Source organism: Pyxicephalus adspersus, chromosome 4 (genome assembly GCF_032062135.1).
Source record: "Pyxicephalus adspersus chromosome 4, UCB_Pads_2.0, whole genome shotgun sequence".
Taxonomy (NCBI): Eukaryota; Metazoa; Chordata; class Amphibia; order Anura; family Pyxicephalidae; genus Pyxicephalus; species Pyxicephalus adspersus.
Window position 1 is genome coordinate 71,565,728 of NC_092861.1, and position 72,089 is coordinate 71,637,816.

Below are 72,089 nucleotides of genomic sequence, written 5' to 3' on the forward strand. Positions count from 1 at the left end.
ACAAGCCATTCACCTCCCCAATTAAAAAATAGCCATTGTCAATTGTCATGCACACACTTCTTCCAATTTCTTCAATGCCAGGGACAACAGACCAGCAGATTTTCATGCCAAAGCCACTCCTCAGTCTACCACATCCACTAGCCCCCCTGATACACTTCTGCTCGCCATCCCAGCTTCCACTAAAACCAACACACTTCTAACACAATTACAGTCCTTTGCCACCTCACAGGACATTGAATTCTGGGAAAAGGAAGGATTGACCTTAGATTCCTTTGGAATCTGGTCAAAAGGAGGGATAGTAGGGCTGCCCTAAATAGAAGTACCCCGCATTGTTTTTCAAATTCACGGTATAGGACACAAAAGCATTAAGACCACAACACAAGAAATAAACAAGCAATTTTGTGCCCAGAATTTAAAGGAACATACACGAGCCATACTTTCCCATTGTTTAACATGTACTAGAAATAACGTGCAAGGAAAGAAAGCAGGACAACATGAACATTTGTTACCTCCACAGGGTCCATTTCAAGAGTTACAAATTGATTTCACATGCCAAAGGCTTCCAGTGGATTTCAGATAATGTTAGGGATTACAGATAGATTCAACAGATGGGTAGAATCTTTTGTAATCAGGAATGAAAATGCAAGGACAGTAACTAAAATACTATGCAAGGAGATCATCTCCAGATTTGGATGCCCAGTGAGAATAAGCTCAGACAATGGCACTCCATTCAGTTCTAAAGTCACGCAGGAGATAAAATGATGAACATAGAATGGAAGTTTCACATCCCATATCACCCCCAGAGTGCTGGAATAGTAGAAAGGATGAATAGGACACTGAAAGACAAACTTAGGAAAGCAACTGGAGGGACATTCCATAAGTGGGACCAATACCTACCAGCCGTGCTAGCAGAAATAACAATGACACCCAATCTAGTTAATAAGCTATCACCCTTTGAAATTTTAATGGGACGTCCATTCCCCAACCCTTGGGCCAAAGAACCTCTTATCTTACTACCAGTAGACTTACAACAAATTCAGGATCAATATGTAGCTAAGTTACTTGAAAATTGAACAGCAAATACGGAGATATCTCTCTCTCTTTTCCTCTCCCTACAGTTCAACCTACGCACCTGTTCAAGCTCAGAGACTTAGTGTTGGTCAAAGCTCTGCACAAGCACAAATCCTTGGATCCGCCCTTTGGACCACCGGTCACTGTGCAAGCCATCACTAGAACAGCCGTGCTTACCAGTGGAGGACCCACCTGGATACACGCTTCAAAAGTGAAAAGGGCACCGCCCATCCAGCGCCAAGATGATGCTTCTTGATCCACAAGTACCAACCCAGATGCTTGTCTGCAGTTTTGGAGCCCTGATGGTCATATTCTGCCTTGTTTGGGTCACAACAACTTGCCACTATCACCCTCAAGATTTTCCTTCATTTGCCTCCAATCAAGCCATAGTCTAAAGAATGACTCCACCCTGTCTATGCACTGGCGAGGATTTGAGTATAGTCACTAGACTGACTTCCGTGGTAACATATGGGAACGTCTTGCCAAAGAAATATATAATAGCTCTAGTTTTTGCTTATCTGATATGCATAGTACTCAAGATGTTAACTTCTTGTTTGATTGCTGTCTCCACTCAAGTCAGCATACTGCTTAGAGTCTTAAGCAATATCTACAATGACACTGATGTTACTGAAAGTGATATATGTTTACTTCATAACCTTTATAACTTTTGCAACAACTGTAAAACCTATAATTCCCCTGAAAAATGTATGATTTTTACACATACTATAAATATTATCCAGGGAGATATATGTTACCGCATGACTTGTAACCCCTCTGAAATAACCCACTGTAGGATGACAGTACTAGAGAGAATCACTCAGCTCCCTCAAGTTATGTATGTCCAAGTACCTGAAGCTGTCTATTTGTATGTAAAGGAACAGAGGTATGAGGTCAAGTAGTTATCCTTTGTTGAAGGATAAAAAGAGGGAATTGAAAGTAGCTGAGGAATTTTGCTGATTCTTGAAGTTAAATATTTTTGTGCTTTTGTTATGTTTTGCAGATGATTGAATTATGTTGAAACTGATTGTACTCTTCTTATCAGTAAACTAGAGTCGGCTTCCCCCCTTTTTGCCTTGAAACACTTTCTTTCCTCCCTACTGCCATATATCTGTTACCTTGACAATAATATCTTGTTCTAAGAGAATCACAAGGACATCTGTCATGTCTGCTAATTGTCTGTAGTCATCTGATCATGCACTGATCATGCCTTTGAACTGTTAAACTGTGTGCAAACAAAAAAGTTTTGCGAGTGATCTAACCAGACATTAAGTTGCGTGTGTTACATTCTTCCAGCGCTGTAAACAGAAGCGATCAGAAAGAGGGAAAATTGATCTGGGATCAATAGGAGACTGCCTTAACACCCCCCCCTTCATGACCCCCTGCCTCAGGGCCTGCACCACTTCCCTGAGGCCCGCTAAAACTTCTTGCACCCCTTCCCCGGTAACCTGTTCCTCAACCGCCATACCCAAAGCCCCCCCTCTCCTGGACCCCCCTGTGAAACCCCCCTTCAACCCTCCCCCCTCTCCCCCCTCTCTCCCAGGACACATATTGCTAACATTACCTGCTACCTCGCCCCATGACCCACCCCCAACATTACACACGTTACATATTCCTCCCCCCATGACTCCCCCCTCGACAACCCACAGTATAATCATGACCCTCTGGGGGCTCCTAAAAACGGCGCTGAGCTCTGGCGAAAGGTTCTGGGCTTAAGCGTACTGGAGGCCTATGCCTCCGAGGCCGTAGCCCCCCTAAACTAACCTGGGAACCACTAGGAACCCCCCAATAGCTTCAGCCACCCAAGCTTGCAACCAGGCTTCACATTCTGAGGCCGCAGCCGCCCTGAGCTGATCCATCAGGGTGTCAAAAGACGCCATGCTGATGTTCCTACCTGTAAATTCTTCTTCCCGCAAAAAACTGTCCCTCACTTTCGTTGGATCCACTACTTTACGCCTCTACTCTCCTCCCCTTTACTTCTGACCTGACCCCCCTAACCACCCCCTCCTTTCTCTCCTCCACTTACACTTAACCCTTTTCACACTTACTGGGGTCTGCCTTCGCACTCCTGTCATGCCTGCCCTACGCCTAGTCCCCTGCTGCGGGCCTCCCTAACTGTGTACCACAATTGAAGAATACAAAAACATTTTAAATAATCCTAAAAAAAATAGTTATAGCACATATTCCCTAAAATTAAAATAATATTGCATATTGCATGCCAAAAAACAAGAGGGTCTAGTTATTAACAGGGAATCACACAATCCTTCATGGAACTCTTCAAGGTTCATGTGTTAATTGAAAATTATAACAAGAATAGCATGGTGGCAGACATAGTCACGCAGACACCTTGGTGCGGCTAACATTGGCAGTTCCTGTCAAATCGTGCAGATTGCCTTACTACCTCCCTATCCTACTCACCTGGCACCAATGGGTAGAAGCACAGGACGCCAGGGATGGCTCTCCATGCTCCCCTCCATATCCACATGTGCCTCCAACATGGAGCCCTTTGCTCTAGCTGGTGACTCCCCACGCTCCCCAGGATGGCTCCTTGAGGGCTCTCAAATGGCAGCCTGCCCAAAGAGGATGTGGCTCCCCAGTCTATTTTATTAGCAAGAGAGGCTGTGCTGCTGGATAAAATCCACACTATGCTGCAATGTGAGCTAACTTCCGATAATGACAGGATGGTCACACAGCTAACTAGGGAGATCAAAGACCTGGGTTCCAGAACTGACACACTGGAACAACAAATTGATGTGTTTGGAACCTCTTACCATGAGCAGGGGGATCTCCTCCCTGCGGGACGATATGAACACTGTACTCCTGTTTGGAAGATCCAGAAAACAGAGCATGTTGGGGCAACCCACGCATCCATGGACTCCAAAAATCCATAGAGGATCTTACCCCCACTGTCACTGCTTTGCTGCAGGAGCTGGTGCCCATTCGCTCTATAGACAGTTTGGTGTTTGACCACATTCATTGTGCTATGGGTCCCAACACTGTGACAGCCAGCTGAGAGATATCATCCTGAAACCTACCTTCTATCGTACTAGGAAGACTATTCCGCAGGCAGCCAGGGCCAGGTGAGACTTTCCTTCCAAGGGCCCCAGTACTGGATATTTGTGGACCTCTGCCCAACCAAGCTCCAGAAAAAGTGAGCTTTCTGACCATTACTGGTGGTGATTTCCATTTGGCCTTCATTTCACCTACAAAAATAAGCCTTCTTCTGTCTCTTCACCTGCAGAAGCCTGCAGAGTTTGTTATCATATATCCTTGCCTTTTTTCCCTGAGGAATTACTCCACCAGTGCATCATGCTCTCCCTCTGCAATTCTGCCACTCCAGACCACTGTCACTAGCAGGAAACAGTCTACTCCCTCTAAACTATCACCAAGAGGACAATGGTGGCGATGGTTGACCCTGGATACTTACCTCTTCACTAAAGTTTCAGGAAGTTCTTCTACCATTCCCCCACTTATGTGGCCTTATACACTGCAACTCGTTTGGCCCCTAATGGAACTGCTGTGACTCCTCCACCCCCACACCTGGGCCTATGTTAAAAGTATACCTTGCTTTTTATTATCCCTACTACTTACTCAGGGTTTATTGATAAAAATATTTTGATTTTGCTTACTCTCCCACAATGTTGGCATTACCATGCCTACATGGCTCACTCCTTCCCCCCTCTCCACTCCACTCCACTTTAATGTTTATTAAAGATTTTAACATATATAAGAATACAACAATAAAGGATCACAAAAAAACAAATAAAACATATATTAACCTCCCTGGTGGTGCATTTCTTTCCGGTTTTATATGTCTAAAAAAAAAGGTACATTGTTTTTCATGAAAATTTATTTTACAGTATAATATATAATATATTAGTATGAGTATAATAAAGTTTGAAACACAAAATCATTTAAAAAATCTATATATTTAAAAAAAAAATACATATTATACTCATACTATTACATAGACTGTAAAATAAATGTTCTTGAAAACAATGGACTGCTTTTACACATAAAAATCCAATGTATTGCATTCAATACAGTTATTTTGTATTGAATGCAATGCAGATGGATTTTGCATTTCCCGCCCCGCCGGCCGGGATGTACACATGCACCGACGTCACCGGGAACTCCCCCGGTGACTCATCGGAGCAGAAGCAGGAAGAAGAAAGAAGAGAGAAGACGGAGATTGCGGCGCTCAGATTCCGGCGGATCAGGTAAGCGCTCTATTTACTTACCTTCCCTAGGTGTTCCAACCCTGAGTGTGACTCGGGGTTACCACTTGTAGCAACTTTTTTCTACTCTGAGTCACACTCAGGTTACCGCTAGGGAGGTTAAACAAAAAGAGAAGGGTAGGCCTAAAATACAGAATGATGTCAGAACATAAAAAAACACCTCATGAAGTACATACAAATCCACAGGAACAAAGACAAGATACAAATACACCTGTGTTTTCTCTACCTTCATATCAATTATATCAATACACAATCATTACTTGTCTAGCATCATATTGAACAAATGAGCATTCTTAAACAAACACCTTTGCAAAATCAAAAAATGGGAAAAGAAAGACAGGAAAGAGAAGAAAAGACGAGAACAGGAAAAAGTCCAAGATCTCACTAGGCAAACAACTAGTCCACTCCACCTTTTTTTTCCCCTCCTGCTTCCGCCCTTATCCTCTCCCATGCCTCTTACCCCCTCCCTCTCTCCCTGTGCGCACCTTACCTGCTGGGGCCTCATGTAATGCAATCTTCCCTCTTCTCAACTTAGCAATGAATACCAGCAGGGGACGTGCAGTTAAATTGTTGAATTATAATATAACATGCTTCACACATGGTGGACCTGCCCCAAACTATCTGCCTTTGGAGATTAGTATATCAGCTGCTAGAAGCACAGACCCAAAAGATGAAAGGCCTAACCCATGGCAAGACACAATGCAACTTTCAGATATGGCCCTCCGTCACCTCTAACGTAAGTTGACCAATTTTGTGTTCATGGCGGCTAAACAGGTGATCCTAAAAGCCTAAGGAACTCACCAGGTTTCCTACTGAGAGGTATAGTGAAGACTGGATATCATAATGGTCTATGAGAAGTTGACCAGTATATTTTCTGATACCCGTGATCGGTTTATAGCAATCTGGGAATCCCGGATCACATACCGCCACCCTGGTCTCTCGCCTGAGGCAGTGACTAGATTGTGAGTGGGTCTTCTGTCATGATTGGTGAACTCCAGGTACCGACTGCCTATCGAACTCCCTCCCTTCCTTAGTTCATGTTCCCCCTCTTCCCCTACTTCTCTCTTCCTTTCTTCTTGCCTGTCTATCACCCATGTTCTTGTTGCCTCAATAGTATGGGGTCTGCCCCCAGAATATCCTTCCCTAGACTCGGTCTCAATCCCTATAGCACTGTAGTTTCACAAATATTGCCTTATCTCCCATACAGGACTGATCTTCTTGGACCCTCTTCTAAAAGGAATATTTAGAACATGCCAACAGACACATGGGGGTGACATCGCTGACTGAATAGCTATGAGTTTGTTTTCACCCTATCCTTTATATTTATTACCCCCTTTAATTCTTGATGTGCTTGGTTTAAAACATTATTGCAGAGATTGTTAAAACCAATGAACATTGTTTAAAAAATGAAATAAATAAAAAACATTAACATATGAAGTAATTTAGTGGAGGATGTAATGTTTATCCTGTGAAAATTGGGAAAATCTTTGTATGGATATTGGAGGTTTTATACAGAAAAGTGAGTGTTTTGGAAAACCATATTCCTAAATCAAATAAACCAAGTTAGCTCCATATGCCTCGTACTTGGCATTTGTGTAATGTGTGGTAACAATGTGTACCTCCTATGCAGGCGAGTTTAGAGTTTACACAGAAATCAGACTTAAGGCAGGTCCTGGGGGAAAATGAGGTATGCAAATGTCAGTGGTTGAATGAGGTAGTTTAAGGAGAAACTGGTATTGTATCAAGGAATGGATTTATTAAAGTAAATATTAAAGCAGATGCAAGTGAAGTTGTACTTTGTGAGCCCAGGTTTTTCTGCTTTTGGACATTTCATGCATTTATTCAAGCTCCAGTGTGGTGTGTCTCAAGGTGCATGAAACATTACATTTACACATTGAATGCGTACCACAGACTCCAGACCTTAATTACATTGTGAAATTTTGGGATGTGTTGGAGAAGACTTTACACAGAAGTTCAACTCTTACATCTTCAAAACATGATTTTGTGGAAAAATAATGCATGGAAATAAGTAGTGTGAAATTTCATAGGCTTATTAAAATGATACCCTGGCAAATGTATGCTGTAATCAAAGCTAAAGGAGGTCCAACAAAATATTGTAAATGTTTATTTGTGGGAGGTTTTATAACCCCACTTTACTTCCACCATCCCCCCACCTTCTCCCCTACTTATTTTTTTAATTTAATCTTTTTATATTCCCTTTCCCTCACTGCCTCTCCTCCTCCCTTCATATAGGTTAAACAGTCAAACCAGGAATGAATCTTATTTGCTGATGGTAGTGCCTCAATTGCTTGTATGCCCTCACGGGCACTACATCCCATACCTCGGGGAAGGGGGGGGGGGGGTTCAACTAATTCTTTGTATTGACTATTCCTTTTTTCTTTATCGTATCGATACCTGTGATAATTTCTTTCTATACCTTTTTTACTCTACTTTAAATAAGTTTAAAGCGGAACTAAACCAAAAATAAAACAAATAAACTTACCTTTAATCACTTAGATCAATCGATGGCGCTGGTCTTTCCACACTCAATTGCCTTCTGTTCAGCCCAATATCCGCTCGTCCGCAACCCCAATAAACCAGACATTCCTGAGAACCTGCAAGAAAATAAACCATCCGCATAGATAAAGAACGGTCCCTCCTTTTGGGGACGGAAACCCAAATACTCACCCACTGCTTTTACCGGACAAGCCGCTAAACCTGGAACCTCCTGTAATTCCAACCATACTCCTTTTTCTGTTTGGTCTGTTTTGGACTTCCTTATCCACAGCACGACCCTACCCTCTTCCAACAAAACATCACCAGCCTTTAAACCCCCGCTCTGCACCCTACTAGGGCTGATCACCTCACCCACTCTTAGAGCAGCAAAGAAGGTCAGAACAAATAGAGCCCGGAACAAAATTACCTCAAAACCATTAACACATTGCAACCCCACCTTACATATCAAATCCATTAGCAAAGAAAAAGGCACCAGCCTCCTGGTGTCCCTGCGCACACTTCGCCTTCGGTAGCCCTGCAAAGCCTTTCTAACTGCAAAACTCTTTGTGCCATCATGCCAATCCATCAACTTAAATAAAAAGGCCAATGTCAGCAATTTTCTGGCCATAGCTGACCCCAACACACCCTTTTGAAAATTATGCACCATAAATAACAGCACAACTGACTCATCCCCTTTGGGATCCCTATCCATTCCCTCAGTTTGCAAAAACAAAAACCACTCACTCCAGGTCCCCACATACAATTTCTACATTCCAGAGCTGACTAACCGTTGTATCAAACCAGCGATGATCCCCAAACCATCTTCCAAACCTCTGGTGGGTAAGGCGTTTCCCCCTCCTCCGCCAATGGTGCTGCTTCTCAAAACCTTTCCCACTGAAAAAGAGAAAGAGAACCAACGATTACATTGTCCCGTCCAGGCACATGCACTGCTTTCACCTAAATATTAAGGTGCAAACACAAAAGCACCATGTGTCTTAGTAAAAAAATCACTGGAATTTTTGTTAATTGCTTGTACCACCACCCCCATGTTGTCACAAAAAAAACGCACTTTGCGAGCCTTAACTCTGAAACCCACAATACCAGACCCACCACTACAGGGAACAAGTCAAGAAGCACCAAATTTTTGTAAAACCCATTGTCTCTCCACGCCTCTGGCCAGGGCTCAGCGCTCCACTTACCCTGACAATACACACATCCAAAAGCTCCTGATGCGTCTGTCAATAGATCCAGAGCCATATTGTCCACTGCCTCTGCCATCCAGAAAGACCGTCCATTGTACTGACCCAAAAAGTTATGCCACACCTCAAAATCATCCTTCAGCACCCCAGTCAATTTAATAAAGCGCTAAGGCGAATTCACACCCGCTGTCGCAACCGCAAGCCTGCGGCTAAAAGTCCTCTCCATGGGCATAATTCGACAAGCAAAATTTAATTTACCCAAAAGGGATTGCAAATCCCGTAAATGAATATTTTTCAACTGCACTGCTCTCACAACCACTATTCTCAAAACAACCACCTCATCTCCCGGCAGCCTACACTCCATCCGCTGAGAATCCAGCACAATCCCCAGGAAACACAATTGTGTAGTTGGGAGCACAGTCTTGTCCTCCACCAGCAGCACTCCACATTTTTCAGTCACTTCCTCTAAACTGCTGAACACTGATGCACATACAAACGATCCAGCAGGACCCCATAGGCAAGCATTTATCCATGTAAAATTCCCCTCGCCATTCGCAAACCAACAAGCGAAATCATTCCGGATGAACCAGCAACAACCTGAAGGCCGCCTCAATGTCAGCCTTAGCCAATAAACAACCCCTACCCGCCCTCCAAACAAAATCCACAGCCTTATCAAAAGAACTGTAAGCCATCCTGTACAATTCCGGATCGATAGCATAATTTACCGAACCCCCTCTGGGAAATGCCAAATGAGGAATCATCCGAAACTGCCCAGGTTCATTTTTAGGAACCACACTCAAAGGTGACACGACCAAATCAGCAAATGGGGGCTCTTTAAAGGGGCCGGCCATCGGCCCAGCGCTATCTCCTTCTCCAACTTAGCAGTGACAACCCCCGTGTTCCGCAAAGCAGACAATACATTTCTTGCTTTAGGCGAAATACTAGCCAAACTACATGGAATCCTGAAACCTTCTTTAAAACCTAACTCCAACACCCTCGCTGCATCCCTGTTGGGATACTGTTGGGAAAAAGCCCATGTTTTCCACCTTCACCGGTGTCTTCCCTCGTACCTGCAGGTTCCCCAGTACGTCCTTTTACTTTTCCCGGACAATGTGCAAACAGGTGTAGACCCCCACATCCTGAACATTCATGTTTGAAGTGACAAGAGGTTCCAAACTTGCATGCTCCCTCGTTGTAAATCCAACACAGTCCTTTACGCTTTGTGGTCCTTGTGGTCCCATCCCATCCCTGGTTGCTTTGCCTTTCGCTGACGAAACTGTTCGTCATAACAAAGCCATGTCACCCGAAGGTGACAAAAAAAAAAAGGTCTGAACAGTTGTCAGGTGCCTTCTCCCCCAATCAAACTGGCCATGGTAACAAACGCCTGCAACCAATTCTAAAAAGGTGCGCGGTATCAACCACCACAGCCCTTTTTACTCCCCCTGCCGCTTACTCTCACTTAACATCACGGGCCCCGAAACGCTCCACCGGTACTAATGAGAAAATTTCCACTTACTCACAATTCCAAACACACTCATGCATGTCTTGTGGCAGGTGGGATCCCCGAGGCCCTTCCAAACATAAGTACACCTCCACCTTAGCACCATCTGCTATACCCAGGTTGTTATCACTCGCAACCCCTTCTCTTCTTTTTTCCCCTTCTGGTGTACCTGCTCCCACCACCTCACTATCCGAATGCACCAAAGGAGGGGATGACATCCCAGTCCCATCCATCTGCGACATCTGCTTCCCCACCCCAACAACCAATGGAGGCCTGGACTGCCACCCACCATCATCACCACTCTGCTCCAAATCCGGTAACAACAACAGCTCCATGACACATCCGGAAAGCTCCCCCTCTGAACGCGGCTCCAGTGTAGTCTGTGTTCTTCTGTCTCCATCTTCTCCCGACCTCGGAAACACACTGATGACTTCACTTCCGGCTCGCCCCTGCAACCCGGAAGTTTCTGAAGTACGGTCTACACTTCCGGGTCAACCCACCGACCTCTCCCCTCAGGTTAGCCCCCCTTTTATCACTGCCCTTTGACCCGCCCATCAGGTTATCATTACACCATCCCTACCCACCAATCAGTTTAAACCTAAACAACTAACCCCTACTATTCCCGCCTTCCCTAATCACCATCTTTCTAATCTCCAGGCAGCATAATGCTGCCTGATTAAATAGCACATCTGTGCTTCACCTCTACTGGTGAAAACCTGGATATAAGTGCTTTGGACCAGGAAAACCTTCCCACTCTTTTCTCTGGTCTGACTCCAGAACCCTAACAATCTGGCTTCCCATAAACCAGCTGAAAAGTATAACAATACAAAACATTTTCTGGAGCCCTTAAAAACCTTTGGTACCCATCCAACAGAAGAAATGACATTTGTACACAAAAAGACACAACAAAACTAAAGTTTTCTTCTTTTTTATGTAGTGTTACTGTGAATAAAGGTATAGATTATATATAATATTTTATTAATAATATATTCCAAATTTGAAGAACCTGCAGTGGAAAAAGACATGTTATTGCAAACTTCCTTCTGTTTACTGATCTGATGCCCTCAAAACTTTTTGAGTCACTGACAGGGACCATGATTACATACATATGCTTGGGATTCAGTTTGCAGAAGAGGTCACTGATAGCCTGAAAATGGTTGGGTCTTTCATGGAGGTAATACCCTTCTTCCATAATACTCATTTAGACAGTAAACATTGAAACAAATGTATGAAGAATCCCTATAAAGTTTATTTATTCTTTATGCAGAATACATACTGTCTCTATGTGACTGATGTCATTTATCTAACTTATGTGTTTTTTAATTTGTTATTGGTTGTTTAAGTACATTTTTTTTTCTTTTGTGCAAAACGCATAAGCTCATACTGTTGTTGCACAATACATGGTGTATATCACATCTTTGTACTGCCTTCTGTGTCCAGCCCACAGTCATATGAGTGCTCTGTGAGACACATAGGAAAGTTGCTAGGTTTGGTAGTAAGGGGCTGAAAAGTAGCTATTCAACACAGTGGAAGTCAAAGAGGAATCATGAACCTAATTCCCAACTTCTCTTCAGAGACCTGGATCCTGCTAGCTTTATTTTGGGTTCTCTTCTTAATGTGAGTATGGAATAGACACTGTGCACCGTATATATACTAATATGCTCTACATACACAGAACACGCAAGTATAACATTTGTATACATGTATACAAACACAACACACTTCCAACCCAGATACCTGTTAACCTAACAACACACTGGGTCTGTGTATTTGATCATTTGCAGCAGATTATGTGCAAACAACCTGTGATTTACACCTGTTTTTTAGGTTTCAGGTAAAATAAAATACATTATTGCAATATAGTGGAAGCATTAAAGATGTTTTTCTTTAAAGCAGAACTAAACCTAAAAATAAAAAATGAAAAAATGTGACCAGACACACTTTTTGGGAGAAGGAACAGGCTACGTTCCTTCAATAAAACAAATTTACCTTAAACTTACTGCAGAGTGTACGATCCGGGCACACCTGACTGCTGGGAATGAATCCCAAACCAAGAAGGGTAACAGGTGAAAATCTTGGCACAGGCAAAGCAGTGGGGAAATGTGAGATTAGTTAAATAATTAAGAACGTAACGGTATGTTTATTTTATAAACACATAAAGAACCTACCTGCAATTTATTCTTTTTAGATTTAGTTCCACTTTAGAGGAGTACTATTTACCTATTTAAATGTGAAGAAACTTTGGGGTGTATTATAAATATATTGTATTTATAAAGCAGCAATTTCAGTAACTGCCCTTTAGAGCAGAGGTTGCGAACCGGTGGGCTGCGAGAAAATCTGGGATGGGTGGGTTGTGGCTCAGACCTGCAATGGGAGAGTGGGTGGGTTCTGACATCATGGCATCACTCAGGGGGATGTTCCTTCTCCTTTGACTGACACCCGGCTCCCCGCGCATATGCGGTCTAGAGCCGGTAAATTTAGTGGTCCGTGGGTCCAAAAAGGTTGGTGACCACTGCTTTAGAGTTATACTATAGTAATATGTCATTAATATTCATTATCAATCTAAAGCCCATTTTAATGTACTTTGGGATGTGGGAGTAAACTGGTGTGCTGAGAGGACACCCATGTAAACACAGGGAGAACGTATAATCTCCATTCCTTTAAGGAGGAGTGTTAGCCACTGGGCCACTATGCCACCCAAGTATGATATTTATGGCACTTAAAAAAGCACAGTAGGTGATTGTGTCCCTAGGTAATCACAAAGTTAACCCTCTCACATGTCTTTACTATACTAAAAATAAATATATCTGTTCCTAGTACTATATTTTAATATGCTGTTTTAAACTGGATAGTGTCTGGAACACTCAAAGATATTACCTAGATTTTACCTAGAGTTCAGCTATGCCCTAATGATTTCTTTTTTATTTCATTTATGATTGTCACTTTTATTAAAAGATATTTATTAAGGTATTTTAACAACATCAGTAGATAAGAGAAGATTGACAGCTTGTGCCAACCATAGAGAAAGTTCACAAAATTCCCACCTTGCCTCAAGACAGAATAGTCACCATCAGAAAGATTTACAACTGCAAATATATACATTGGAAATGCAAGAAATGAAAACATAAAAATAAAAATATAGTTTTACAATCACCATACAAAAACTTGACTCAAAACTACCATAGCAACCCATGAAAAAAACATATATTTCATATATTGTTTTCACAATGAAAAGAAAAAAAACCTTGCATTCATCTTTCACAGAACAAAAAAAAAATTTCCTAAATGACATTCAATCAAAAAGGGAGTGATTAGGGGGGTCCAAAGTGTACAGTATATCAAAGTTTTGGAGATAAATCCTTTACAAAATAACCACTTCCTGATATATGATGACTGATGTATGGTGTAAGGTGCAATAATGATCTATGTTGAAGTTTAGCATGGCAAAATCCCAAACATGATACACCTTAGAAAATACGAGGTGCAGTTGTTGGTGAACTTCAATTAAAGACAATGTGCCTGATTTAATAAAGCTCACCAGGGCTGGAGAGGATACACTTTCATCAGTGAAGCTGTGTGATCCAGTAACCCTGGAATGGATTTCTTGAAAGTAATTTGCTATTTGCTAGCAAATGTTTTGAAACCTGGACCAGATCCATTCCAGATTTGCGGGATCATCCAGTTTTACTGATGAAAGCCAGCCTTTGGGAGCTTTATTATATTATAATATAATATAATATATTATAATTAATCAGGCCCAAAAGAGTGTTGGAAATGCCTGAAAAAAACGAATGCAGCCACATCATCCAATGACTGCTAAACTATATTACTCTAGTTACTCTTGAATTTACAACATAGCAATGCACATTTATGCTAAATGTTTTCCTTTGGCAAGAGAAGTACAAACCAGCACTTCAAACTAAAACTAGACATTTTGGATTATTATTTCTGCACAGTTTATTTGTAAACTTGTTTCAATATATTTGTTATTTCTGCTTAGTTACGGTGTATGGTCATATGGAATATTCACAAAGATGGGAGTTCCTGGCCCTTTTCCATTTCCATTTATTGGAACATTTCTGGGATATAGAAAGGTAAGTGGTTAATTTTATTGCAGACCAGAGGTAACAAGTTCTGTCTGCTTGAAAATTACCTGTGTGTACTGGTATGTATGTACAGTATGTATGAAAAAAGGGCTAATTCACACTGGGAGTGAAGTTGTGGTAAGTTTACCACTTCCTTGCGCCAGGAAATGCTGTCTCTTGGTGAGACACTCCATGTAGAATCCCCCTGTGGCAGCCCCAACAGGGAGTGACTAGGGGCAGTAATACTAGTACAACTCGCCCTCACCAGCTGTCAAATGTGCAGAGGCTGTTTGTTTTGAACCAGCGCTGCTGAGCGAGTGAACCTGCTCTAACATGACTATGTAATACTAAGTATTTATTACCATGCATGTTTGTAATCCAGCCTTTTTAGACAACACTAAACTAAAACCTCTTTTTATAAGAATGAGAATAGATTTAGTCCAGTTTTCCCAACAGCTTTAAAAATGTCAACAAATTGTCAGTATTTTAGATGACATACAATTGTATTATACATGGTATATTAATATACTTTCTTCTGCAAACCTACATTTTTTTGTTTTTTTGTTTACTTATATGTTTTTTATTATTTTGCAGGGAGTAGTACAGTTTGATATGGAATGCTTTAAAAACTATGGAAATAAATGGGGGTGAGTGCAAAGTTCCAGAAAATACATTGTAAAATAATTTTCTAGTTGAGCCACTCATTTCAAAAATATATCCTGTATTGAAATGTCAAACCATCAGTAAACATGAGCAGCAGGAACACATAGGCTGTTTTTTTGTAGAAGACCCTGAAAATCCTACAATCTGGGGCATTCTGTTTAGCAAATCTTTCATGTTCATGTGATCAAAAGCTTGGGCCCAGACTTTCATACTTCCTATGTTTCAATATTGTTCAAGAAAGCTGCCAAAGTTTGTAATGGCACAGGCAGGAAGGTCAAAGGTCTTGACCACAGGAGCTGGCTGAAACTTACATAACCGAGAACCCTGGCCTTCATTGCTTCTAAGGCTCTCCAGGTGTATATGACTATATAGAGCATTTGAGTGCCTTCTGTACATGGCTTATGACAGGGTCCCTTAATTTTTAAAATTTGCAGCTAAACACTTATGTATTTTTATGCTGCTAAACAATTTGTTAGTATAGGTAAATAATTTCTGTTGTATATTGTGTTGCAGACTGTATGATGGAAAACAACCAGTTCTTGCAATTCTAGACCCTGTTTTGATAAAAATCATTTTGGTAAAAGAATGTCACACAAACTTCACAAATAGACGGGTAAGTATTCTTAGAGTAAATTATTTAATGACTGTTTCTACCTAACACTGACAGTGGTACATTATTTTACCATATATATTAATATAAATTATGTATATTGGTAAATGGGGAAAATCTGTATTAAAAGTTGGCTATGCAGATAAACAAAACTATTTATTCAAATTACAAAATTAAGTGTCTATATTGTGATTGTGGGTTCTATATATAATCCCTGTCACACCTATCATGCCTCCATTCTAGTAGTAGTTCTTTCTTTTGGCACACGGCTGTCCATACTTCCCGGTTTTGACTGAAGCATTGGTTGCTCTACCAATCAGGATGTTTAGGACATCGCTAATCATTTGAGCAGCACAATTGTTTGCTTTTCCTGCTACAAGTTCCCTGCTTTTTCTAGTTGTACCCATGTCCCTGTGACAGTTTACAAACTACTGACCTTTAGTTTGTTACTGATTACGAGATTGTCTGTACGAATCTGTATTGTCAATGCTGATACCGTATATTATGGCTTTCTGCTCCCAGGTGTCTGAGGGATACATCATAGTCCTCCACCCAGAACACAAACAGGGTACTCTAGTGAACACCAGTGGCTCTGAGCCTCTGCCACATAATGCTCAAGCTACAGTACATACCACCCACAACCTGGATATGTTAACTGGATTCCAACCTTGGTTCATGACATAAATCATTTATTTTATTATCATTTGCTAGAATGATTTGGAAAAATATGTTGTTAGAACAAATGTTTTGGTCTGTGGGTCTTGGGTTGTCTTGTTGTGGAAATTGGGGATAGTTTAGTCTTCTTATTCTTTTGTTGGGTATTTTAAAGTCTAGAGGCTCATCATGCAGATAGGGTTTTTCACGATAACAGAAATGAATGTCCTTTGCATTTAATAATCTGTTTGTACAATACTTTAAAGCAGAACTAAAGCTAAAAATTCAAACTTTGCAGCCAGAAAAGTCTTTCATTTCAGAAAGCACAGGCGACATCCTTTCTGCAATATAATAAACTTACCTGCCTGATCACAATTTTTAAATACACTTGTCTGTTCATGTTCCATCATGGGCACCTCCATCTTCCTATTCTCCCCTTCCATGTGTCCTGTTTTCTCAAAAGAAGACAACAATCAGGCAGGTAAGAATGTTTATTAGCAAATAAGGGACATCACCTTTCTGCAATAAAGACCTGCCTGGCTGCTCATTTGTAAAGCAAAACTATAGTTCTGCTTTAGTGTAGGATTTATTATAAAAGGTTTTGTTGAGGAGGGGGTCATACGTAAAAACTGTTTAGGGTTAGGGTCTAAAAGTTTCCAGGTTTTGATCAGGAGATCAGATCTTTGGTACACATGCTTTGTTTAGGATGTCTGTGCATGCTAATCTTTTATTTTTACTTTTACTTCTCTCCAAGGTAAACTTTCAAAGAGAAGTAGAGGTTGTTGATTTCCTTAATTCATATAAAGAAGATCAAATATTTAACAATTAGATTACATATAATATGTGTAAGAATATGATATAACACTGGGGAACAATTTTGAACAAATTTTTTGTTGACTTCAATTTTTAAGCTTACAGAATTTACACTAAAATAGGTATGCTGATTCTGAAAGTGCAGTTCGTTTTCACTACAGTTTTTTTCTTTTCCCTCCTATAATAATGCGAATATTGTAGCATGGATTTGTATTGGCTATTCATTTTCATGCAAGACAGTGTAGTCAGAGGTTGTGCGCTGCTCTACGTAGTGAATAAGCAAAATTTATTTTTCCACTTACACATGTATTTTCTTTCTTTCAGATCATGTCTTGCTCTGCTGTTTCTCGTCGTAAGGGCAGTTTCACCATTCCCAGTCAAAGGGGGAACATCAGCACATTTGTAGAGCAAGCCTATTTGGCATATTTCAAAGTTAAACTTGGTGATCAAGTTAAGTTTTGGGCCCCTCATTAGGTGTGCAAACACTGTGTCGAGGGTTTACGGATGTGGACTAAGGCAACATGTGATAAGATGCCATTTGGTATACCTATGGTTTGGCGAGAGCCAGGAGATTATTTCAGTGACTGTTAATTTTGTATAGTGAAAACTTCAGGATATTACAAGAAAAATAAATGTAACATAGAGTATCCTAGTCTACCATCAGATATGCGCCCAGAGGCTCATTCATATGAAATGCAAGTGCCGGTTTTCGTTACACTACCCTCTCTTGGAGAACATGATTATGGTGATGAGCTAGGTGACAACAATGATGAAGATTTTGAAACTAAAGAGGACTCTGTTCGTAAGGGATTTGATCAGCATGAGTTGAGTGATTTGGCACGTGATTTGGAACTATCGAAGAAGGCTTCAGAACTCCTAGCATCAAGACTGCGTGAGAAAAACTTACCTTAAAAAAGGATTGAAGGTATCATACTTTCGAACCAGAGACATTGCATTTCTGCAGTACTTTAGAACTGACAGTGGCTTTGTGTATTGCCATACCATAGCTGGTTTAATAGAGGAATTGGGAATTCCAATCTATACCTCAACTGAATGGTGACTATTCATCGATAGCTCAAAGCGGAGCCTAAAGTGTGTCCTCCTTCACAATTGCAATATATTTGGGTCAGTCCCAATTGGCCATTCAATTTCTCCTTGTGAAAAATAAGCAAAAATAAAGAGTCATTGAGTTGTTGCAATATCACCAACACAATTGGGTCATCTGTGTTGACCTTAAAATGGTATGCTTCCTTTTTGGTCAGCAACGCGGATACACCAAGTATCCCTGTTATCTGTGCATGTGGGACAGCAGAGCTCGTGAGAGGCATTGGGTGAAAAGGGATTGGCCTCCAAGGTCTGCCTCAAAACCAGGTGATCCAAACATTCTACATGAGCCACTTGTTGATAGAAATTATATTATATTCCCGCACATGAAACTGGGTCTGATGAAGCAGTTCATTAAAGCTTTGCCAACTGAAGGAGACCTCTTTCTGATTCGGCAGCTCATCAAAGATGAACATGGACAATGTCAGAAGTCGAAAAGAATGGTTGGTTATCATTCAAAGCCTTTGTCAAGGTCTTTCTTGGAAACACTTGAGCAAATAATTACACAGAAATTGTCCAGAAACTCTTGAAGAGCTACAAAATACTTGCATTATGAGCATCAAGGTGCATTTTCTGCATTGCCATGTTTCTAACTTCCTGGAAAACCTTAGTGCAGTCAGTGATGAGCAAGGAATGATTCCACCAAGATTTGAAGGTCATGGAAGGACAGTATCAGGGTAGATGGGATGTACATATGATGGCTGACTACTGTTGGAGCATCCGGCGGGACCACTGCAGTATTAGTCGTACAGAATTGAGCAATAACTGATGCCTTTTGTAGTATTGGTCAAATATCTCACTATTCGATTCGACAGCTATTTGATCGAATAGGGAGATATTGTTTGGGTGATTGAATGCCGAATTCAAACACCATTAAAGTCAATGGTGGGAGAATTTGGGTTATTTTTAGGGACTGTGAAGAACTGCAAGAGCAATCGGTAGCAGAGCTGACAGCTCCGCTCCCCTTTTTGCTCTTGCAGCCCTTTACTAGTTGTATGTGTTCTTGGATAGGGTTTCTCAATCTGAAAACACAGGGAGTCCTGTGTTCCTGGATAGAAAAACTTTATCCAGGAATAGGGATAGTGCTCCCTGATTGGCTGAGGAAAGCTTTCCTCAGCCAATCAGATAGCACTAGAGATTTTGAATGGGGAGACTTGTCCCCATTTAACCTATAGTGCTGTGGATCGCACACTGTTCTCAATGAATGCGACTGCGGCCGCATTCATTGAAAGATCCCCAGCACTTGAATTTATTTAACCTTTAGTACCGCGGCCGCATTCTTTGACACATCCCCGGCGCTAGAGGTTAATTAACCTTTAGTGCCGCGGATCGCACACTGTTCTCAATGAATGTTCTCAATTAATATTTTTTTACACACGAATTTGCCGTTGAATCCCACGTTTTTCGGGTCGGGTCTATCCGAATTCGAACAGCCATTTTCAGGTCAAATATAAGGACACCCCGAATTTGATATGTATTGACAGTAATTTTTTAGTTTATTATTGGACACCTTTAACCTGTTCATGAGAACACAGGCTGGATGACGCATACTAAATTATGAAAAATGGCTAATATAAAAATATAGAAATGTCAAATAATTAGGAACTGCTTTATTTCCTTCCCAAATCCTCCTTATGTTATTGCCAGCAACATTATTGATTATTATTGAAGATTGTTGATAGATCTCAGTTTCCAAGATATCATACTCACAGTTACTTGTATAAATGTCACGAAAGTTACAACATTGCTTTTAAACTTTATTATCCCATAAATGTATCTAATTTATCTTTATTATCCCATTATTTATCAAATAAAACTGATGTCAATAAAAATGTTGAAGACATTTTTCTCTGATGCAGAATTTTGGCCTTAATGGACCATTTGAATCAGTTCTTACATTTGTGGAGGATGACCAATGGAAAAGGATTCGCACAGTGCTCTCACCCACATTTACAAGTGGGAGGCTGAAGGAGGTACATAATATATTAAAGTCTGTGTATTATTTAACTGTTTTTTTTTGTGAACTGCTTTTTTTAAAAAAAAATAATGAATAAGTTATACCATTTGATACAGATGTTTATTTGTTTTGAATTTGTGCCCTAAAACTTAATTTTTTTATTGTAAGCTAAAATATCTTACCTTTAGATGTTCCAGATAATGAAGGACTATTCCAACACACTGGTCAAGAATATACAAGTTTATGTTGCCAAAGATGAGCCGTGTCCAATCAAGAAGTGAGTCTGTTTATTTGAAAGTAAATATAAATATTAAATCTGAATTCCTCGCAGCAAAAAAAAGGACGTTGGATATTTTAGTAAGTAATGTATATGCTTTAATAAATGCAGCCAATATTAGTTTGTTTAGGTACCCACATGTTATAACCCCTTTTTGTTCATCATTACACTAGAATCACATGTGCCTACTGTGTACCTGCTGACAGAAGGGCAGCACAGAGTAAACAAGGGGAAGACCTGAACAGTATGTTGGTGCTCCTTGGTTGTCCAAATAGCAGGTTGGGATGTGTCTGTTTACTGGAATAGGAGGTCAAGGCTGTTGTGTCTACCAGGAGTTATTGAATCAAAAAGCTGATCCTGATTTCTTGGTTTGGAAAGAAATCTTACGAGCCCTGTTCAGAGGAGGAATTTTGTTCATTATCATTTTAAACATAGAAATAATATATGCACATAACCTCCCCATACAGAAGATGCAAAGGGGGTACATGTTATGGCTCCATCCAATCATATCAGTCTGGTAGGAGCTTAAAGTCACGCCTCCTTTTAGTGTTATTATTAAATGGATCTACTAATATTTAAATAAAAAATATCAATAAAACAGTAAAAATGATTATTACTGAGAATGATATTATAAGACTGTTCATTGTGTTTGAATTAGTGCCTGAAAGAGGAACAATTCATTTGTTGCATGGGGAACATTTTTAATTAACTCTGTACAACAAATGAAATATAATGTATGTATATATAGCTTATATAATATATGTGAATGATGTGTAATGTACAACAGACTCACTTTCTCATTTTCCTTTTCTAGTGTTTTGGGAGCTTATAGTATGGATGTTATCACCAGCAGCTCCTTTAGTGTGCACGTTGATTCTCTAAACAATCCCAATGACCCTTTTGTTACAAAGACCAAGAAACTTCTAAAGCTTGGATTATTCAGTCCAATTCTTGTATTTGTAGGTAAAGTTGTTTTTTTTTAAATTAATAATATTTATCTTTTAAAACTTAGTACATTTAAAGAGGAGCACCGGACAGAAAATACACAGTTGTGTATGTTTTTTTTATATATAGATTTATTTATAGATAGCTATTCATTATCAAAGGATGTTTCAATTCTTTTCAATTAGTCTTTAGATACACCCCATTCTACAAAGCATAGTTAGGATTACTTTTCTGTTTCTTGGTTTGGTTTTACAACATAATGAGTAGGCTGAAGAAAGAGTGGTGGTGCAAGATGTAAAAGTGGCCAAAACAATTGTGATGTCCATTATGCTATATAATTCAGTATAATTCAGTCTATTAGTTGTTTGCTTGAAGAATAAATTTCAGTTGACTAGAATGTCTCTTCATATTGTCTTTGTATCTCAATGTTAAGCAATGGACACTCAACAGATCAATCTCGTCTGAGATGAACAGTTGTGCAGTTTCCCATGGTATTTAGCAATCTGCCATGCTGAATTGATGAACGACCAATTGGAACAACTGCTGTTCACTGTGGAAGAGAGCACAGTGGTGTGCCGCTTGCTCGTCCTCCCCCTTCCCTGAACGTAGCGTTTTCCTAAGGCCTAAATACCACACCTCTCTCCTAACATGCACAGGAACAAGAAAAGAAAGAAAAAACAGACATAGACTGGATGGCCATCCCTTCCCTGACCCCAGAACCCTAAACTTTTCCTTTATCTCCCAAAACCTAAAAGAAAAGACCTAAATAGACATGGTACCACTTTCCTCACCACCAAGTACAGTGACACCCTATCAAAAAATGTATATTCTCAGCTAAATGACTGCAATTGCTATTGTACATAAATATAAATAACATATTGTAACTCTCAATAATTTACACTGTATAAAATAGTAAAACAAAATTGTTTTTAAGCGGAAATAAGTAAACAATCAATGTATTTAATGAGATAAGCCTTTTTTTATTAAAACCAAAAAATAAATAAAAATTTATTATATGAACAAAAAATATATAAATCATAACATACTTGTTGATGATTATAAATCTTAGTGTACTTGTTGATTATTTTATATGAACTATTTGAATGTACAATTTTTACACTATGTCCCTAATTTGCTCTATTTGCTTTATGTTTATTAGGCTATTTATACAAAATGTACACAAATTTATATGCCTAAAAAACTGTAGGATAAAGAAAGTATGTTGCACCACAAAAAAATAAAGGTTCTTTGACTTAGGTTACTATTTTGCTTTCAGTTCTTTTCCCATTCCTTCGTCCTATACTGGAGGCATTGAATGTCAGCTTTTTTCCGAAGGAGTTTCTGAATTTCTACATAAATGCTGTTACTAGTTTCAAAGAGAAGCGTCTGAAAGGGGACCCTTCAGTAAGTCCTTTCTACCAAAACCTAAGATTTTCACTAGTATGATCAATGCCATGATATGTGATTAAAAATGGCCATATGCAAATCTAGAACAGATTTGTACGAGTTTTGTCATTCTTAATGCCCAAAACCTATTTTTAAGCAGTAAAATAAAATCATAAGGTTTTGAAAACCAGTATTGTACATGTGTTTGCAAATGCTTGTACAAGCATGTTTAGGTGTTTTTTTTTTTTATTAAAGTAAGCATTAAATTAAAAAATAAACAATAAAAAAACTGCATATTTTCCCCACACTAATACTACAACCAGATCCTTAAATAGGGTTTTGTGCCCCCTCTCAAATCCATAGTTCATGTCCCCCAAAGTTTGACTTCCAAATAATTTAGTGGAATATACTACTAATGTTAAGTTTTCAGACTTTATTGAATCCCCCAGAACACATCTGGTGACTGTATATCATAATTTTTCTTGTTATGTTTTAATTACCAGGGACATGTGGATTTCCTACAGCTTATGCTGGATTGTAGAACAGAAGACGTTAGTGGTCTGAACAAAGAACAAAAAGGTAAATAGGCTTCCATCAATATGCTAAGTTTTAATTTACATGAATATTTATATGGTGACAAAACAGCTGGACCATTGCTTCTATCACTGTAGCCAGCTATCAAAGAAGAAACTGCACACTGAGAATCCATGTCAGCCTTAGGTAAGCCAGGGTGGAACCCAACGATAAAGATTTTGAAAAAATTTAAGCCTAGCATTGATTTATGGTGTGGCCTGCTGTTTTCATGTGTATCAACATTTACATGGTGCTTGAATCTTTTAACGCAGATTTTTAAAGTTTATTCATCTTTTCAAAAAAATCACACACCAGGCTCTTGGTGCTGCCAGTTTAGCTGTTGGTGGCTAACATCCAAGAAGGGTTGAAGTTTATTAAAAGCCCTCTGTAATTTGCTTGCAGGTTGTTTAAAGTGACAGCCAGTACTAATATTACAGATGTGTTCAACATCCCCAAACTGGAACAGAAGGATGTGTGAAAGGCTGCTTGAAGCTTGCTAAAATTGTCACTCACAGGCATTTGCATGCATTGGAACAGCCTTTCCTGAATTTTTTACCATAAGGAACCATTGAAATAACTTTCATCTCTAGGAAACACCTGCTATAATAACAGTATCTTCAGCTCACAGTACTGCAGCATTGTGGTCAGTGGGAAGAATGCCATCCCTACAGGGGCACAAACTGATCATGGCTCAAGAAACCCTTGATACCCCAAGGTTCCAAAGAACGCTGGTTGGGAAACAGTGCACTGGAAGATGGCTTATTCTGGTGAGCAGATAACCAGTACTGTAGTTTAAAGAAGTGTATGCCCTAACAGGAACAGATGTGAACAGTCTAAGCACCTCACCAAGACTTGAGCAGAGCATCCTGCAAGGCAAGCATGTATTGGTGGATGTACCAGGTTGTGTCCAGCTAAACTGTATCTCTGTATTGGAGATACAGATCAACAAACATATTCCCACAGATGGAAAAGATTGAAGAATACTGGCGGTGTGCCTGAAGACTTCTAGGATGAAGACTGGTACGAGGATAATGAAAAAAGAGCTGTAAAATGCATGCATTTTAAAAAAGCCCTCCCCAAATTACAGTGCAATCACCAGAAGAAGAGAGAGTGATGATTAAGTCATTGGAAAGGTGACTCTATGATTCACAAGGGATAGGTAGTGAAATAAGTGGAACAGCAGGAGCATGGGTCAATGATTTATTTTGTGAGCTTATACATGATTTAAAATAATCTAAAACATCTTTCTATAGGCTTAACCACCAGAAGCGACAGGAACAAGATGTAATAAAGGTAGATGCCAGCATGTCAGTAGATTGTCTGGGATTCTTAACCAGAGCAATAGATGATTTCTGCCCAGGTTAAAGCCAGAATCTGAGTAATGTAAATAGGTATTGCTGGCTCCATTGAATCTTTGGTGTCCTGGAGCTAGAGAAAGTCTGTTCTAGAGTTGTTGGATACAGGCTTGAAAGTTCAAATACTAAAGCAGAAAAATTAAAAACCAGATCCAGTGTGCTGGATGCTGATAAGTGGTTTGCAGATATTGTAGATTCTATTTGTAAAGGGTTATCTGAGATATTTCCATGAGGGTCAGTCTGATGTCCAGTATTTCTCAAACCCGGATCTCTTTTGGGATCTCTGGCTCAGTTGGGATCATGAAAAAGATAGCACCACCCTAAATGGAAAAGTCACCCATCTTGATGCAAAAAGGTTTTGCAACATTTGATCTAATTAAAGCGGGACCTAAGAGAAGAGTTTGCTTCAAAGTAAAACATGCTTCCATTGTTTTAGGTGGCCAGTTTTTGGGGTCAGTATCCCTCTGAGCAAACATACAGGTTGCAAATGAAAGATCAGGCACCATGAAAAGCATTGAGACTGTTGGGAAGAGACCAGTTGTAGATGGCTGAAGAAAGGCACCTGGGTCAGCTCAAAGAGGTAGTTTCTTTCCTGGGATATGTTGTACAGTCTGGTTTCATGAAGGTAGGCATTAGGACCAAGGCAATCCTGACACTGGAGCACAGAATAATATGTCTTTTCTCAGACTAATAACCTTTGAATGCATTTTTACAGCGCTAACAGATTCTGAAATAATGGCTCAATCCATTGTTTTTTTATTGGCTGGATATGAGACTACTAGTTCCACACTGAGCTTTCTTTTTTATAACCTGGCAACACACCCTGATGTACAGCAGAAACTGCAGGAAGAAATTGACTCGTATCTGCCCGACAAGCTAAGAATCTCCTGGATGTAGTAGTTTTATATCTCTAATTTGAACAGTTAGAAAATTTGGTAAAACCAGTAAAAACAAAATAGCTGGCAAAAGCTTAGCTCTTATACTGAATGTTTATTTGTGAACAGTCAGCTAGTGTAATTCCCCACCAATCTTCTTTGGGCAGATTTGTGACTAAAATGTGTCATGAATGCTTATACTTTCAGAAAAAGAGAGAGAATCGGTTGGAATTGTCAATCTAAGCCATTGGTTTCAGCCATTGGTTCAGAGAAACAACAGAATTACAGGTATTATGTGACCTGTAAGAAAAAAAATATGGGAGGTGACATTGGTTATCTATTTCTAAAAGTGCAGGTTCTGATGTTATTTTTTTGATGGCTCAGAACCTGATGGCTCAGAACCTTTTGATGTATCAGAAACTATAAGTAGGATGACATGAATTACTTTTTTTGAGTATGCGTGCCTGTTCTGTGTCAGTAAAGATAGTGAAGCCATGATCAGGATAAAGGCCTGGAACCTGGTTCCTCCAAGTCAAGTTAGGAAATGAGCTTTTTTTTTCTTTTTCCATCTACAATTTGCTTCAAAGAGGGAAAAACAATCCTTCCTGATTCCATGAGGCAATCAGATGTTCCCTGGATCAACAGTTTCTGTTATTTTTTTCTTTAAAGCTTTATTACCCAGTTATATTCTGTACTTCTAGAAAAACATCCAGCTTTTTCTTAAAGCAATCTATAGTAGTTGCTGAAACTACTTACTGGGGGAGCCGATTCCACATTTTCACAGACCTTACATTGAAGAATCCCTTCCTTATCTGGAGCTTAAACTTCTTTTTCTCCGGGCGCAAAGAGTGCCCTCTTGTTCTTTGTAATGATCTCAAAGTAAATAATGGGGAAGAGAGTTCTCTATATGGACCATTTATATATTTATACAGGGTATAATATTCTCAAGGGACAATAGATTAAGTTCAGCTAATCTCTCCTCATAGCTGAGCTCCTCCATTCCTTTTATTAATTTAGTTGCCCTTCTCTGCACGCTCTCCAATTCAACAATGTCCTTTTTGTGAACTGGTGCCCAAAACTGGACAGCATATTCCAGATGTGGTCTGACCAATGCTTTGTACAGGGGCAGGATAATATCTCCATCTCTGCAGTCTATTCCTCTTTTAATGCAATAAAGTACTTTGCTAGCTTTAGATATTGCAGCTTGGCATTGCATGCTGTTACTAAGTCTATGATCTACCAGAACCCCCAGATCCTTCTCCCCCAAATGTATTTACCCTAGACAGTGTGAAGCATGCATATTGTTAGTGCCCACGTGCAAAATTTTACATTTATCTATAATAAATGTCATTTGCCACTTGGCTGCCCAATCAAACAGTACATCTAGGTCTACTTGTAGATTATAGACATCCTGTATGGACATAATTCTATTACATAGTTTGGTGTCATCTGGAAACACAAAAATGGTACTTTTAATCCCAAACGTTATATAATTTATAAAGATGTTAAACAGTAAAGGTCCAAACACTGAACCCTGGGGTACACCACCAATAACCTTAGACCATTCAGAGTATGAATCATTAATTACAACTCTCTGGATGCAAACTTTAGGCCAGTTCTCTATCCATTTACAGATTGACTTTTCTAAACCTATCGACCCTAACTTGCATATTAACCGTCTGTGGGGTATGGTGTCAAATGCTTTAGCGAAGTCCAAGTACACTATATCAACTGCTATTCCACTATGTCTACCTGTTTACTAAGTAAATTTGTTTGACAACTTCAGTCTTTCTTGAAGCCATGCTGACTATTACTTATAATATTATTTTCTAGCAGAAACTCCTCTATGTGGTTCTTTATCAAACTCTCTAGGACCTTTCCAACTATGGACGGTAAACTAACAGGTTTGTAGTTACCTTGTAATGACTTTTGAACATAGGAACCACATTGGCCTTACGACAATCCATCGGTACCTTGCCAGTGACTAAAGAGTCTCTAAAAATTAGAAATAATGGCTTTGAAATAACCAAGCTCAGCTCTTTGAGGACACATGGATGTAATCAATCAGGTCCTGGTGCTTTGTCAACCTTAATTTTTCCCAGCTGTTTCTCAATCATATCAATTCTGAGCCATTGTGACTCATTTAAGGCAATGACATTGCTATTATGAATTTGGACTTGAGCTCTGCCATTTTCCTTTGTGTACATAGAGCTAAAAAAAAGTGTTTAGTAAATCTGCCTTGTCTTTATCCCCAGTGACATCCTTTAGGGGGCCTACTTGCTCAGATCTGATCTTTTTGCTATTAATATATTTGAAAACATTTGGGGGCTTTGCCTTACTTTGCACATTTTATCTCCTTTTTACAGCCTTTGTTGTGTTCTTTATAGGTTTCAAATGATGAAGGTGAATCCTACATTTTTATATTTTTGGAATGCCCTTTACTTGTTCCCTATAACTTTTTTAACATCAGCTGTGAGTCACATAAGTTTTAATTTTAGCCTCTTAAACTTATTACCCATTGGAATATAATTTTCAGTTTTCTTTTGTAGAACAGACTTGAAACATTCCCATTTCTGTTCTGTGTTCTTTGAGGACAATATTGTCTCTCAGTCCAAGTCACAGGGAGCCACCCTTAATAATTGGAAAATTTGCTCTATTAAAATGAAAGGTTTTTATCTTTCCTGTTTTTGCTTCCTGTTTACAGCTTACATTAAATTAAATCATATTATGGTCACTGCTACCCAGATTCTCTTTTATTTGCACATGTGTTATAAGCTCTGCGTTGTTAGAAAGAACTGGGTCCAGCAGAGTATCATTTCTAGTTGGGGCTTCTATAAACTGTACCATAAAATTATCTTGTAATAAATTCACAAATTTCCTCCCTTTTGCTGTTTCTGTAGTGCCATTACGCCAGTCAATATCAGGGTAGTTGAAATCTCCCATGAATAAAACACTTCCACTTTTTGCTGCGTTTTCTATCTGTGCTAGTAGTTAATTCTCTATTTCTTTCTTAGCACAGGGGGGACCTATAGCCGACTCCAATAATTTATTGTGTGTTATTCACACTCCCCCCACATTCAACTCCACCCATAATGCCTCAATCTCATCGTTTGTTCCCTCTGCAATTTCTTCTTTCACATTCACTTTTAGATCACTTCTCATATACAGACAGACACCACCACCCTTTCGTTTGACTCTGTCTTTGGGTTCACTTTTTTTTTAAAAGATTTGACAACAAAAAATATTTTTTGTCTACAACATTTGTACAAAATACTGTATGTATACTATATGTAGCCCAATTATTCTCATCTAGACCAGAAGACCTTTCCTCATGACTCTGTAAGCCACAGTGTCTGATCGGGTATGCAGCTCCAGTTTTTGATCCTGTTTAGTTAAAGGATACAAAGGATTAAATCAACATTTGATGATCATGAAAATATGCCAGTTGTGTATGATGCACAGTTATTTAATAACATAAATAGACTTAGTTAAATATTAAATATACATTAGACTGAGAGTGTTTTTTTTTTTATTTGACTAACTGCACTTATTTATTGTCACCCTCTCAGGCCAGCCCCACATATGACATTCTGATGCAAATAGAATATTTGGATATGGTGATTCAGGAAACTCTCCGCATGTTCCCACCTGCAGGAAGAGTGGAAAGGGTTTCAAAGCAAACTGTTGAAATTAACGGTGTTACCATACCAAAAGGAATGGTCTGTTTGATCCCAACATATGTACTACATAATAATCCAGAGTACTGGCCAGAACCTGAGGAGTTCCGGCCTGAAAGGTATCATACTTAAGAAATTTCCTTCTTAAAAAGAATCTTACAGTCTTATTTTCCTCCTTCAAATGAAATTTGATACTGTATAAACTATTACCTACAAGATTAGTTATCAAAAAGACTAATTCTATGGTTATTCCTTTGGATGACTACTAAAGAAGTTAAGTTTCAGCGACAGATTAGTCAAATATGTTAAACTTCAATACTGCAACTCGGTTGCAAGGATCTTGGTGAACGGCTGGACTTCCACCTATATGGGTGCACTTGCCAGCTGTGCCCATTATCATTACTAATATATCCAATACCATTGAAGCCCTTTATATCTGCATGAAGATTTTTTTGAAAGTATGTATGCAATACGTCTATGAGCTATATGAAAAAAATTCTCCAACTTGTGCCTATAGTTCGGCTGGGGTAAGATTATCCTACAAAAAAACTTACCAAACAAGATTATTTTTTACATATGGCTGGGTGGCAAAGGATTTGTGTACTTGAAAGTATACTTTTTTATACAATAATAGTTTAGCAATACAGTATAGTAAAGTATAGAATTATACCATTAACGTAAGGGCTGAAGAGAGACTGAAAGGGCTGTTTTTCAGTGTTTGTTTATTGCTGCCTGTGCAAGGCTTGTATGGGCTGTTTTTTTAAACAAAGGTAGACAAACGCTATAGACGTCAGTAGGATTGTTCTGTGCAGGCACTAGGCATGGGGGTTAGGGTTAAGCCCTAGGCAGATGGGTTAAGGTTAGGCACCACATAGTAAACAGTTAAGGTTAGACACCAAGAAATGGGGGTTAAGATAAGGAACCAAGCATGGAGGGGGGGTTAAGATTAGGCACTAGGAAAGAAGGACACATTTAGGCACTAAAAACCCGGTATTAGGAGGTAAAGTTAGGCAGCATTATGGGATTTCAGTTCTTGAGGTAGCAAAATCTGACAGGGTAGAAAATTTTTTTTAGGACAGTGGAACGCATCTCTTTATATCTCAGTTAGTACAGAACCATGGAGGGGTAGGGTGGGTTAGGTTAGTGTAATGGGAAGGGGGAGAAATAAGTTTACATTGATGGGAAGTGCACTGAACTACGATTTCTTCAATACCTGATGTGATCCAAGATTTTAGGTTTGTTCAATAAAAAAATCTATCACCTTCAAATAACTTAAAAAGATTACTGTAGCCCATAGTAAGAAACCAGACAATATTCAAAAATTTAGTTTTGGTGAAGGAGACATAAAAGCAGACATTGGTATGTGCAACATATTTCTAGCCTTTCCTTTTGTTTTTTTAAACTATCCATGTATTTAGGTGTGTTATATTTTTCTACAGGTTTAGCAAGGAGAACAGAGAAAATCACACTCCATACACTTTCCTGCCCTTTGGAGATGGACCCAGAAACTGCATTGGGAAGAGGTTTGCTATGCTAAGCATTAAAGTAGCAACGGCTGCCATCCTCCAGCACTTCACCTGTCGACCCTGTGCAGACACTCTGGTAAGCTACATCTTTACACTTGGTATAAAGATGATTTGCATATCAATATGATAGGAGGGGTAGATATTATACCCCTTTTGGATTTGAAAGTGAAAGGTTTTCTTTTCAATAGAATGGGTGAAGTCTAATACCCTTGTAAGGATGTTATTCATGAATGTGTTTTAGCTGGAAAATTTTCAATTTTCCAATCACATCCTTTGTAGAACCAGGTTTTTATTGCTAGCAAAGAGTGGAAACATCTCTCCATACAAAATATAAAAACAATATGAAAGGGGCACTAACCCTTCTAAAACCAATGCAATTACAGACAATTCCTATATTCTGTTTAGGAAGAACTAATACTCCAAAAATAAAACATTGTGACCAGGCAGGTTCCAGATGCCCAGGGGCATAACAGGATGCACTGGATTTCCTGGCATCATATGCAGAGCTATGCATGCACAGCACAGTGTTTTATATCAGAAGAAAACAGAGACCAGACAAGTAGGTATGTTTAGTGCAGAAAGGACATCCCTTGTCCAAATATGCAGTGAATACCGGATCACAAATTTTCAAAGAGGATCTTTAGCTCCATTTTAAAGTATGTTTACAGCTAAAACCATTTTCAGTTTTTGTGTAGCGTGGGGAAGGATTGAACCTTTTGTAAGGTTTTAAAGCCATTAGAAGGCCATTGGAACGTTTTTGTCACTTCTTGTCTATATCAAGAAAAAAAAGGGCAGAAAGTGATGGAAATCTCTCTAACACTAACAGTGTACCTAAACCTAATCACAAAATGTCATACACTGCAGCTTACCAGTTCTTAGGTGCTTAGTTTTCTATTTTCAGACTTTCATTCTTAATTGCCACTTAGCAACCTTGTCAGTGACACACTTTCTGTCCTAGGGCGACAACCCTAACTAACTGGGCATGATTTAACTCTCCAAGACAGGAGAGGATACATTTTCAACCGTGAACCTTGGTGAGTCAGCGAACCTGCAATGGATTTCTCAAAAGTAATTTGTCATTTGTAAGCAAAGGTTTTCAATCCTGGACCAGGTCTATTCCAGGTTTTTTTTTATCACCCAGGTTTACTGATGTAAGGTGTATGTAAGGTGAACTACAGAACACTGTTACTGAAAACACAGTGTTTATTTTACAGCAGGCATACTGGCCCACTTACGGCTGCCCCATTAATTCTCTATAGGTGGCTACACGTAGTGTGGCAATATGAAGCAGTAGCTGCACAGCAACCCAATCACCAGTCTGAACATAGCCCTATGCTTTAACCTCCCTAGCGGTTCATTTCTTTTCGGTTTTATATGTCTAAAAGCGGTACATTGTTTTTCATGAAAATTTATTTTACAGTATAATAGTATGAGTATAAAAAAAGTTTGAAACACAAAATCATGTAAAAATAATAAATTGAATAAATTAAAAAATGTACCGTATTTTTCGGACTATAAGACGCACTTTTTCTTCCCCAAAACTGGGGGGGAAAAGTGGGTGCGTAGAGTGATTAGAAGGGGATACATTGACACAGAGTGATTTTTTAGTATTTTGTTCAGAATCTTTTTTTTCTAGGTTTTTCTCCTTTAAAATTGGGTGCGTCTTATAGGCCGGAGCGTCTTATAGTCCGAAAAATACGGTATATATTGAAAATTTTTTTAAAATTTTTTTTAATTTTTTTTTTAAATACATATTTTACTCATACTAATATATATACTGTAAAATAAATGTTCTTGAAAACAATGCACTGCTTTTACACATATAAATCCAATGTATTGCATTCAATACAGTTATTTTGTATTGAATGCAATACAAATGGATTTTGAATTTCCTGCCCCGGCAACGTACACACGCACCGACGTCACCGGGAACTCGCCGGTGACTCATTGGATGCAGAAGCCGGCCGGAGGAAGAGAGAAGAAGACGGAAATTGCGGCGATGGACGACGCGGGACGCCAGCGGATCAGGTAAGGCTGTATTTACTATTACCTCCCATAGGATTACGCACCCCGAGTGTGACTCGGGGTTACCGATTTTAGCAACTTTTTTCTACCCCGAGTAACACTCGGGGTTACTGCTAGGGAGGTTAATCAACAGTTTCCCTCTCTAACACACACTGGTTATTATAAATCTGCATTCACATACTTTATATTTGTCATGCATTGTATGTTTTACATGCAAATTACATATAATATCATTAGCCCCTAAAAAAAGAATATAATATAGTGATTTTTCAGTATTTTCTGTTTTTCTACTGTGCACAGATCCCAATGGAGCTCAGCAATCAAGGCTTCATGCAGCCCAAGAAACCAATTATTTTACAAATGGTTTCCCGATCCTAAGACAAGAATGCCTGGGTAGAGAACGTATTCTCAAACTATATTTTTCATGTTGCTTTTCTTATGTTTGAAGTAAAAAACTCAGCCTAACTAAAAACTGTATTATGTAATATATATTCTGCAAAAAAGGTTTATAAAAATTATTTTATGACATTTATTTTTTCATCAGTACAGCCTATTTTTCCCAAAAGCCCATATTAATTTCAGTTCTCTTTTCCTGAAAGCACACAGTTTGATAATGTTCAGTTTGACAACATCTTAATATTGATTCATTTTGCTTCAAATAACATACTTTGTGTTTTAGGATGACATCATATGAATGCAGTGAATAATAATTGTAAGATTAGACTGCTATTCATATTCAGACTCCAATGACATCTTGCAAAAAATGGATAGAGGACAGCATGAGAAAGATATGATTTTTAGCTTTCTGTTCAGCTTGCAGAAAGTGACAAGGACATTGCATTTATAGCAAATTTACATGTCTAATACTAAGTTTTATTTGTCCTTTATCATGCTGATTTCTAAATAAAGGGCCAGACTTCATTTTAACCACATGGTAAGATCAGTGTTTTTATGATAAAAGCTGCAGTATGTTCATTCCTTTAGATTTGGATGAAGCTTAAAGCCCCGTACAGATGTCCGATGGATGTCAGAGGGTTGTCTCCCTTAGATGTACTAACAAATATTCAAGAGCCTGCGTCACTGGATACAAATTGTATACGTTTATCTTCATGATATACAGTTTTAGTAAATATAAAGGACATTGTACAGAAAATGTACCACCAAGACGTAATGTACAGAGAAAATGTATCATCAATAATTAAATCATATTACAAAGAAATGCCTGGAGTTTATCTCCATGCTGACTTTTTTAGAAAATCAGTAAGATTTATATGGCTTACAGCAGCTGTCGTTAACTTTCGGATCTCATAGACCACTAAATTCATAATTTTAAATCCAGCGGCCCCTAATATTACTTTTTTTAAAAAGATAAATACATTTGTATAATAATAATCTTCCTGATGGTGCCTGACAAGGACTGTGAAGGTTCTGTTTGATACACTTACGGTTAGGTGAAGTATTTCTATTGTTACTATTATCATTAGCTGCATTATCTTTGGTATTACTAAAGAAATGCAAAATATTTGTTTGCTTTTTCTCACTCATTATGGGTTTATTTCATTCGAATCTAAGACCAAACAAGAAATGATAGTTATCAAAGTCAAACTATTTGATGTCATTAAATATACCAGTTAAGGAAAATACACAGTTAAGGTCATACTTACCTAAAAGAGCATCATATGAGAATCAGTATTCACGGAGCGGGATGACTGTTGTAATGGCCGAAACAATACTGAAGCAAACGGCTCGGAAACGGTTGGCTCATAATACTTAAGACTACACTGACCTCACGCTGCGCCTTCCCTTGTTTTACAGTTTGTGAGATTAGTGCAATATAAAGGCAAAAATCATTCAGAATTCAAGAATTTATTACATTTTTTTTTGTTTTAATATTAATAAAACATAAAAATTGAAAATAATCCAAATTTTTCTGTGAACCACCAAAATTTTCTTGCGGACCACTTGTTGGCGACTGCTGGCTTACAGAAAACATTCAGTAACCATAGTACTTTTATAGAATTTTTTATATACACACTGAAAATTTACATTTTGTTATGCACTCATTTACTGTCATTCTTATTTCCATAACAAAATGATAATCACAGAATGTTTAAGTACACATATGAGGTATTTGATCATGCATTTCTTTTAAATATTTTATGAGTATATATAAAATACATTTTTTTTTCAATCCTTAAAACCACATTTATATAAAACAATACAGTGATTTTTGCATGACAAGGGCAGCTCGGAGCTTTGCCCCTTTCCCCCCTCACGCCCCTTTTTCCCCAACCTGCCAGCCCACCAGTCCCAAAAATACACCAAACACTTGACTGGACTTTAAATGGCTGGCAAGCAGCCAAATTATATATTAAACAAATAACCTTTAACTTTTTTTAGAATAAATAACAATAAATATTACCATAACTTTACAACTTTACATAGTCAATTTAAATATCAAACTAACACACAGTTACATATTTAACATAATCAACGTACATTAGCATAAAATAACCCCCTTTTTATTGACAAACAATTAATATAAACAAATTAAGGTAAACAAATTACCATAACCAATTAACCCCACAAATACTAGCTCCAATATAAAACCACAGTGTAAACAAGAATCCTCCTTTTTCCAAACCAACCAAGTGAATTAAACTTAAACCACAAGGCTGTAGGTCTGGGTAAGCTACAGTCCGCCTCCACCATAAATATCCATGATATCAAACCACTGCAACTGAACACATTAAAGGGGTACCCCACCAATGGGTTGCCCTTCCACCAATTACCACCCAGGACTCTTACTCTTCCAGACCTCAACCACTCACAACCCAGAAAAAACCCAACCCCTAAAAAACAGGGCGGGTGGCAGGAAATCTTTCTTTCTCACAAAAAATGTGCCTGACTTCCGACTGATCCTTCTATTAAAAACTTCAGAACTCCTCCCCCTTGCCTGAGACTACATTCCTACTATTCCTCTTCAAAATTTTCCACTCACGCTGTGAACCCTTCCCTCCCCCCCACGGGCCTGCCCTCACACCCTGTCATGTAGCCCCTGCACTGAGTTCTCTGCTCTGGGCCTCTCTATACATTCATATTCATAAATACATTTCCCATATTTGTCAATGCTCAACACATTTCACAGATATCTTCTCTGCTTTCTCAAGAGTAACACCTCAAAATGGGGACACGCAATCTCATCCATTTATTCTCAGGGAGAATTTTGATACTCTAATAATTTGTAGTGTGCTTCATACATTTCCAGCCTCAACCTTGTATATTCCAATCTTTTGCAGATTGTGCTCAAAATTAATTTACAATGAGTCCTGCTTTTTCAAAAGTTTTGGATGACCTCTCTGCCTGGCTTTAGCCCACCACTTGTTTTGCCTCAAAATTCTCCCTGCCTGTGGTCAACAACAAAAATTGACTGAGGGATTATCCAAGAATAATTGGATTTAGATAATAATATTTTAATATATACTAATTGAATAAGAAATAGGAAATTATTGCCTCAAAAGTCCCTAAGGTCTCCAAGAGTTGGAAAAAAACATTTATTGTTACCATATATTTTAAAATTATTTATGTTTTTTTGTATTTTTTTTTTTGGTGTATTTTGTGTATGTATTAAATAGCAAGGTTTTTGGTAAAGGTTTACATATGCTTTTTTGTCCTAGCCATAAAATTACAGTACAGGAAAACATTACCAAGTTTGTTAAGAACACTTTTTAGTGACCTGTTAAGACAATAAACACTTTGGTCAAAAGAAATGTAAGGAATTTTAAAGCGGAACTAAAGGCTAATAAGGCAGGTCATTATTGCAGATGGAGACAGGGGATGTCCCTTCTGCAATAACCCCTTCTACCTGCTTGATTGCTCCTGGAAAGCTGAGCTGTGCCATAAAAAAATAAACTCCTGCGCAGGCCATACTATTCCGACCAATCAAGATGGCTGAAGAGCATGCACATGAAAAGAAGAAGGAAGAAGATGGGAGTGCAGAAATGGAGACATATTCCTGCCCCCGTACAAAGCATTAGTCAGACCACATCTGGAATATGCAGTCCAGTTTTGGGTACCAGTTCACCAAAAGGACATTGTCGATTTGGAGGGAGTGCAGAGAAGGGCAACTAAATTAATAAAAGGAATGGAGGAGGTCAGCTATGAGGAGAGATTAGCTGAACTGGATCTATTCTCCCTTGAAAAGAGGCATTTAAGGGGGGATATGATCACCCTGTATAAATAAATAATTGTTGCATGTAGAGAATTCACTTTCTAATTATTCACTTTAAGGACATTACAAAGGAAAACTGGGAACTCTAGAGGAAAAGAAGTTTAATCTCCACATAAGGAAGGGATTCTTTGTAAAAATGTGGAATAGGTTCCCTTAGGAAGTAGTTTTAACATATTCTATAGATTGCTTTAAGAAAATGTTGGATGCTTTTTTAGAAGTACAGAATATAACTGGGTTTTAAATTTAAAGAAACATCTGTACTTTTTTGCCTTCCTCTGAATCAACTATGTATATTTGGTTTTATCTGGAATATGTTTATTTCCCTAGTAGTTGAACTTGATGGATTTTTTTAACCTGACTAACTATGTAACTATAGTATAGGAAGGAGAGTACAGGTTACTGGAACATTACCTGGTTCTGTATGACCCCTGGATTATTTTCAAACCCTTGGATGGTCCTGTCAGGTATGGGCACTGTATACTCAGGAAGGTTGCTCCCCGATCTCCCACTTGGTGAAGGATCGGGATTTCCTTCTATTTACGCTGGTACTACAATGTGAGTTGATGTGATCGCTGCTAGGAGAGGAGTTTATATAGGTAACCACACACAGACACTCACAGTCATGTAAAATTTGTATACTCCACCCTCACCCCATGGAAATAAATGGTGTATGTATCTAAATATATTTTTCAATATCAAACAACATCAATTTTCAATTCAAACAGTGCCCAAATGTAAAAACAAGGAAAACTGGCTATTTTGTAAAATAGGTGATTCTGATTGTACATGCATGCACTTGACCAAACTCTGAGCCTAGCACCTTGCTGGCATTGTAGTTGTTTGATCTCTTTTACATGTGTTGCACCTATGCTCCAAATGCATACTAAAAAAATGCAAGGTGTACATTACTATAATATGGCAGAATACCACAAAATATTCCATATATAAAGGAAGAACAGTAGGGTATTGAGTAAAGAGTAGTTGTAAAAAAAAAAACAAGAAGCCTATCTACTTCTGTCTTGATTGCCGCGACAATCAAGACTGAATGGGAGCACAAAGCCTCGACAGCAGGCATGCGCAGAAGGGGCAATTTCCTACATTAAAGGGAAAGAGATGCTGATCTTACACATGTGCAGTGAGATCAGCACTCTTTTTCCCCTTTACAGCTGGCTACATTTCCCAATCTCATGCCTATGCAGTGAGAGATCAGATGATGCACCCAGAAGATGGTGGCACCCGGAGCTTCCTCGACACCAGGACGAAGGGGAATTCCAGGACGACACAGGACCCGATGGAAGTCATCTCCAGCGCGATCAAGGGATCTGCTGAATTAAAGGTAAATTAGATTTTTTTTTAAATTTTAACTTTATTTCCACTTGAAGTGGGGAGCTCCTACTGCACACAATCAGCTGGCTCTGTAAAAAGCCCCCTGCTGGTGGCTAGAGGAAATTCATGGTAGTCCAGGTATTTGTGCCATCAGCCAGAAAAGATTTGATAAGACTGTAATATTTTAAAGTGTCACAAAATACATTTACGTCTTAATGATACATTAAAAAAAAAAGTCCAAACAAAATGTGATCAAGTCCAATAATACCCTTATATCCTTTACAGAGAACTGCATATCCTTTATGCATGTGGTTACAATTACTGTTCATAATGTCTTTGTAGTCACCTCATTGTGTTATAGAGAGCTGAGAGTACAGGTGTAATCACCCTCATCAATGATACACTATACAGGGAATATTGAGACTTGTCCTTCCTTATAGGCAGGAAAATGGCTTTGCAGAAACTGTGTTGGCCTTTAGTGTTCAGCCCCAAATAGTATAAACCTTCAGCAGCTTCTACACAGATAGACTGCATTACCATTACTGCATCGTTAAGGTAAGAATATATTAATGTGTGAGTGTGGCATTGTTTTCATTTTTAATGTGAGGATTGGAACTTTTTCTTCTTCCATCATGCCTTTCCTCCTAAGCCCTAGGACCTGTCCTATACAAACATGGTTGTGGTCAATCATTACATGCTAGCAAGACAAAATATCAAACAAATAAGTTCTAATGAATTGCAAACATTCTATGCTATGCGCTCCTCAATTGTAAGAAAAAAATACAAAGGCTACGCCATTTCTGATGTCATACTGAATGTGTCAGAGGACCTGCAGGAAGTTTACCTTGTAGAAGGCAAGAGGTTCAGTATTGCAGCCATACGACAAGCATGTGTGAACAGAGAGGCTTGAGCTCCTCTTGGTGCTTGGAAAATGCCTAGCTTCATTTGGCTACAGTGTGAAATCACTTGCTGAATGATACAGGCATTGGCATCATTGACTGGAAGCAACATTCCAATGAATTAAATCCAATAGAGTCCCACAGGGACATTATGTATCAGTGCACCTGATTCTGCCAAGTTGTGCCACAGACTATCCAGGAGCTCACTGATGTCCTGATCAAGAACTGAGATCTCAGAAAGTCTCCTTCAATGATTAATAGAGCTACCCATTTGTACTTTCTGGTTCCTATATTAAGGTATACCTGGGTGATATTTACTGTAGTTTACTTTTTTAGCTACTTCATGTCTTTATGTACTTGCTCAAAAGTCAGGTGCACATTTAGTGGATCAGCTTAACCATGGCTGAGTTGGGGAAGACTGCCTTAACCCCGTCATAGCCAATCCTCTTTAACCCCACAACCCCTCTTTTTTTAACTCTTAAATAATACACTGACGCCATCTTGTGGGTTACATTGGCCATAGCAGCCCCCTTTTATTAACAAAATAACATTTTACCCATATAATCAACACATTAACCAATTAAAGTGCAAACTAAATAAAAAAAACAAGTTCAGTAATCGGTCCTTGAATCCATCCCCTGCTTTATCCTTTAAAATGATACCTCTGCTACCATAACCAGGCCCCCAGTTGCTCACACACCGCCTCAGAGACAGATTGCGGGTATCCTCCTCACTTTTCTTGCCCCCACAACAACCTAGTGTCATGAGGAGCTCCCCTTACTAGGATCTCTGTATACTCTGCTGAGCTCCCACCTCGCCTCTAGTGCTGTATCCTTCTCTACTCCTAAAGTCTCATGTACCTACCCCCCACGCCTACTGCTATAACAACTCCCCCCTTCCCCTCAAAACAATTAAAAAAGGGAGGATGGGTAAGTTCCTCCAGCACTCTGGGCAAATTTCTGACTGGCCCCCTTCATGGGACCCTCCTTTATCCCTTAGCCCCTCAGCCCACCCACTTGCTGACCCTCTCCAAACTCCCCCTACATCCCCCAAACTTTTCTCTTTTTATTTTACCACCCCCCCATTTCAATCCCCCACTAGTCCTCCCCCTGGCCCTGTCATGGGTCCCTTCTGCACCAAGTCTCTTACTAGAGCTCCAGGGCCTACTTTCTGATGGTGAAATATGCCTGCTCGAAATAAATCAGCACAACCACTTGTAGCCTCCCCCAGGGGTGCATGTTACAGTGCAGGGTATCAGTGAGCACACTAAGGTGAGCTGGGATGTAGCATTTTGAAAATGTTTGAATTTAGGCAACAATAAATCAATTATTTTATATTATTTATATATTTTTTTATAATATTGCAATTTTTTGTATGACATTTATACACGAAGAGACACAACAAAACTTTTTTCATGTAGTGTTGAACAACCTGCAGTGGGAAAATACATATTATTGCAAATTTCCTTTGATTACATGTCCTCAGAACTCACTGACAGAGAACATGATTACATACACATGCTTGGAATTCACAGTTTGCTGCACAGGTCACAGATAGCCTGAATAATAATTGTCATGTTAGCATAGGGCTGGGCCTTTCATGGAGGTAATAACCTTCTCCTATAATACTCAGTAAACATTGAAACAAGTTGCATGAAGTATTTTTGTTCTGCTTGAAGAATAAATATCTATGTGACTGATAAAATGTATATAATCTATGCGTTTTGTAATTCTTTAAGGCTTTTTAAATTCTTTTTATTTTCCTTTTGTGTAAAACGCATGATCTCATACTGTTGTTGCACAATACATGGTGTTTATCACATCTTTGTACTGCCTTCTGTGTCCAGCCCACATTCATGTGAGTGCTCTGTGAGACACATAGGAAATTGCTAGGTTTGGTAGTAAGGGGCTGGAAAGTAGCTATACATTGCTTTATTAGGATATAGGAAACAGGTGGGGTTAAGAAGACATAGGAAGTAACACAACCGGCCATTCAGCACAGTGGAGGTCATAGAAGAATCATGAACCTAATTCCCAGCTTCTCTTCAGAGACCTGGATCCTTCTAGCTTTATTTTGGGTTCTCTTCCTAATGTGAGTATGGAATATATACCAATATGCTCTACATACACAGAACATGCAGGTATAACATTTGGATACATGTATACAAACACAACACACTTCCTACACCTGATTTATTAAAGATCTCCAAAGCTGGAGAGGATACATCTGTATCAGTGAAGCTGGGTGATCCAGCAAACCTGGAATAGATCTGATCCAGGATTCAAAACATTTTCAGCAAATAACTGAAGAAATCTGTTCCAGGTTAGCTGAATCACTCAGCTTCACTGATGAATATGTATCATCTCCACCCTTGGGGAGCTTTAATAAAGCAGGTCCAATGGTCTGTGTTTGTTTTCATTTTATAGCAGATTGCGTGCAAATGTTTCTATGATGTCATTCAATGAATTAAGTAACAAAGTTCAGAAAGTAAAAGTGACCTCTGACTTAACCTGTCATGCAGGTTTCCTTTAAATCATAATACATTTATTCAATTATTAATTAGTATTTATATAATGCTGACATTATTATGCAGCACTTCACACAGTCCATAATTTTGTCATTTGTTAACCCTTAGAGGGGGCTCACAATCTAATGTCCCTACCAAAGTCATATGTAATTACCACAGTCAGGGTCAATTTGGGGGGAAGCCAATTAACCTAATCGCATGTTTTTGGAATGCGAGATGAAATCAGAGTAACTGAGGGAAACTCATGCAAACACAGGGAGAACCTGCAAACTGGGACCTAGTGCAATAACCAGAATGATAACCTCTGAGCCACTGTGCTGCCCATTGTAATGTAATGAAAGCATTAGAGATGTTAGCAGAACTAAACCTGAACAAAAAAGAGACAGGGACAGGGTATATTTCTTCAATAAAACAAACTTACCTGCCTGTTCACAATCTTATTACATGCTTGCGCAGATCAGTGTACAATCCCGGCATACCTGACTGCTGGGAATGAATGAACCCCTGTGCATGTGGAAGATTCTGAACCCGGAAAGGGTACTGGTTGAATATGTTGGTGCAGGCAATGGAGTAGGGAGAGGTTATTATTAAATTATTAATATTAAACAGGATTTATATAGCACCAACATATTACGCAGCGCTGTACAATAAATAGAAGTGAGATTAATTGAGAACAAGCTGGTATGTTTATTTTGTTGCCGAATAAATATAAAGAACTTGCCTGCATTTTTTTTATTGTTGGTTTTAGTTCCACTTTAAAGGAGTACTTTATACCAAAATGTAGGGAAACTTTGAGCTGTAGATATGAGGTGACTGACATTGCTTGTGCAAACCATAAGGGAAGTTCAGAAAATTCCCACCTTGCGTCAAGACAGAAATGTCACCATCAGAATGAATCAGGATTGCAGAAATATCACTGACAATGCAAGAAATGAGAAAATAAAAAAGGAATAAAAGAGATGTTTTCACAATCACCATACAAAAATCTGGAATCTATTGATAAACTAGACTGAAAAAGCAAAGTAACAAAACATACCAATTATAAAAATATGATAAATAAATAAAATGTATTTTAAAGCTGCGTACACACGTCAGATTTTTATCGCCTGATAATCGGCATCGGGCGAAAATCTGGCGTGTGTACAGTCGGCGTCGTCCATCGTCCGAACGACCGTCCTGGCGGATCCACGGACGATGAACGACGAGCGATCCTAATGAAAGGGAAGGGGGAGAGCGCGCAGCAGGGTGCTGCTCCGTCGCTCTCCCCCTCCCCTCTCCATAGAGCAGAATGTATGTACAGCACCGTTTATGCATCATGTAGTCCTTTGTCGTTGGAAAGGATCGTGAAAGATCCTTTCCAATGACAAAAATTGCACGTGTGTACACAGCTTAAATGACATGAAAACACCATTGTTTATTTTTCCTAAAACAATATTAAATTCTAGCCTGCATCCCCATCCCTCCGGAAGAAAAAAATCATGTATCTCAAAAAATGACATAAGATTGAGTCACAAAATGAGTGATTAAGGAGGTCCAAAGGTTAGACTAATGTTTATGTCAGGGTGGTAGAAACAAAGCCTTTACAAAAAAACTACTTCCTGATATATAATACTTGCTTTATGATGTAAAGTACATTCACAATAACCATATAAAGTGCTGCTGATGTATGTGGAAGTTTAAGGTGGCAGAATCCCAAGCATGATACATCTCCCATTATAAGAGGTGCAGTTCTTGGTGAACCTCAAATAAGATATTAAAAACACTAAGGTAAAAAGCCTAATGACTGGTAAAGTGTAACACATTACATTTACTTTAGAGGTTTAGTTACTCTTTAATTTACAACAAAGCTATGCAAATGTATGCTAGATGTTTGCTTTTGGGAAGAGTAGTAAACACCAGCACTATAGTGTCAACAATAAATTAGACATTTTGTATTATGATTTGAGAACAATTTATTTGTAATCTTGTATATTTTTTATTTCTGCCTAGTTATGGTGTATGGCCATATGGAATATTTAAGAAGCTGGGAGTTCCTGGCCCTTTTCCAGTTCCATTTATTGGTACATTTCTGGGATATAGAAAGGTAAGTATATGATATTATCACTGACCAGAGGTTAAGTTGTGTCTGCCTGATATTTAGCTAAGTTTACTTGTATGTTTGTTTAAAAAAATGCAAGGGCCCGTTCACACTAGCAGTGGGGTTTTGGTGAGTTTATGGCTTCCTCACGCCAGGGAACTCTGCTGCTTGGGGGGATGTTACATGCAGCATCTCCCAATGGCAACCCCTATAGAGAACCTGAGTGGCTTGCAAGGTGCTATCTGCAGGGAGCTGTGACAAATTGTGCATTGAAGAGTCTGTCTTAAACCTGATAATGATATTATTAAGTATCCATTGATGTGTATGTTTATAGTGCAGCATTTTTAGACACTGACTATACATAATTGTGTATATAGGGGTCAGGGTACCAAATGTATCCGTATAAAAAATCCCCTTAAATCCCAATTTCTGTCATGGGTTTTTATTGTAATATGTCTTATTTGGGAAGAATTCCCTTTAGTTCTTGGTAGGACTGGAAAAAGTAATGAAGACAAAACCAAAACCTGTCTTTACTAGAATGAGAATAAGTTTTAGGTTCTGTAATGTTTTTATTGCTGTTTGTGGCTTCCTGCCCTAATCACAACTTCACCATTCATTTTAGTAATTGGTGTAGGAATAAGAGAATAATTATTACTCTATATTTGTCTGTGTGTGATAAATAATTGCTTTTTAAAATATTGTTGGAAAACTGGATGCTTCAAAGTTTGGATACTGAAACATGTCAGTATTTTTGATGACATACAATTTTATTATATGTGATATACTATTATTCATATATTTATTTGTATTTGTGTACTTATATATTTCATTATTTTGCAGGGAGTAGTACAGTATGATATGGAATGCTTTAAAAAATATGGAAATATATGGGGGTGAGTGCAAAGCTCCAGAATTGACATTTTTAATTAAATCATGTTCTAGTTTAACCTCTCATTTTAAAAATATATTCTGTATTCATGTTAAACATTTCAAATGGTCACTAGACATGAGCAACAGGCACATATTTGGCTGTTGTTGTAGAAGACCCTGGAAATCCCAAAATCTGGGGCATTCTATTTGGCAAATTTTTTATGTGGTCAAAAGTTTGGCCACATACTTTCAAACATGCCATGTTTCACTGTTCAAGAAAGCTGACAAAGATTGTGATAGCACGGTGTGGGAGGAGGGTCAGAGGGTCTTGACCACAGGAGCTGGCTGAAACTTGCATACTAGAGAACCAGTGCTTCTAAGGCACATCTAAGGTGTTTGACTTTTTATATAAAGTATCCAGGTTCCTTCTGTACATGGCTTATGACAGGGTCTCTTTATTTTGAAAATTTGCAGCCCAAACACTTGTGTATCTTTTTGCTGCTAAACAGTTCATGAATAATTTCTGTTGTATATTGTGTTGCAGACTGTATGATGGAAGACAACCAGTACTTGCAATTCTAGACCCTGTTGTGATAAAAACCATTTTGGTAAAAGAATGTTACACAAATTTCACAAACAGCCGGGTAAGTAAATTATTTACGTTTCTACCAAACACTGACAGTGGTACTATATATTATATAGTATGTATACTAATATATGGGAAAACTGTATTAAAAGTTGCATAATGACAACAGGTAGCTTTATGCAGATAAACAAAATAAAATTATTTTGTTTTTTTTTTAAAGACAATAGTGTCTGTATGGTAATGGTACATGGCTGTCCGTACTTCCAGGTTTAGCCAAGAGCATCGGTTCCTCTATCAGTAAGGCTGTGGCTGATTGGCTTGGGCACCTAAAAGCATAACAGGACATCGCTAATCATTTGAGCAGCACAACGCTTTGTTCCCTGGTTTTGTTAGCTGTACCCATGTACTATGTCCCCAGTGATCCCATGTGGTCCTATATAACTTTTTGCTGCTTCTTGAGTTACTAACTTCTGGCTTTTACTTTGTTCCTGAGTCTGAAATTGTCTATCATACTGATACCTTATTTTATAGCTTTCTGCTCTCTGGTGTTGCAATTTGGGATATTGTTGCATGAAAGTCCACCACCCAGGACACACACAGGTTACTCTGGTGAACTCAGTGGCTCTTAGCCTCTGCCAAATGTTGCTCAAGCTACAGTGCACACCACCCACAAGATAGCTATGTCCATTGGATTCCAACCCTGGTCCGTGACATAAAGGTTGCTAGAATGACAAAAATATGTTGTCAGATCACCTGTCCGTTTCTGCAATAAAGACCTGTCTGATTGCTCATTTTCAAAGTGAAACTATAGTCCTGTTTTAAGTGTAGGATTTAATATAAAATTCACGTTAGGGAGGAGTTATACATAGTAACTGTCTAGGACTGGGGTCTAAAAGCCTCTGGATTTGGTCAGGAGATCAGATTTTTTGTTTTGGATGTATGTGCATGTTAATCTATTATCTTTATTTTTATTTGTCTCCAAAATAAACTATAAAAGAGAAGTAGAGGTTGTTGATTTACATTTCAATGCATTTAAAGAACATCACATAATTACCATTTGGATCACATATATTACAGTATGTGTAAAAATATGATAATATACTTAAAGTATCCTTAAATATTGTATTAAATGTTTTGAAACCATAAGAAGATGGCAAACTGATTATTACTGACTTCATGAGAGAATATGTCGAAATTAACAATTTATTCAAAAGTTAAAAAGTTAGGTCAATGTGGGTTAAACATGGCTAATCTTTAATTTAAATATCTATATCCATTAAAGACTTTGTAAAAATTATTACATGCTTTCTTGACAGTGCGAGAATTCAAATCTTTGTAATTTTCCTCACTTGAAGACTGAGTGACAATAATGACTAGGACAAATAGAGGGTGTAAAATTCTAGAATTACCAGTCTCTGAAGAAGAATCAACAGTTCTGGTTATTATTTACAATTCAGCTACTGTTCTTTCTAGATTAAGGGAGTTTTGGAGTGTCTGGTCTGTGCATGAAGCTCTGTACACATACTAGATTTTTATTGCCAGAAACGTTCCTTCATGATTATCGCAGACAAAAATCTAGTTTGAGTGGGAACTCCCAACATCATTCAATAGGTCACCATGTTGGGATCACTAATGAAATTGTAGCTGGACAGCCCCCACTACTATTTCATCACTCTACTTCATAGAACAGAATAAAGAGCCAAGCAGCCTGTCTGTACTGAAGATCATTTCAGGCAAAATAATTGATAGTTTGTACTTAAAGGGGAGCTTTCATTAACCTCCCCAGCGGTACATTTCTCTCCGGTTTTATATGTCTAAAAGCGGTACGTTGTTTTTCATGAATTTATTTTACAGTGTAATATAATAGTATGAGTATAATAAAGTTTGAAACACAAAATCATGTAAAAATGATAAATTAAAAAAAAAATTATACTCATACTATTATATATATATATATATATATATACTGTAAAATAAATGTTCTTGAAAACAATGTACTGCTTTTACACATATAAATTCAATGTATTGCATTCAATACAGTTATTTTGTATTGAATGCAATACAAATGATTTCCAACATCCCCGGGAACTCCTCATCGGGTGAAGATGCCAGAATAGAGGTGATGGACAACGCGGGATGCCGGTGGAGCAGGTAAGCGCTGTATTTACTATTACTTCCCATAGGTTTACCTACCCCGAGTGTGACTTGGGGTTACCGCTTTCAACAACTTTTTTCTACCCTGGGTCGCATTTGGGGTTACCCCTGGGGAGGTTAAAAAAAATCACTTACCTTTTCATATTGAAAAGCTCACTTACCACACTTAGTGAATTCCATGAAGTCTTCATTTCTATCTTTTTCTGTGACTCCATGTTAGGTCCCTAGCAAGCATCTTCTTTCTTCCAGGTTCTTAAAGATGTTGCCTGATCTCACACTGTACATGTGTGAGATTGGGTAACCTGTCTTCTTATAGGCCCTCCAAATGTAAACAAAGGAGTACAATTTTTACTCTGTACATGAATGAGATATTGTGCTTGTTTTTTTACATTTGAGGAATACCCCTGATTACGCAGTGCTTGATCTCGTTCACTAGGATCAGCCTGGAGCCTTTTGGGATATTTAATGTAAGTATCCCAGGAGGCTATAGGTTTCCCTTTTAGACTTTACTGGAAATTAAAAAAAAGTAATTGAATCCATTTTTCAATTGATTACTGTCCTCACTTACATTGTAACTGACCAGGTTCAACTTATATGCCCCATTGCTATATGGATTCACAGTGGCAAATGTTGAGCGAGAATATTAAAGTAAAAGATTTATCTATCCACAGTATTTTTTAGAATGGACACCTTTACCCTGTTCATGTGGAGGATGACTCATACTAGCTTATGCAATGTCTACACTAGCTTATGAAATGTCTACAGTATTTTTCAAATGCTTAGGAACTGCTTTATTTCCTTCATCTCAAATCATGATATGTTATTGCCAGCAACATTATTGATTTTTATTGAAAGTTGTTGACGGATCCTATGTTCAATCGGGCATAATCATAGTTACATGTAATACACTTTTCTATGTATACATGTCAGTATGTAAGTTTACAACATTGCTTTTAAACTATATTTCTTTTTTTTATAAAACTGAAGTCAATAGTTGAGGACTATTTTTCTGTCATGCAGAATTTTGGCCTTAATGGACCATTTGAATCAGCTCTTACAATTGCTGAGGATGACCAGTGGAAAAGGATTCGCACAGTGCTCTCACCCACATTTACCAGTGGGAAACTGAAGGAGGTAAACATTATATTACTCAAATTTTCTGTGTATCTCTTATACTGTTTTTGTGGACTTTTTTAACAAAGAATACATTATACCATTTGATACAGATTTTCAATTACTTTTGCATTTGTGCCTTAACCCCCCTAGCGTTCTAATTCTGTCATTTTTTGATGCAAAAAGTGATCCTATTTTTTTTGCCTGGCATCACCCTCTGGATTTACTATTGGTGATCGCATCTGCAGTTAGATGCAATGCACCAAGCAGAAATCCTGCATGGTGCATCGCATCTAACTGCAGATGCGTGCATTCGGGTGGTGGGGACCCGAGCGGTATTTAAAAGCAGATTACTCCGTAATCTGCTTTTAAATTTCCCGCCCGGCCACGCCCCCCGACGGAGAAGCGCCGCGCCATCACAGCGGGATCGTGAGATCGCCGCTGGAGCGCGGGGATAAGGTAAGAGGGACCCTCAAAGGTACCCCGAGTGTGACTCAGGATTACCGCTTTTTGCAATTTTTTCCACCCCAAGTCACACTCGGGAATACCGCTAGGGGGGTTAAAGTTGATTTTTCTAAGCTAAAATATCTCCCCTTTAGATGTTCCAGATTATGAAGGATTATTCTAACACACTGGTCAAGAATATACAAGTTTATGTTGCCAAAGATGAGCCTTGTCCAATGAAGGAGTGAGTATATTCATTTGAAAGTAAAATATAAAGCTGAATTTAAGGCATCACATGTGCTTACAGTGTACCTCAACAGTATGCTGGTGCTCCTTGGTTGTCCAAATAGCAGGTTGAGATGTGTGTGCCAACTTGGGATTTTGACAACCTGCTGAATTGGAGGTCAAGGCTGTTCTGTCTACAAGAAGTGTCTAAATCAGAAAGCTAGTTGCAGAGCTAGCAAATCTAATAGCAGGGAAAACACTGTGTGTATATACACTTGTATATATATGTACAGGTAGTCCTCGGGTTAAGGACATCTGACATACGGACATCCTCTAGATTTGAATGGGGCTTACCTGCTTGTTCTGTGCAGGACAGAGGCTTGACAGGGGTTAGGGGGGGCTAGTTTGCGTGACTTGCAGAATAAATCTTTTGCTGAGACTGAGCTCATTTTGCAGCCTCTTGTAACTCTTTAATGACCAAGACAAACTCTTCAGTTGTTTCTTTTTGCATATCACAGCACAGCTTGCTCCAGAATTTAATGAATGTCCAGGCTCCATAAAGTTGTATTTTTTGAGGATTTTATACAGTAACTGACATCATGCTGCCTAATAATATTTTAAGACAAACATCTGTCCTAATTGCATTTATTAAAAAAATATAATATAATATATGTGAATGACGCGTAATGTATAACATACTTACTTTCCCATTTTCCTTTTCTAGTGTTTTGGGAGCTTATAGTATGGATGTTATCACCAGCAGCTCCTTCAGTGTGCACGTTGATTCTTTAAACAATCCTAACGACCCTTTTGTTACTAAGACCAAGAAACTTCTAAAGCTAGGATTATTCAGTCCATTGCTTCTATTTGTAGGTAAAGTTATTATTTTTTTTAATGCCCATTACAATAAAGAGGTCCAGATAGAAAGATACACAGTTGTATACACATACATTTATGGCATCTCTGTTTATTTCCTGGTGTACATTTTTATTTCTTGGTTTGAGAAGATTACATTTCTTTTTCTTGGTTTAGTTGCATAGCTCACTGTGTAGGCTGAAGAAGGAGGGTGGTGAAAGATGCAAAAGTGACCCAAAAATTAGTGATGTCAACGGCTATGCAATTCAGTTCAGGTCATTCTTTTAGTTGTTTGCTTGAAGTTTACATTTCAGTTGACTGCAACATATCTCTGACAATTTCTTTGTATTCCAATGTTAAGCTACGTATGCAGCCCTGGGTGCCACTCACTCACCCCCCCCCCCCCACTCTCTATTGAACTGAAGGGTGCTGTGTGTACAGCACCCTTATAGTCATCTGCTGTTGGGAACATTGATTCCAGTGACAATCCTCTAAATTTCATCAGACGTCCGAACAGGACTTTAATTAAAAATGATTGCGTTCAATTTTACTATAATGCTTTTGTTTACTCCTTTTGTGTAAATAAACTTTCAAGAAATCATTTTTACAAAACATCGGAAATGCATAGGGAAAGTTGTTTTCTTGGTTTGACTTCACTAAACAAAACAAATATGGTCATGCCATATGATCAGATTTGTGGAGTGGCCTGTGTAAAACCACAGAATAGTTTCATTGTCTTTGAAGCAACCTTTACTGTCAGAAATGTGGTTTGTGGCTCACTGTGCAAAGATTATTCACATTAGGTGCATTGTTTACACTTTTCCTTCAAAGTGTTGTCATGTAAATGGCTAAGGCTTTTGGCTGTACTCTGAATTTTCTGATGACCTGACCTAGATTCAGGTTAATGAAGTCAAGTGATTAACATACCAGCCAGACAGTTAGCATTTTTTATGTTATATATTAAGAGGCATATTCCAAACTAAAACTATTTAACACTTTTCCAGGCCTGCTAGCCTAAATACTACGGTACATCTGGTTCTTACCATGAATAGGAAGATAATTCAGGCATAGACTGGGTGCCCCAGAGAACCCATCCATCCCTTTTCCACAACTTAATAGAAATTCTAACCTGATCTTCTCCTGAATCCTTTAAACCAATAAAAGAACAAAAAAGTGACACCCTATCAAAAAGTTATACATTCTTAGCTAAATAACATGCAATTGCTATTCACAGCACTACAAATAACACCTTGTAACTCATCAATGATAATTAGCTGTTAGAATGTAAATCAATCATTTACACTGTCTGAAATGCAGTTTACACATATGGTATAAAAATGCTTTTTTTAGAACATGTTAAGAGGAAGTAAATAAACAATCAATGGACTTAATGAGTTTAGGCTTCTTGAATTAGTTCCTTTATTAATTAAAGCTGATTGCACAAACACATAGAAAAATCTAAATTTACACTTGGCAATAATGTGTACTCCATGATTATATTACATTACCATTTGAGTGTTCATTCTTTACACAATGTCCCTAATTTGCTCTATATGCCTTTATGTTTATTCGGTTATTTATACACACACATGTATATGCTCAAAAACTGTAGAAAGAAAATATGTTGCACCAAAAATTCCAGGATTGACCTGACTATTTTGCTTTCAGTTCTTTTTCCATTCCTTCGTCCTATACTGGAGGCACTGAATGTCAGCTTTTTTCCAAAAGAATTTCTGAATTTCTACATGAATGCTGTAACTAGTTTCAAGGAGAAGCGTCAGAAAGAAGACCACTCAGTAAGTCCTCCCTACCAAAGCATAAGGTTTTTGCTAGAATGATCACTGTTAAAAATGGCCACAAACAAATCTATTTGTGTAAATATATAATGTGTAAGGGTAAATAAACCTAAATACAAACAATTATGTGAAAATGTAACTACACCCCTGGAAATTGTTGACTTTTTAAAATTTTCCACCAAATTCATATTCAAAGAATGAAATAAAGGTGACATAAGTGAAAAAAATAATAATGGATGTAATGATGTATTGCTGAGAAGTAAACATACCTTTTACTCTCAGAAACTGGTATTGCTTCCTTTAGCAGAAATAACCCCTTGCAGGTGTTACATGGCTGCCCCCTGGTCTCAGAAACTGATAAAGTGAAATTTTTGAAAACTCCTCTATGCAAAATTGCCTTAGTTACAATATATTTGTGAGTTTCATTTGATGAATCATCTGCTTTAAATCTCCCTGTAACTTTTCAGTGACATTTATATCCAGGAATTGAAAAAGCCAGTGCTAAAACATTTTTTTAAGAAATATCAATTTTGGTTCAATGTACAGACTAAAATGTTGTTTATGCTCCTGGGTGTTGTACATAGCTAGGCACAGGGGTGTGATCACAGGCAATTTTTTTTGTAAGCACTTGTAAAGGTTTGCAGGCATTTTTAAGGTCAAAAGCATACATAAAAAAAATCCAATAAAGATAAACAACATGAGATGTTCCTACCTCCCTCCCTTCCTCAATATTACAACCAGACCCTTCACACAGGGGTACATCATACCCATTCCTACTGTTGTAGGAACATGGGGCTTGGTATAGACCAGGGGTGTCAAACTCTGGCCCGGAGCCAAAACTGGCCTGCAGCATCCTTTTTTATTGGCCCCCAAAGGAATCCTAAATATGAATTGCAGCTGCCCTCCGCTACATTGAAATAGCGCTGCTACTACAATTCCCGTAAATACTCGCGTCTGTAGACCAGCAGACTCTCTGCCTATGCGTGGCCCCGCATTGGACTGTTTTATTGATCTAAGTAATGCCAGGAATTGTAGTAGTGCGTTCTGTTATCCAAGTGTATGACGCTGTGGGCGCTGCACAATTTCCATATTAAATCACGAACACAATGCCCCAGCTCCGTACCCAAGCTGCTCAACTGCTCTCTATGTTCAGCAGCACATATCTGTGGGAACAACTACCGGGTATAACAAAACATTGCACAGGAGTCGTCTTACTGATGAACACGTTCACTCAATCCTGAGAATTTCCTCAGCTCAGAGCCTAACCCCAAACATTGATGAACTAGCTTTCAAGAAGAGATGACAGGTATCTGGCTTGGACCTTGAATAAATATTTTCTTTATGTACTTTCCCTTGCTACTCCAAGGCATTGACTTGAATGGTTGGTTGGATTTTGATAGAAGAAAATTGGTATTATTGTTAGCCTATGCAAAAAGGTTACCATTGAAATTTAACTCTCTATTTAATGTACAGTGCTGTGTAATATGTTGGCGCTATATAAATCCTGTTTAATATTATTAATAATAATAATAATAGAGAAAGAGGCAAAATACATTTTCCTAAATACAATTTAAAAAAATCTTATGCCTCTTTCTCAATTATAGGCTTGTTCCAGATTAAATGTTAAACAAAATCTCTTTGTTTCCATATAAAAAGGTTTTATATCTAATGAGAAGGAAAAACTTTCTCAATTTTTTTCAATACATTTAAAGGTTGGCTAGCAACTTTGTCTAAGTTTTGAATTTTGGCCCACTGTGTATTTGAGTTTGACACCCCTGGTATAGACAGTGGTGGTGGAAGAGTTCTTTTTCCCTTGGTTTGATTTAAAATAAGAACAACAACATGTGAAGTTTTAAAGCTTCCCCAAAACATGTTACCTAAATGATTTTTGTACTTTTAATGTTGCCCCCAAAACAGCATGTTCCTTGTCTAACATACATTGATTTATTTTACCAGTGATTCATGTGAAAAAAAGTTTGACTCCCAAAGAATTTGGTTTTAATTTAGTTAATTTTAAATCTTATGAGGTATTTCATGTTATATTTTTATTAACAGGGACGTGTGGACTTCCTACAGCTAATGCTGGATTGCAGAACAGAAGACGTCAGTGGTCTGAACAAAGAACAAAAAGGTAAATTGACTTCCATCAATATGGTTTGTTTCAATTTACATGAATATTTATATTATACCAAGAAATCTGGACCATTCCACCTTCCACAATAGAAGCAGTGGTTGTAGGCTTAGCAAACCTGAAATAGATTGGCTCAGGATTGAAAACATTTGTCAAATAATACCAAATGATTTTAGGAAATACATTTAAAGCTTGCTGGATCACACAAGTCCTCCCATTATAGTCTATCTTTTCCAGTCCTCAAGCTCATTGAAGGCCTTTCTAAAGGCTGCTTGCAGCTTGTTTAAAGTGACAGTCAGTACTAATATTACGATCTGTGTTTAATATTACCAAACCGGAGCAGAAGGGTATGTTAAAGGCTGTCTGAAGTTTGCTAAGTGTCATGCACACATTTGCATTTACTGGAAAGTGTTCCTGGGCATATGATGTACAGTCTGTTCCCACAAATGTAGGCATTAAGGCCAAGACAATCGTGTTTTCTTTAGATTGGTCATATCAGTGACACCTAAAAACCAAGAAAATATGGCACCAGAGGAGAGTCCCAATAACAGTTTGCAGGAATAATTTACTTTACAGAAATCTTGATAAATGCTTTGTAAAACCTTGCTATTAGTAGTAGTTAAATGTGAACATGTTAGATCTGTAACACTGTCCGTAAAGCCCAAAGAGCCCCGTATTTAATATATAATACTTGCTGTGATTTGAGCGCAGATTAATATGGCTTTGACCACACTAATAACTTGTGAATCTATCTTTACAGCACTAACAGATTCTGAAATAATGGCTCAATCCATTGTATTTATATTTGCTGGATATGAGACTACTAGTTCCACACTGAGCTTTCTTTTTTATAACCTGGCAACACACCCTGATGTACAGCAGAAACTGCAGGAAGAAATTGACTCATATCTGCCCGACAAGGTAAGAATCTCCTTGGAGTTGTAGTTTAATTTTGTAACTCAAACAATAGGAAAAAAAAAACAACAGCCAATAAATAAAAAAGCTGTCAAAAGCTGATGACAATGGTTAAGCTGCTTATATTGAATTTACATGTAAATTACCAGTCAGGCAGTGTAATTCCCCATCAGTTTTCTGATGGGTAGATTTCTGATTACAATGTGTCATGAATGTCTGTACTTTAACAATAAAAAAGAGAAATACTTGGGAATGATAAGCTATTCATCCAGAAAAATCACCAAATTACAGACATTAGACATTATATTGGACCTGTATGAAATAAAATATGAGATATGGCATTGTTTATCTATTTTAAAAGAGAAGCTTCTGGAACTGTCATTTTTATAATGGCCTCACTTGCTGCAAAATATACATAGGGTGACAGTAGTAACTTTTGAGACTTTGCAGTCCATATGTCTGTTCTGTCATTAATTAGATAGTGAAGCCATGATTAGTATAACGGCCTGAAGCCTGGATCTTCAAAAATGTGTTTTTCTTTTTCACAACAGTTGTACATAAACCTCTACTGTATGGGTTAGCTTATTCAATTTAATATAGAGCAGACCTTTCCTCAGTAATCTGTTAGCTTCAGTGTCTGATGGGATCTGCAGCTAAAATTTGTTGAATTTCTTGATCCTGTTTTGGTAAAAGATAAAAAAAAATATCAAACCAGCATTTGATGATCATGAAAATATGGCAATTGTTTATGATGCATAGTTCTTTAGTCACGTAAATATAACCAAAGTGTTAGAATTTAAATATATAGTAAGGGTTCTTATTTAAATTGTCTAACTGTACTCCATCTGTCACCCTCTCAGGCAATGTCCACATTTGACATTCTGATGCAAATGGAATATTTGGATATGGTGATTCAGGAGACTCTCCGCATGTTCCCTCCTGGAGGAAGAGTGGAAAGGGTATCAAAGCAAACTGTTGAAATTAATGGTGTTACCATACCTAAAGGAATGGTCTGTTTGATCCCGGCATATGTACTGCATAATAATCCAGAGTACTGGCCAGAGCCTGAGGAGTTCCGGCCTGAAAGGTATTGTTCTTAGGGATATTTATGAAAAGTATTTCTTTTCTAAATGGAATCTTGCAGTCTAATTTCCCTCCTTCAAAATTAAATTGGATACTGACTAAATCATTACCTAGAAGATTGGGAATTTTTGCAATAGCCATTATATATCATGACCAAATAAAATATCAGAATAATTTATAATATATAATCCTATAATCTGATACCTCTAGGTATCACAAAGACTCATATGGTTCTTCCTTTGGATCATTCTACAGAAGTTAGGTTTCAGCACAAGGTCACCAATGTTAGAAAACTGCAACTCAGTGTCAGGGAAAATGGTGAATGACTGGGCTTCACCTAAAAGGGTGCACTTGCCAAGTAGCAAATGTCTTGATATTCTCCACCATTACCAACATTTTAAACATTTATCTAATATGAACTGACTATAAAAAAAACAATTGAGATCCTGGGTTTTTTTTTGGGTGGGGTTGGGGGGGGGGGGTTAAGATTAAGCAAGAGATAGTAAATAGTTAAGGTGCCAGGAAAGGGATTAAGGTACCAAGTAGGGAGGGTGGTATAAGTGTAAGAAGTGTAGACACTAGGAAAAAAGGGGGATTACAATCTGATAGGGTAGTCAAATTATTTTTTTTAGAACACTGGACTGCACCCCTAATTACTTTGTAAATACAGAATTGTGGAGGGGCAAAGTGGGTTTGGTTAGTTTAAGGAGAAGGGAAGAAAGAAACATGATTATTAAAGAAATTTAATAAAGTAAACCTGAGAGGAGACATACTATATGCAACATGTTTTATTATCCTTTTCCTGGGTTGTATTAAATGTTCCCTGTATTTGAGTGTATTCTGTTTTTCTACAGGTTTAGCAAGGAGAACAGAGAAAGTCATACTCCATACACTTTCCTGCCCTTTGGAGATGGACCCAGAAACTGCATTGGTATGAGGTTTGCTATGCTAAGCATGAAAGTAGCAACGGCTGCCATCCTCCAGCACTTCACCTGTCGACCCTGTGCAGACACTCTGGTAAGCTACATCTTTACACTTGCTATAAAGTTAACACCATTCATCTGACTGATGATTTACATATCAATATGACAGGAGAGGTAGTATTATCATCCATTTTGGTTCTCTTCAACACAAAAGGAGCTATAATTCTTCTGAAATTATTGCAAAACAAACAAAAAAAATTGAGATGAACTTTACTTTTGACAAATTCATATATTCTGTTTAGGCGGAACTAAATTCCAGAAAAAATTGTGACCAGGGGCATAACGGGATGTGCCCAAGAGTCCTGGCATTCTATGCCGCACTGTGCATACACAGCTCAGCAATTTATTTCAGAAGAAGGCAGAGATCAGGCAGGTAGGTATGTTTTAGTGCAGAAGGGTCTTCACCTGTCCAAATATGCAATAAAACCCTGCCTGATCACACATTTTCTATAGCCAAAATCTTTGTTAGCCAAAAGTTTTGTATAGAGTGGGGAAGGATTCAAACTTGTGTTAGGTTTTATAGCAACTAGTAGATCATTGGTGAAATGTCATTACTTCTTGTCTATTAAAAGAACAGGACAGGAAGTGAAGAAAATCTTTCTAACACTAATAAAGTGTATCTAAACCTAATAACAAATATGTCATTCATTGCAGCTTACCAGTCCTTGGAGCCGTGTTTCTCATCCTTTTTTTTTTTTACATATGGGAACCCCTTGAACTAATGTTCAGGTTTTCAGGAACCCTGGTATAATTACTATATATGCAACTTACAGTACATTAGTGTGGTGGTCAGTAGGAAGAATGTCTCTTATGTTGCTGGTCATTGGGAAGAATGTCACCCTTACCGATAGCCAAAAAAATCATTGGTGTCAGTTAAACTGAGAGTCATTTTTTTTTCCTAATTGGCATTTAGCAGTCCTGTCAATGACACACCTTATGTCCTAGAGTGACAACGCTAACTCACCTATGGCTATGGTAGGGACATTTGAGAGTCCCTTTAAGAGACAGCTGGTGACATGACTATGGACTTTGTACAGCACTGCGTAATATGTTAGTGCTATATAAATACTGTGTAATAATAATATTCATAACTCATTGATGGAGAAGCAGTGCTTTCACCCTAGCACAGAAAGTGTGTTAGGGCTATAGAAGACTACCTAGATCCTCTTCTCAATAGTAAAGCGGGGAGTTGTTCTTCATAGAAGTGAACTACAGAACACTGTTCTTAAAGAAGCAGTACTTATTTTACAGCAGCCATACTGTCCCACTCACTGCTGCCCTCAATCATTCTCTTTGGGTGGCTTCATGTAGTGTGTCACCTGAGGGAAACTCCATTTTTTTAAAGAAAAAAAAAGCCCTTGTAGGCAAACTATGTACTGTGCATAATTTTCGTAATCTTTAATGAAACTAAAATGTCATATTTTGCAGCTTACCAGTCTTCACGTGTGGTGAATACATTAGAAATATTTATTTAAAACTGGTTTTGCTGCAAATATCATACTTTCTGTGTTAGATTGACACCATATGAATGGGGTGAATAATACTAGGGAGACTAGAGAGACTAAGACTAGACTGCTATTTAAATTTGAACTCCAAAGACATCTTCTTCTATTCATCCCTTATTACATGGGAAATAGGGAAAAAAGTAGAGGATACCTTGGAAGAAAGATAACATTTGTTTTAGCTTTGAAATTCACCTTGCACAAAGTGAAAATGACTTTGCATTTATAGCTAAATTAACAACAAAATGCAGTACGGTATGTTGTTTATCATGCTGATTTTTAAATGAAAGGGTCTGACTTCATTATAACTATTTGGTAAGATCAGTGTTTTTATCAGGAAATCTGCAATGTGCTCATCACTTTAGATTTGGATGTAGCTTAAAGCCCCGTACTGATGTCTGATGGATGTCAGAGGATTGTTGCTGGAAATGAGCTTTCATGATCGTTTATAGCGACAGATGAATGAAAGAGCACTGTACACACAGCACCATCCAATACAAATAAATAATATTTGATAATATTTTTTTTGAATATTCTTATGAAGACAAAAGTTGATTAATTTTTTTTCTTCTATATAATATAGTGTAGGCTTATATGCACTTGTCAATGATGTATGATAGTTGATAATTGTCAAGAGTATTGTCTTGTATGTATATTCTTATAGTCTTTTATTAACTTTTGTCATTATATAAGCCCTCTATGTAATACTATATGGGCAGTAATAGGTACTCATTATATAGGCTAGACTCCATCAGCCAATACAGATCAGGGTAAAGAGTCCCTATCTACAACATAAATAGCCAGTGCTGCCAGGATTCTGGAAGACTCAGAGCTGATGAAATCTTCATGTAACAGTGCTTTGTGTCTGCAAGTGTGACATATTGTTAAACATTATGGCTGTGATAAACACAGATTATGCTAGGTAATCAAATATGAAATATTTTTTTTAAACATTATTTTTTGTGTATTTATTTTTGGTGTATTTTGTGTATTAAGTAGCAGAGTTTTTGGTAAATAGGTTTAAAGGATCACATATGGTTTTCTGCCTTAGCCTTAAAATTTCAGATACAGGGAAACAGTAAGTTTATTAAAAAAACTTTTTAGCAACCTGTTGAGACAATAAACACTTGTAAGAATCCTAAAGTAGAAATAAAGTTAAACTTTAAAGATGCTCAGTCAAGGAGGTCATTACTGCAGAAAGAGACAAAGTTTTCTCTGCAATAATCCTTTATACTTGCTTAATCGCTCCTGGAAGCTGTCAAAAAAGCTAAGCAGGGCCAAGATGCCCAGCAATCCAGGCTTCCCCTGCAGATGCCAGGAATCCGACAATTTAATTTCCTAGCCCGGCCAATCAAAAAGATCTGAAGATCGTCTGGAAGAAGAAAAACACTGGAATGAGGATAGGTGAATCAGCTAGGTTCAGTTTTAAGGAGAAAGTGTCCCACCTCCTGCCACAGGCATCAGCTACTCACCCCTGTGTACTAGCCCAAAAGGCAGAGAGCCAGCAAATAGATTGCCATTCGGCTTGTAGAAGGAGAAAGTGTTGTTGTGTGTGTGTGTGTGTATAATATACATACAGATAGATAGTTATAGATAGTGAGAGCTAAAAAAATGTGTATTTTGTATACATTTAAAGGGGGATATGCTCATCCTGTATACATATTAAATGGTCTACAACTCGCTTCAGGTCATTTCAAAGAACAAGAGGGCACTCTTTGTGTCTGGAGGAAAAGAAATGTATTCTCAGGATAAGGAAGAGATTCTTCACTGTAAGGTCTGTGAAAATTTGGTATAGGCTCCCTCAGGAGATGTACAGGATATAGCTGGGTTTTAAAGATTGGGTATTCAATTTTAAAGACAACAGAGACTGTTGATCTAGGGAACATCCTATTCCTTCATGGGATCAGGAAGAAATTTTTTCCGTTAGATCAAATTGAATCATGTTTCTAAGGGTTTTTTTTTGCCTTCCTCTGGATCAACTACCTAGTGGTTGAACTTGATGGATTTGTTTTTTCAACCTGACTTACTATGTAACTAAAGTATAGGAGGCCGAATACAGGATATGGGAACATCACCTGGTTCTGTGTGACCCCTGGATTATGTTTAAACCCTGGCATGGTGCCACCAGGAGGTATGGGCACTGATATTGTATACTCAGGAAGGTTGTTCCCTGATCTCCAACTTGGTGAAGGCTCGGGATCTCATTCTAGTTACCCCGGTACTACAATGTGATGTGAAGCTGCTAGGAGAGGAGTTTATATAGCCACACAGACACTCACAGTCATGTAAAAAATAAGTACTCTCCAAAAAGATGAGGTATGTGTATGAAAATAGTTTTCAATATCCAACAAGAGCTCCAATATCAAACAGTTCCCAAACAAACAAGTAAACAAGTAAAAACAGGAAAAATTGGCTGTTTGGTTAAATAGGTGAATCTGATGGTACATGCATGCACTTCATCAAACTTCACTAAAACCTATTTCTTTTTTTTTATTTTTACAAAAAATTTCAGTGTAACAAATTTAGACCTCTTACATTAAATAAAAATAATTGCAATCAATTAAATTTTCCTACAGATTGTCATCATTTTTATTAAATTGTTTTATTGAACAATCTTAACAGGAATCATAACTTTCAGACGATTGTTTTTATGCTTTGAAATCTCTGTGAGATAATGATTAGAGGGTTTTTCCACACAGAAAAGGCAAAAAATTGAATGAGCTGATAATTCACAGCTACACTTTGCGCCACAAAAAGGTATTTTCTTAAATAACGAGCCACAGCAGGGCGGGAGATGGGCGGGGTCAAGCGCTCTGTTTGTGATCAGGAGTACTGAGGTTGGTGAGGCCAGGCGACAGAACTGTACTGGGAAATAAAGAGGTGGGCGGGGAAAGGTTTATGGTTTATACTAGGAATTAGGTCAATGGGCGGGGTTAGGTGACAGATCTGTCCTAGGGAAAAAAAAGGTAGGTGGGGTCATTTGATTGATCTGTCCCAGGGAATAAAAAGGTGGGCGGGGTCAGGTGGCAGATCTGTCCTAGATAATAAGTGGGTAAGGTGGCTGATCTGCGCTAGGGTGTAAGAAAGTGGCTTTATCAAAGTAATCGGCTTTATGTTCGAACAGCGTTGTTTAACGTATGCGCAGTAAAAGCGGTTATTGACACAGATATAAAATTTCATGTAAACATCGGACACAAGTGACATACCCCCCGCCTATCTCACACCTATTCGATCATTGAGAAGAAACTACTACCACCGAAGAAGCTGCTAGTCCTTTAATGTGTCCAAAGTGAAAGCCATTTTGTTGTGTACAGCTCCCCCTCAGTATATAGACTTTGGCTTCCAGAAACATGGTTGCTGGCTGTATCCGCTAGGAATTAGAAGAAGATATATTCAGAGCCTCTTGTGTCAGACACCCCGGAATTTGGCGTCCGTGAAGGAACTAGCCGCTACCGTCAGTGAAGGGCTGCGACTAGTTCCCATACAGTAGAAGGACTGTCCTTCTAGAGGATAGGAAATAGCTTGCTCAATGTGAGAAGGCTAATTTTCCATCCGGTACAAGGACCTTTAGCCCCCTAGTGGCGCAGTCCTGTATAAGGATAGGAAATAGCACACTCATATATGAGCAGTCTAATTCCCATCCAGTACAAGGACCTCAATATTCCTTAGTGATCAGGTGCAGTATTTGTATATGCATTCATAAATGAGCAGGTTATTTGCCATCTAGTACATGGACCTTTTCATGACCCCTAGTGGTCAGGTCCAGTATAAGGCTGGAAAATAGCTTGTTCATATATGCGAAGGCTAATTCCCATCCAGTACAAGGACCTCATTATTCCTTAGTGGTCAGGTCCAGTATTTGGATAGGAAATAGCCCACTCATCTATGATCAGGGGTAAATACCATTCAGTACAAGGAGCTAATGATGCTCACTAGTGTTAGGTCCAGTATAGGAATAGGAAATAGCCCAATAACATATATCATGGGTAATTCCCATTCAGTACTTGTGCTTGTACTGGATGTGATTTAGCTGGGCCATATATGAGTAGGCTATTTCCTATCAGGAAAATCCAATACAGGATCTGACCACTAGGGGACAAAAGGTCCTTGTATTGGATTGGAAATAGCCTGCTTATGAGGAGAAATAGTCTCCTCCTAAGACATAAACTCCCTCTAGGAATCATGATAGGTGTCGAAGTGCTGTCTCCAAAAATTGGAGTTGGGGATAATTAGGGGCATAAACTGATGCACATGTAACTAAAATAGAACCAATGATTCCTTTCAGAAAAAGCATTCTACCATCAGCAACCTAATTGGTCTGATCATTGGTCTTTTTTTCCAATTGCCAGCTGTGTTTAGAGAATACAACATTCACTCCCCTGGGTCTGGCGTCAGACTTGGACCCAAGATATGCCCAGTTATAGTATCGGTTCCTGAGTTTGGATAACTTACAGCTCTTAAAGTTTGTTTCTTGTGGAAAGGCAATATGTCTTAGCATAAATCACACAGAAAAGCAGTCCACTTTTTAGGAATATTTAACCCCTTGGTAATAAGGGAGAGTAATAAATGTGCCATGAGGGAAGAATAAATCAATAAAATAAGTGTAGGTTTAGGAGAATGGGGGGAGGTGGTGCAGAAGCAAAAACAGAATTGCTTAAAAATGAGATAAGAAGGACTATGCAAAGAGAAAAGAATCAGAAAAGGAAGGATTTAAAACTTGTAATAGTAAATCTAAATGCAGGGAATTCCCACCAAGCAATGGGACCTACCTACTTGGGGGAGTTATTTAGCAATGGCTAGGGTAAGGAGGCGTGCCCACCCTGTTAAGGAGGCGTGCCCACCCTAGGCGTGCCCTAACCCTACATTAGACAATCAAAAATAAAAAACAGACCCGCCCCTAAAGTTTTAGTCTGATACAGTAGTAGGATTGGGGAACATCAGCGAACCACATGCAAAATATATATTAAGCAACTATAAACAAAAACAATAAAAGTACTAGTGTTAGTGCAACTGTTCACTGTCTAAAAGATTACTCCCGCAGCCCTAGAGGAGCTGTGACATGTTCTGTATCTGTAACACATACTACAGCTCCTCTAGGGCTGCGGGAGTGATCAGGGGAGCGGAGCTGTCAGCATAGCAGAGCTCCGCTGATTATTTGTTTTGCTTTATGTGCATATATGTATGTATGCATTTATATGTGTATACATATACATAGAAAAGAGAAATGATAAGAAATAGGCAAAGAGGGCTTTTTGGCATATTGCTTAACATGCTTCAAATTGAAAAGAATGCCTATTTGTTCCTATGATTTCTGATGTGATGATGGGCTTGGCTCCAAGCAACATTCATGGATATCCACCTTTATGTGCTTCCACTACCAAGCTGAGTAAGTAAATATATAGTGGGCCAACGTCTAAAATGCCATTCAAACCTACATCAACACCCTGAAGGGATGGAAAAACAAGAAAATATGTTTGGCACAAAGTGTATTTGTCCCCGGTAGCATTAAGTTAAGCAACAACACAACATCTGTTCATTTCTAAGAGTGCCTGACCCTGCTTGTGAGCTTGGCAATCAATGAGCTTTGATGTTGTGCTTGGAACCTGGACCTCCTTCCATCACCATCAGGTGTGTTACAATGAGTATGCAACTCAGCTGGACAACTAATTCACAACCAGTTTGGCAAGAAAGTGGAAGTGTGTTTGTATACAATAGTGCTAAGATCAGGCAGCACAGCACAATGACAACAAACCGATAACACAACTACAAATGAACACGGGAGTTGTGTAGAACAGTGGCAACAAATCAAGTATGTGAACTATGTTAAAGGAAAATCACAGCTTATTCAGAAAATGTCAGACTATTAAAAAAAAAGAAATAAAAACCATGACAATTTATTCATAAAAGGAATATATACATAATACATTTAAATAACAATATGTGACAAGCTGACTTTGAATATGGGACAAAGGCAACAAGGGGGGTCAAGTACCAGTTTGGGGTTGAAACATGCATGCATACATTTGTACTAAATAACAAAACATTGCTGAAGAATTGCTAAACAACAGAAACCATAATTACAAACCAGGCACAAAAACATTGCAGCAACAGATGAACCTAACAATAATGAAGATTACAAAAAGTCACATCAATGCATACCATCCAAGCAAACTTACTTGCACTCTATTGCCTGTCTCTCCCCCTCCTGTATCCCCAATATCACCTCACAACAATAGGAGTGCACCCCATCACCTGTCTCTCCCCCTCCTGTACACCTATATCACCTCACAACAATAGGAGTGCACCCCATCACCTGTCTCTCCCCTCCTGTACCCCATATTACCATACAATAGGAGTGCACCCTATCACCTGTGTCTCCCCCTCCTGTACCCCAATTATTACCTCACAACAATATCACTGCACCCCATCACCTGCCCCCCCCTCTTGTACCCCCATATCACCTTAAAACAATAGTAGTGCACCCCATCACCTGTCTCTCCCACTCGTACAGGAGGAGAGACAGGTGATGCGGTGCACTCTAATTGTTGTATGGTATTATAGGGGTTCAGACGTAGGAGGGACAGGTGATGTGGTGAAAGGGGGTGCACTCCTATTGTTGAGGTAATATGGGGGTACATAAGGGGGTGACAGAGGTGATGTGGTGCACTCCTATTGTATGGTAATTTAGGGGTAAGGTTATATGGGGGTACAGGAGATGAGAGGAGAGTGCACCCCATAACCTCACACCCTCCTGTACCCCCATATTACCTTACAACACCACATCACCTGTCTCTCCCCCTCATGCACCCCCAAATTACCTGACAATATAAGTGCCCCCCCATTCCCCTGTCTCCCCCTCCTGTACCCCTATATTACCCTGCAATACCACCAGTATACAAAACACCTGACCTCACTTTTCGCCATCCTTCCATATCCCCCTGGAACAATAGCAGTGCCCCCATCTCCTGTCTGACACTTCCTCCCCATGTCATCCTGCAATAATAGCAATGTATTCCAATCACCTACCATCCCCCCAGCAATGTCAGTGTCCCATCATGTCTACCCATAATAAAGCTATGACACTGCAGCTACAGCTCATAACATATAAATCACACACATAGTCACTGTGTGAGGAGATGATAACCCATTTCTCTCACATGCAGTTTCCCGGACTTGAGGTTTGATCCGAGAAGCCCCGCCCACTTCCGGTTCTGTGCCTGTTGTCACTTCCAGGTCCCTGGAGTGGGTGGAAGTAGCCGCTACCGTCAGTGAAGTGTTCAGCTCTGGGGAAGCCGGAGAGCTGGCCCTGAGCGGTACTTCAGTCGGGACATTGCCCGGTGATATGTGTGCGGCTGTGGTATAGGTGGCCGGGCGGGGTGTCCGAGCTGTCCAGCGGTTCCTGCTTTCTTGTCACTGCAATTCATTCACTCAAAATGCTGAACGTCCCTTCACCATCATTCCCTGTCCCCAACTCCCAGCAAAGAGTGTCGGCGGGGGGCCGGAACAAGGTATGGCTATGGATGTCGATCCTCTATATTATAGTGTATGGATGAATAGTTTGCATTCACTTATTATCTCATTCACACAACGGGAAGTGAGAGGAAATCTCCCCAAAGACTTCCTCTGTTGTCACCAGAACAAATGTCCCCTTGAGAAAGTTTCCCCTTTATTAGTATTCTGGTGACAACTCAATTATTTACAATCTGTGCTGTGACAGTGGAGGTGGAGTGAATCTTCCTAGCAGAAGTTTTATCTGCACAGACAAAACATTCACATGAACCATTTACCCCTTTTATTGGCGGCTGCCCCACATGTAAATAAACTCCCTGGCACAATGGCAGCTTGTTTACATTTTAGGCTTCAGACGGGCGGTGAGGTTGTGTTGTGGTTATCACTTCCTCATGACACGGAGCCGCTGCCTAGGGGGAGACTCTACACCCACCCGAGTCAGCCCCATGGAGAATGAATGGGGGCTGCAGTGGGTGGCACAGTGCTGATTACTGCTGCCAGCTGTCATATGTGTAAGCACTGGTTCTGGAAATCCATGCAACTGCCAGGAAGACACCGCAGATCCGGAGGCAGCTCTGAACCCGGCACATTACATGTGTTGTGCCAAATATCAGCGCTCCCTCCATGGTGCCCAGGACCATCATAACTGGTGTCAGAATAAAGATTGGCAGGAGATCAGTAGATCCAGTTGCTCCTCTGAGTAATATGAAGAGTAAAGGATCGTTTTAGTGTTACACCCCAGTCCCAACCTGAATTAGAGAGATTGGGAACCACTATTTGCACGTGGCTGCACCTGTGGTATATTACAGCGCAGTTCCCCTAAGCCATAAGTCAATTTTTGTGACATGGTGGTTGTTTGAAGATTTGCTCTGCAGCTGTGTGCATATCTGCTTGCCTGTGGTGCAGGATCCATGAACAACGTCAGATTCTCATCCGAGATGAGCCCTGTCCTCTGTATCGGACGAGAATTATCTGACGTGTACATAGCTTAAATCCAATAGAAAACTTGTGTGGTGACCTAAAAATGTTGAGGCAAAAGCAATACTAAACTGAAGTGCAGCTGTTCTCTGAAACAGGGCCTGATTTATTAAATCTCTCCAAGGAAAGGATTAACTTTCCTCAGTGAATCTGGATGATCCTGCAAACCTGGAATGGATCTGGTCTAGTATTGAAAACATTTGCCAACAAAGAAATCTATTCACAGGGTTCAGCTTCACTGATGAAAATGTATCCTCTCCAGCCTTGGGGATCTTTAATAAATCAATTCAAAAGAAAGCAAAATCTTAAAACATTTTTCCTTTTTATTACAGTGAATGTTTGAGTTTGTACAAAGAATGCAGGCATTGCATAATATTCCCTTTTCACTTTCTGTAAAGAAATAACACAAATTTGTATACAGGTAGTCCCTGGGTTACATACCAGATAGGACTGTAGGTTTCCTCTTAAGTTGAATTTGTATGTAAGTCAGAACATTATTTTAATAAAATGCAATTAGGACAGATGTTTGTCTCAAGATATTATTAGGCAGCGTGGTGACAGCTACTGTGTAAAATCCTCACTTTAAGTTAATCACAAACAAAGCAAACAAAAAACAGGTAAGGGAAGGGCAGGGAAGCCCCATTTGTATCTAGGAGGCGTCTTTTTGTCGGATGTCCTTAACCCGGGGACTACCTGTATATGGAAATAAAAGGTAATATAAGGATTTTGAATTATTCACTTTTTAAACACACTTCTGTTATTCTAAACACAACTTTATTTGTGAAAGCATTTTCACTTTACTGTATTTTTTCACTTCTGTCTAAACCTTTGCCCAGTATTGCATATAATAGTTTTTTTTTTCTATACCATTATTTTTCACAATTTTTCAAATGCAACATAATACTATTAGCAAAACATAAAAAAATGGGAATAATCAGGACATACAAAAACAGTACATTGCGCATCTCACATTATTTTAACAAAATCTGTGACTAAAAAGAGAAGGGACGAGAAGAAAATAACACATAGCATCAGATCAATAGAACAACTCAGAATCGTTAGGGACAGTAGGCCAAAAAAAAATTATCTGCCTGTGTGGAGACACATATCAAAACAGAATCAGATATTAACAGTAATCATCCTTAAGTGGAAATAGTCGGATCCAGATGGCGCCTAAACTCCGGGGTTTCCCTATAGTAGGTCCAGCTACCCCATATAGCATTGACTTTATTTTGGGTGCCCCGTAGGCTGGCTGTTAGGTCTTCTATCACCATAATGTCTGTTGGGGTGACCTTTGACTTCCAGAACACTGGAATCCACAAATTAGCAGCCACGATAAGATGTTAAAGAATGGACCTCTTATATGCCTTTGAATTACATTGTGGTGTAACAGAAAAAACCCAGATCCCATGGTATATTGTGGGTGGTTACTCTCTGCATGAGGAACCTCACTTGCTGCTAAGAAGGGCACAATAAAGGACACGCTCAAAAGATTTGGAGCATAGTACCTCTCTCCTGTTCACAACTACTTACAGATGGCCCATGTACCAAGGTGAGTAACTTTGCTTTCTGTTCGGCCTCTATTGTGTACCCGAGTAACGCCTTCCACGCCTGGAGGTATGCAGGTGTAAAGTTTTCAGGGGCAGCAGTTCAGAATACATTACCGAAAAAGTGTCTGGTCGAGCCACTCCCAGCACATAACTTCTCAAACAGCATTTTCGCATGACTATATCTATAGTCTGAGGGAAGGGACTTGAGCAAATGCAAAGTTGAAATGGCCTCCAAAAATCTAATTTAAAGTTTCCAGTATCAGCCATCAACATCTCTCTCGTCACCCAGTGACCTTGATGTGTAAATTGCTCCACCCACTGTACCACCGGCTCCCGCAATTCAACAAACCTCCTATCCTCCAGGCCTGGGGGAAATAAAGGGTTGCCTAAAACTGGTAGCAAAGATGAGGACCACGAAGACAAATTTAGTCTATAAACAGTGGTTTTTGACATGCCTTCCACGTGGCAGAGATCATGCGATGGGTTCTCAAGGCATTGTGAGACAGCTTCGGTAGCCATGGGACAGCCGTAAGAGGCATGAAGGTGTATAAGATTGTTCGACTCCTACCCACTGCTTACGTTCCATATGTTGGAACCAATCTAGAATCCGAACCATACGGGCTGCCATGTAGCACAATTATATATTGGGAACTCCCAGCCCCCTACTGTCTTGGTCCGGAACAGTAGACTCTTGCTGATATGGTGACCCTTTTTGCCCCAGATAAACCAAAATATTTTGGAGTGCAGGGATCTAAAAAAGGAGGTAGATATATGGATTCTCTGTAAAATGTTCATTTTAATGATCTGTATGCGGCCAAGCCAGAAAGGGGTCAAAGAAGGACCATCTGTCGAGATCTTGTGTGATGGTGGCAAGTATTGGGGCAAAATTCAATGTGAAGAGCTGCGATAAATCCGCAAATACCTAAATGCCTTTTTGTCCCAGTTAAAGGAAAGGGAGGTTGTAAGTTGGGTGCAAAGATCCTGAGGCAGGGAGACGTTGAAAGCCGTCGACTGAGAATAATTAATTTTGAAAATATATATAATGCCATATTCCTGAATTGTCCAAATGAGGTTTGTGAGAGAGGTCACTGGGTTAGTAATAGCAAATATTAGATCATCTGCATAGGCTGCCATCTTATGTTCCTGACCACCTAGAAACAGGCCCTGTATATCTGGATTAGAACGTATTGCCATAAGTAATGGTTCCAGAGATAAAATAAAAACAAGGGGAGTTAATGGGCAACCCTGTCTGGTGCCATTGGTGATTCTAAAGGTTGTCGACACTTCCCCATTTACTCTCACCCGCCCTACCCTCCCTAGAGGGCTTGAACCCTACCTGGTCAAAATGTACTAGGTTTTGGATATGTTTTTGAAATCTATTGGCTAAGATCTTGGTGAATATTTTTAGATCCTGGTTTAAAAGCAAGATCGGCCTGTAGCAACTACACACTGACAGGTCTTTATGTGCCTTGGGAACCATTGTAATAAGTGCCCGAAGAGTGTTGTTTGGTAATGTGCTGTCCCCGGTCAGTGAGTTAAAAGCGGCTACAAAATGTGGCGCTTTATAGTAAGGGCCCAGAACCTTCCCAGTTTGGGTTTGTTTTATAGCTGCCTTAAACTCCTCCGCCGTGATCGGGTCTTCTAGATCCAGCATAGCAGAGTGAGGTAATCTAGGTAAGTTCAGCCCCTCTAGATGTCTTTGAATCCGCCCTAGAATATAGTTATCTGTATCCGCCAGCATGTGGGATTGTCACAGAGTACATAGGGATGCATAATAATTCCTAAATTTTGCTGCAATCTCCTTAATCTGGTAGATCTTTTCCCTTGTACTAGTGGATAAGAAGGGAATGTGTGTGCGTGCTCGTAATCCTCGCAGTGCCCTACCCTGCAGCCTTTCACATTTATCACCCTACTCATAGTAGGACCTGCAACATTTAAAAAGTGCTGCTTTAGCTTTACCCAGACATAATGAGGCTAGTTTTTGTTGTAGTATGGTCAGCTCTGCACCCACCTGTTTATGTAATGTACGTTTATGTACAACCTCCAGCTCCTGCAGTCGTTAAGAAGTGAATGAGATCTCTGCTTGTTTTTCCCTCTTAATCCTGGAGCCATGCTTTATTAGCAGCCCCCTCATCACTGCCTTATGCGCTTCCCAAAATACGGTTTGAAGAACACTCTGGTACCACATTTCTCTCAAAAGAACTTTTCATTTCAGAGGTCAACTCGGCAACCACCACCTGGTCCGAGAGAAGGGCCTCATTTAGTTTCCAATGGCAGAATTTAGAAAAGCATAAGCCAGGGTCAGGGTGAGCAGAACCGATGCATGGTCTGAGAACGCAATGTTGCCTATGCTGCATTCCAGAACCTGCACAAGATCCGCGCCTAAAGCCAGAATTGGTCTATTCTAGAATACATCCAGTGTGGGTGCGATTAAAATGTGTAGCCTCTCCCATTAGGATTCGAATCCCACCGGACATTCACCAATTGATGTTATTGCATATAGTGTTTCAAGGGGTCTGGAGATCCGAAGGCACTGCCGCACCGGATGTGTCCATGTCAGGATCGGGCAAAATTAAAGTCACCCCCAGAGAGCAACAGACCGTCGGTAAATTCTCCCAGTTTCTTGAGCATAGGTTTCAAAAAACGCCTTTGATGAACCTAGGGAGCATAAATATACACCAGTGTCACCAGTCGGTCTTTCAGAATCCCCTTCACAAACAACATTCTGCCCCCTAAATCCTTATACATGTCAATAAAATGCTAGGACACTGAGCCAGAGATCAGGATCCACACCCCCCTGACTATCAAGCCACAATGGTATCGGGTACTTCTTATTAGAGAGTTTAGGAATTTTATCTTGCCTAAAATGAGTTTCCTGGAGTAGCGCCACCTGGACCCGAAGCCCAGTCAGTTCACCCAACAATGCTGAATGTTTTTCAGGTACATTCAGTCCCTTAACATTGTTTTAATTATTGCGATTCATAAATTAGCACAGTAATTGCATCAAGATATACGTGTGGTGGTCTTGGGGTATGGGGTCTAATGAGGGGCGAGTGGGTAGTAGGAAGTGGGATGATAGGGTCGGTAGTAAAAAGGGCTGGGGAAAGGCTTCTTACGGTAGATAAAGCACCTAACAGTGTCAAAACTCAGATAACCTGAGAGGCCTAAGTGAGGAAGAAAAACTCTGCCACGGCATGGGCGAGGCCCCCATTTCACCTCTCACTCATGTCCAAGTGCAAATATTGACATTAAGACAGTGTAATCACAACCGCATCATATAACTCAAATAACAAATATGTAAATATGCA

General features: G+C 38.9%; 2 protein-coding genes across 3 annotated transcripts in view; both read left to right on the plus strand.

Moving 5' to 3' along the window:
* The first annotated feature begins 12,023 nt into the window (after positions 1-12,023).
* LOC140328767 (cytochrome P450 3A9-like) lies at positions 12,024-57,709 on the plus strand. 2 transcript variants are annotated; one of them, XM_072408590.1, is made up of 13 exons: positions 12,024-12,119; positions 44,000-44,093; positions 44,928-44,980; positions 45,502-45,601; positions 48,718-48,831; positions 49,410-49,498; positions 50,204-50,352; positions 52,003-52,130; positions 54,186-54,261; positions 55,022-55,182; positions 56,037-56,263; positions 57,114-57,276; positions 57,485-57,709. In XM_072408590.1, exons 1-13 carry the CDS (start codon positions 12,049-12,051, stop codon positions 57,617-57,619), a joined length of 1,560 nt encoding a protein of 519 aa, XP_072264691.1. In that variant the 5' UTR covers positions 12,024-12,048; the 3' UTR covers positions 57,620-57,709. The 2 variants fall into 2 exon arrangements, with proteins under 2 accessions (XP_072264691.1, XP_072264690.1); XM_072408589.1 differs by lacking the exon at positions 12,024-12,119 and adding an exon at positions 41,328-41,574 and having other exon boundaries at positions 57,485-57,693.
* An 8,242-nt stretch (positions 57,710-65,951) lies between these two features.
* The window catches only part of CYB5R4 (cytochrome b5 reductase 4), a gene marked incomplete in the record, with an annotated part of 46,330 nt that continues 40,192 nt past the window's right edge, over positions 65,952-72,089 (plus strand). Inside the window, 1 exon segment of the mRNA XM_072408591.1 lies at positions 65,952-66,252. Coding sequence (XP_072264692.1) covers positions 66,178-66,252 — 75 coding nt within the window.

Excerpts from the sequence above, each read along its gene's own strand:
- LOC140328767 (XM_072408590.1), top strand. The coding sequence starts at position 12,049 with ATGAACCTAATTCCCAACTTCTCTTCAGAGACCTGGATCCTGCTAGCT. Across the intron at positions 45,602-48,717 it reads CAAATTTCACAAACAGCCGG|AATTTTGGCCTTAATGGACC; the intron begins GTAAGTAAATTA and ends TCTGTCATGCAG. Across the intron at positions 55,183-56,036 it reads ACTCATATCTGCCCGACAAG|GCAATGTCCACATTTGACAT; the intron begins GTAAGAATCTCC and ends TCACCCTCTCAG.